The sequence below is a fragment of the Lutjanus erythropterus genome, chromosome 11 (genome assembly GCF_056507025.1).
Source record: "Lutjanus erythropterus isolate fLutEry1 chromosome 11, fLutEry1.hap2, whole genome shotgun sequence".
NCBI classification, from domain to species: Eukaryota; Metazoa; Chordata; class Actinopteri; order Lutjaniformes; family Lutjanidae; genus Lutjanus; species Lutjanus erythropterus.
In genome coordinates, this window is record NC_139327.1 from 17191302 (window position 1) to 17263390 (window position 72089).

At 38.2% G+C, this 72089-nt stretch overlaps 1 long non-coding RNA gene across 1 annotated transcript; it reads left to right on the forward strand.

The window, feature by feature from the left end:
* The first annotated feature begins 453 nt into the window (after positions 1 to 453).
* LOC146318865 (uncharacterized) lies at positions 454 to 60320 on the forward strand. The gene is made up of 3 exons (XR_014771567.1): positions 454 to 747; positions 24262 to 24314; positions 59763 to 60320. It is a non-coding gene; the product is annotated as an uncharacterized LOC146318865 (long non-coding RNA).
* The last annotated feature ends 11769 nt before the right edge of the window (positions 60321 to 72089 follow it).

Genomic DNA, 72089 nt, shown 5'->3' on the forward strand with positions numbered 1-72089 from the left:
ACAGTAGCAAAGTATTTGTACTTCCTACTCTCTGCATTTGTATTAAGTTCCATAGCTTAAAGTGAAACATATAAAACATCAGTAAAGATATTGGTAAAGGCTAGCTGAAGTTCTGGTTATGGGTTTCTTATCACTGTTGCAAATATTAAGTTAGTTTCTACCAGTGCTTCTGAAGATGTGCTGTTCTGTCTGTATAGAATAAGTCACATGATTTTGCTCTGTTTCAACTCTCTTAGTTCTGTGAATTACACAAACAAAGAAAAGGGTACTGTATTGTACCTTCAGCTGTTCACAGAAGAAGGCTCAAGAAACAGTCTTTTTCTGTTTTGTCTTGGAGCTGTTTGGGAGAGAGGGAGGGGAGGTGCAGCGAGGAGGAGGAGGGAGGTGGAGTAAGGTCCCACATAAGGGGAACCACTGGCAAAGGAGCTGTTTCATACTGAGCTGTCTATGGCTCTCTCTGTTTGTATTCGCTGGGAGTCAGCATGCACCTGTGTGTGTTTGAGCATTCACTGGTCTTCCAACTGGTTGTTTATCAATGCTGTCATGTTAGCAGCTCGAGCAGCAGTCAGCAGGAGAGAAGCAGAACTGGACCTGGTTGTCTCAAAATAACAAAAAAAAAAACCTCAGAGCAAAGGAATTGTGTTTGGAGAGTTTTGCTGCCTCCATCTTGAGACGAAAGAAATCTGAGGAACAAACTTGCCTAGCTGGATTGAAGGACTGACAACAAGCAGACTTGTGTGGAAAAGGGTGAGTTTCACACAAACAGCTGAAGTTACTCTGGTTTGTTTGGTTTCAAACATGATCAGTATGAAAGTTTTAACCCTCTTGTACAACTGCTGTAATACTTGTCAGTAATGATACTGGAGCACTCATTCAGCTTTTCTTTACATGAGCTGTTATTTATCTCTCTCTCTGTGTGTGTGTGTGTGTGTGTGTGTGTGTGTGTGAGTGTGTGTGTGTGTGTGTGTGTGTGTGTGTGTGCACGTGTGTGGGGGCGTGCATTGTGTTTGTTGAATTTTATGATGTGTTGGCTGGTCTGTGGTTCATCTTTGGATTAGACTCAGCTGCTTTGGTTCTCTCGGGGTATGTCTTGTTTTCTCTTGTTCGTTTGTTCAGACATCTCACATGTCCAGAAATAAACACACACACTTGCACACACACAGGAAGCAACAGGACAGTTGATGTCTTCACTCCAGAGCAGACAGGATTTACTCCTGCTGGTTCAAATAACAGCAGTCTACTTGTAAGCCAATCCTCTGTAGTGCCATTACTCCAATTATAACATTATAAACAACTCATTCCGTCTGGAGTGTTGGTGGGAGATTATCTCTGATTCTGGTTGTGTCAACATTGTGGGCGAGTTTGTTTTGTTGCTTTATGCTGGTTTTTCATTGTTTGTGGTTTGAGCTGTTGATTTACGTGTAAAATTCAAATATGTGCAAGCATGAACAGGAGCCCAAAGGACATGATGGATGCTTGTATGCATTGTGCCTCGCATGATGAATGCAATAGGGAGGATTTTATGATTTAACTGGTGGTTAGCTGGTTAGCTAGGCTGCTAACTGCTAAAATAGTGTGGCTGCTTGTTTAAGGGCAGTAGTGTTGTTGGCAGTTAAAATGGATGTTGACAGTCAAGGGCAGAATTGATCACTCCTACAGTACTGAAATCAGATTTAACATAGAATTGGTGGTAGTTGTTTTAAATGCAAGGTCTTTGATTCCACAGAGAAGTAAACAAAAAGATTTGACAACAAGGAACATAAAATGTTGTGCTCTAAATGCTATACAATTCCACAGAGAAGTAAACAGAACAGCTTCTCATTTCTAGCTGAAGACCATGGATTTTGTTTGTCAAAATTACTCTCATTAGGAAATTTTGTTAGTGTAGCTAACAGATGTAAGTTAATGCTAATGCTTCAACTCCTTGAGTCAGCTGAGAAGTCCATCTATAGGCTATCTAATGCTTCCATCTGACACATTTTAAATTGAGAACCCTGGGGCCTCAAATACGTAAAGTCCCTTAACAGCTGTGTACATGATATAACTTTAATTCTATAAGATTGAGGGTAAAGCTACATCCCAGCACTGGGGCAGGAGGGCTTAACAGTCAGGGAGACACTTTTCTTATTTTCAGGATATTATACAGTAATGAAAATGTACTTATGAATATTTTTAGGGCTGCATTTTAGGATAATCTAACTTTTTTTTTTGATTAATTGATTTAATTTATTGATTAACACAAGGGTGATGTAGAAGCATCTAGAAAATCTATTTTAAGAAGACTTCTTCTTGGGTGCTGACAGAAAGTAAACAGGGTGATGCTGCTGTCTCGCTGCTGCTGATGCAGGAGGGCAGATTGCTCAGTGATTCACTTTAAGCACTGGCGTGGATCAGTTGTCCTAAGTCATGTCCAGTTTGCAGAGCTAAAGAGAGCAAAACTGTTGAGCTTCTGACTAGAATACTCCCATACTTTAGATGATTGCGGCAAGACTTGCGGTCTATAGCCTGTTCTCAGGGTGAATCTGTGCTCTGACCGTGCGCAGCAGCTCATAGCAACACATTGACGCTTGTTATGCAAATCGATAGATTTTTGTGAACGATAATGTTGACAAATTGCCCCAGCCCTAAATATTTCATTAAAATTTTGTCATATTCTACCAATAGCACCCCCTAAATCTGACACACTGAAATTAGCACACTGAAATTAGCATGATACACCACATGATCTGAAGCCCAAAACTCACAGACACTTCAAAATGTGGTGATATTTGATACACGCAGAAGGATTTCATTTTCTGGTATAGTTTCTTTGTGGTTTATAGATACATTACAGATACATGATATTCATACACTTCAGAAGAATAGAATTTGCTGTTTGCTTAGGTGACACATAGACCTATCATAGTGTTTTCTATACTGTATCACCATATACATATAAATAGCTGCTTGACAGTTAATTTTTCAGGAGAAAAGAAAAAAAAAATCAATATTTATCTTTTTGTGTAATTGTAATGCTTTCTCATTATCTGCACTTTTACAAAGCAAATTGCTCCAATGTTAGCCACACAGCTAAGGCTGACCATCAACTCCAGTTAGCATTTGTTGTGAGTTAGACAGTTTGAAAATCTACATCCTGCAGGGAAACAGATTAAAATAGCTCTCCTATTTTTTCACAGGTCTCTCCAATGATTACTGTTCTTGGAAACACTGACCGCCGTCCTTATGGTGACATATTTAGTAATCCTGCTTACAATGGTGTGGGCTAAAACCTAGGAAAGTTAAAAGTATACAGGCACAGCAGAAGACAAAAGAGGAACGTATGAGTTGATGAAGAAGTGAAGAAGTTACTTAAGAGTATGCTTTAAAACATTAATTTATTCTAAACAAGCAGAAATGGAAGTACATTATGGGAGTAGCAACAAAAAATATTTACTAAAAGTGGTGGGGGCTGTTGGGAAGAGAAAGGCATGTTTCAGACTCTGCATGCTTCACATTCTTAGCTGCTGACCTCTATGGAAAATAACAACAGCCGGGCTTGAAGGTCATGCTGCCGTGGCTGAGGCTGAATTGTTGCTGTTAAACTTAAACTTGATGTTTACAAGTTTGGTACTGTCCTGTACAGTAATTATAAAAACAGACCCAGGATAAATAATGGAGTTATTCAATTATAAAATCAACATTATTTATTCCACACAGCTCAGCTGAGCTATTATATTTTAAAGATGAAATGGTATGAAAATGTCATTTCACAATTATAGTGACCACTGTTATTAGTAGGGGTGGGAATCTCTTGGAACCACATGACTCAATTAGATTACGATTCAGAGAGCAACGATTCGATGATAAAACCATTCTCAATGCATCATTATGCAGCTTGATGCACCAAAATCTTAAACTTTTAAGCCATGGCGTGCCGGTTGGATTTTATTTACCTACAGCTGTTCATGCTTTGTCATGCTCACCAAAACTCAGGAAGTAGCTTAATTTAGAGGTAAATATGATGTATATGATATATTCAGGGGGAAAATCTCTTTGTCTGATTTGATCCAGAATCTATTTTTGACTGAATAGAAAGGAGGCACAGTTTTAAGTCTCTTGCTTCAGTTTCCCTGAAATACAAATACTGAAACACACCTAGCAATTAAATGGTCTGCAGCCTTTTTTATTTTATTTTTTTAACATTAACTGCATTAATTAATTAATTAATTTGAAAGAATCCTACAGCCTGCCTCTATGACAATAACAAAATTAGGGGAAGGCTGATAACTCTAGCGTGAGTTCCGCATTTTTCGCTCTGTCAACATCATGTTAATTGACATTTTTAAAAAATCAATTCAATCAATTTTTGACTTTAATGAATCATTTCAGAGTCTTCCACGTCTGCATCGCGATGCATCTAAAAATCAAATATTTCCCCACCCCTAATTATTACGGTTATCACAATTATTGTGGTAATGTTAAAATATGCTGAGAATATCCAAAAAGTACTGATACACACACTAAAATAATTTCACCAAGTTTTATATTAAACACTCTCTAAAAGATTTCAAATGAAATCATGTCCTTTGTGATGTCAGTGTTGATGTCAAGCACACATTGAATGCTGTGTTTGCAGATGGGAGACTCTTGCTAGCTTTGGTTGATCCTGGACAGTCTTTAAGCAATGGTTTTAGGGATAGCTAAAATTTTACAGTGGTTTATTGTGAACCAAGTAATCATTTCATCTCTATTATATCCATATTATATTTGTAGTAGGACCAAATTTATTGGGGATTATTGTCTTTGGTAGCAAAAGCTCCACTAGGGGGGTAAGGGCACCTGTTTATCAATATGTGGTCTATTCAGGACAGTAATATCTTAGAGAATGAATAAGATTTTCATACAGAAATAGTTAAATATGTTTAATTGTGATATGTAGGGAAGTTCATTGCAGGATCATTATAGTTGGGGAAATAAGGCCAAGTTAATTTTGCTTGGAAAATTAAAGGACTGAGGTCATTGTCACAGTCCACGGTTAAGTTTAGGCAGTTGGTGAAAGGATGTGACAAAAAAAGGGTTTCACTGCGGTAACTGGCATGAGGCTTAGAGCTGAAAAGACAGTATCATTGCAGTGATCACACACCATTTCACTAAACGGTTTAGAGTAATCCCTAAACAAACCTAAGGCCAAAGTATTAGTGGCACTGAAAACCTCTGCTTGTCTAAATGCATATTTCACGAAATATTTCTCAATAAAAATAACCAGTTTTTCTTTGATGGAACATTTTTCTGTCTACAGTAATGTCATGATCCAACACCCATGTGATTCAGCAGCATCAGATTTTGGGAAAACATGTGCTCTTAAATTTATTTTACAGTAGTTTCAGCCTGATATTGGTTTGATTTATATTTATATTTTATATATTTATTTTCCACTACAGCTGAGAATAATTGGCCATATAGCTATATAGATATTTCAAAGGTAAAGCTGCTTGTTTTGAAAATTAAAGGTTATATCAATATCTGTGTCAGTTCATATTTGCAGTTATTGTGGATGTTTTATTACTTAATGGCCTTTTGTGTCTCTGAATAACACAATGTAGTGTGCACATTTCCAATTGAATGACAGTGACATAACATCTGTTTTGTGTTTTTTTTCGAGGTTTGCTTTATTTGTTTTTTTAAATAATATTTTCTTCTATATATAAAAATGGTGGTAGACAAAATATTAGGAGCAAATCACAAGTATCGCGTTTCTATCTGCCTCAAAACAGAGATTACAATGAATTTCCTCTGAATCATGTTCTGAGTTCTGAGTTATATCAGAATCAGTCTAATTTTATCTAAATTGTTCATCTCTGCCATTAAACCAACATAATTTAAAAAATTATTACGCAATAATAACTTTATTATTATGATCTCACGATCCATTATGGATCTGAATGTGGTAATTTCCAACAAATAATTTTAGATAAGCTAAGTGTAACTATATAAATGCATGAAAATCTTATTTAGATTAGTGAAGGTTTTTTATCCAACCATGTAAAATAATTGCACTGTAAACTGTTTGGATATGAAAAGTAAATACAGCTCACAAGAATAATCATCACATTGATAGCTTATTACAGCTTAATTTGATGTAATGTAGAGAGTTGTAAACTCATTAACACATTACGAGACACATTGCTGCAGATTCCAGATGTGCCTGAAACTTTACCGTGTCAGGCAGCCTTGTGACATACATTACTGTATGTGTGTCACATTTATCAGGATTAACTTGTGTTAGTACATCTGGTGCTCTTATGTACATGTGAATCCGTGGTTATATATGGATTAGTTATTTGAGGAAGGAATCGGCATTGTACTTTATGGAGCCATATCCTTGTGTCAAGACAGTGGGTAAAGATGACTGTTCTGAAGCTGCTCTTTTTTTTTTTAGGTCGGACAGCCCCTCGTAAAAGAAACAACTCTAATAAACTAACTCCTGGTGTGCCTGCCAGACCACACGCTTGCTGTCGGCTATAAAATATGACCATGCTGCTTCCCTTTTTCTCTCCTCACTCTCTGCCCTTTTGACCCCTCATCATCTCTCTTTTTCTCTCTTTTCCCTTAGCTTTTTTATTCCTTTTCTGTTTGATCCTTTAGGCCTCTCTCTGGATTTGTCAACAACTTGCTTCCTTTCACTGTAGACTGTTTGTCAGATTTCAGCATGTTGTTATTGTCAACTGGCAAAATTTGAAAACAGGTAAAGTTTAGTAGTCGTTATACTGTAATATACACCCAAGTTGTTGAACTTTTTTTTACCTTTCATTCTTTTTTTTCTTCCTTTTTCCCTTTTTTTCTTTATTTCACTTAAAAAAGAACTGAGATCGAATCTGTATAGGATGTTTATGTTTCAGCATGTTCTTTGCCATATGATTTATATTACACAGTGATATGAGCTTGTAGCACAATGAGCAAATTATGTCCTAAATGAAGTAAATAAAAAGTTTGAAAAAAAGAACTTGAAGAGCACATAATGTTAAGCTTAGCTGAATCCTTAAATCTGGGTGAAATTGAATCTAATGGTTTAAAAACATTGAATGACCAATAAAGTACTTCATCCTTGCAGTAATGTCTTTAATAATGTATTTAAATGTGTTAAATACAACATTCAGTCTCATTAGATGTCAGCAAACATTTTTTTCAACATAAAGATACACTGGAGTAATGCCTTCCTAAGCAGAGAATGACATCACATTCCCTGTGTTTTTGTTGTTACTCAGTCATCTCTGTTTAGCCAGGATGACAGCGTGTGCATGTTTGTGCATGTACATGTATGTGCACAGTCATGCATGCAAGCCCCTCTCAGTCTTCTCTGTATCATATTGCAGCTAAATAGTGCACTAAAATATGTTTCTGAAAACATTTTTGGCAAGAAAGAGGTGATGCAGTAGCGGAAGGTTGAGCCGTTTCTGATCAACACAGTTTGATCTGAGTTTCAGGAGTCTCCGTTGGAAATGGTCATGTCAAGAAGGAATTTGATTTGATTTTTTAAACTCTTGCAAGATTTGTACGTGCTTTTTGTTTATTGTGGACATTGTACAAACAAATTCTGTTTTATAATGTGACAGTGCTTTGTTTAAGATCTTTTCAGGGTTATTATTTATAAAAAAAACCACCTGATTAGGCTTACAGAACATAATTTGGGTTAAAAAGATCACTCTCACAAGAGTCTGGGGTACCCTTCTAGTACAAGAGCTGAAATGGCAGCGACATCTTTCTCATTTTACAACTAAAGGGTCACTAAAATATGTTTCTGACATAATTTTTTTGCAAGAAATAGGTAACATATCAACATACTCTTGAACCACATTGGATCAGCACTTTCTAGTTTGATAGTTTTATCAGAGTTTGTGAGCAGTATGTATTTAGATGACATTCTTCCTCTCCCCTACTTTATTGAGAAAAACAAAGCATGCATTTGTTTCAGTCTGAGATGTTGGTGCTTTGCAGCAACTTCTGGGGTAAATGTCCTATATGGCACCTTTAATATATTTAGTTTATGCAGTCAAAATAGTGGTAAATAGGAATTGTAGGAATAGCAAAGTTAAAAACCCTCTGCTACAACATAATTAAACTAGAGACCATTTTGTGATTCAATCACACCAGTGCAACATGTGTCAGCATGATGTTCTGACACAAATGCTCTGTAGTCAGTGCCACTATATTACATAAATATTAAGTGCTCATGTGTCACAGCACTCAGTTTTGTGACTGCATCTTCCAGGATTGTGACACTATCATGTTGAGGAAATCTGTCTGCAGACAGACTTATAAAAACCTAGCAAAATTCTCAAAACTGCTTTTGTGGTAGTTCCCCCTATGATATTATCTCTACGACCATATTTTGCAATGACACACATGCACACAGACTCAAAAGGAACAAAACCAGCCACAACTCAAAATCACAAATTACAATGTACCTTACAATCCAGTGTTTCCCCTACCATTGTTTTGACCCTCCACCTGGCCAGACTTTTTTGTTTAGAAAGTTTTATTTTAAATTTTTATATTTTAAGAATACACTAATTTCTGCTTCCTTTGTTCCTGCCTTAGTCACAGACCATTTGCTCTCAGGCTCATGTAGCACAATAACTTGATTCTCTCTTCGTTGTTCATGATGTTGCACAGTCTGGTCGATGTTAAGTGTATTAATTATACCTCTGTAATGATGGTAAAGTCTTGTTTCAGTAATTTCTTAAGAAATTAGCCTTGCCATGTGATAAGCTAACCAGCTACCCTAGCTTGCTTGCCCTACTGTATTTTTTTGGGAGGAGGGGGCTTTTTTATGCTTTTAATGGATAGGACAGTTGAAGATATGACAGGAAATAGGGAGAGAGAGTGGGGGAATGACATGCAGCAAAAGGCTGTGAGCGGGAGTCAAACCCACAAACTCACAGCCGCTGCATAGGATGCATGCTTTACCAACTGAGCTACCCAGGCACCCTGATTACTCTACTGTATTAACTGTGAACAGTTGTTTAGTGTTCACACAGTCACACAGAGAGTATGCTCATGTCATAGTTCTTAAATCCTTGTAGTTACAGATGTGCAGTGAAGAGCTTAAATTGAACTGTTGACTCTGTTCTCTGACCAGAGCAATGTAAGGGTCAACCCCCAGCCACCACTGCACAGCCCCATCACCCCTCCTAAGCAGTTGCGTTATGTGAAACACTGCGATCTGTACAGTGTATGCAAGGAAAAATTCCCCCCAAAATCCCTTTGGGGAACCCAGTACACTTGAATTTAAGTGTACTGAAAACAGAAAGCTTCTGCCTTTTTCTGTTTAAATCACACTTGATTTGACAGAGTGGAGATATATTTCTTTGATAGTAATATTTATTTTTATTTCTTGTGAGGTCCACATTTTAATCACAAACTGATAGGTTGTGATGTTGTACTCAGCTCAAGTGCTTTCCCTAGAATGCAAACAAAACAACCTCTCAGAAAAAAAAAGCCTACTCATGAGGTTGAACGAAGCAGACGTAAATTGCCTTGACAAATATGCCCACTGAGAGGTTGTTATCTTTTTATGGGAAAGATAGCTGTGCTCACTGCACTTGAGGAGCACTTCCATATCAGCCAGATCTCTTTCTGCTTTGTGCGACCTCATCATGCCAACCTCTGTAACCTGGTGGTTGCTTCTAAGAAATCTGGCTATTGACCAGAGAACAGGACCAAAATAAACAACATACTGTGAGGGGATTAAGGGTGTTAGAGAGCTTCTAAAATTACAGCCCTTAGAACATATCCAGATGTTGTCTTCCTGATCCTCCTCAGGTAACACACGTGACCGAGGTCTAGTGTGCAGAGGAGCAGAGAGTGGCCGTGGTTGCTCATGTAGAGCAACCCTCTGGGTGAAAGTCTTAACATTTGTTTTCTGTCCTGGACTGCAGTGGGTGTGATTAACCAGCTAGAAAGATGGAGGGTCTCACAGTATGGAGTTGTGTCTGCAGCTAATTCCACACTGAACTAGTGAGAAAAACACAGTTTGAGTATGAGATTACTGTAAAGAAGGACTATTATAAATTGTGTAAAGGAAAAAGGGAGTTTTTCTTCTAGACACATTATACATGTTAGAAAATAGTTGCTGTAAACATGTGAAAAGACTGAGAACTATGTAGTACTGAATTGTGGACTAAGACTGGTAAAGTGTTGGGTTTTGAACGTTCCTCAGTGACTCTCTCAGTCCAAATTAGCCAAGCAGTTCACTTCAGCTCACCTCCCGACACACAAAAAGAGAAAAAAAAAAATTCAAGTCTCTGTCCTCTGACTCTGCTGGATGGAGTGCCCATATTTCAGGTTCCTTTCAGGTCGTAGTGGTGTTTGACACTGACTCAGCAGAGTGGACACACCCCCAGCGTTTCAGAACAGAGCAGTATTTCATGACTTTGAGACCTAATGTTACACACTTAGCAATTAAAAAAAAATAATCATTTGAATTTGGCAGGGTGATTAGCTGGTTTCTGTGGTGTCAATCTCTGTTGTTGCTATACATGATCTTTGGCTGTAATCTGATCACTTTTTCCTCTTCAGACAGCATTTAATCTTTGAAGTCATCTGCTAATGCTTAGAGAAAAAGGAAAAATCATTGCTTGGAGTAAGATCAGATACTTTTTAAATGCATTAATCTGAAGCACTGTTATTGTTACCAGGAAAGTAACCTTAAATCATAAATCTTACTGATAAAATGACAAAAGAGAAGGGTAATTAAACACCATAATGTAGAAGCTATACATAATATCGCTCACCGTAGATGACATAATTCACTGATGATGAGCATGCATATACATTATTATTCCATATAAATCATCCAGCATGCAACCAGACAGACATGATATGTAAAAATTTGCAGTTAAATATTATATTAAGATTTTGTTTACTAGTACATAGTACATGTAATAAATATACAATTGGTTTGTAAATGAAGTGATATTTGGCATTAAAAAGAATATATTTTTTTGGCCTGGTGGGGTTCCCATTGGCCTGGCAGCATGCCATGCCTGTACAATTATAGGGTAGTGGTTTTCAAACTGGGGTCTGGAGAAGATTAATTTATAGTGATCCTAGTTTGATAATTGATAGGTTACGAAGACTTTATTAGCTTTAAACTTGAAAAAAATTCTCATAAGGGATTTTTTTAAGACAGAATCCTCTCAAATTAGGGGTCCATGGTGTAATGTGTGCATCTATTGTGGGGTTTCATGGCATGAAAATGTTTGGGAACTGGGGACACACTGAGTAGATATAGCTCAGATATACTGCACATGTATGTAACAGTAAATCAGTGTGTAAATCACTCTGCCAAGTACAGTGACAGACAGTGGGAGACAAGCATGAGAGACTGCATTCCCATGCTGTGCACTGGTTTAGGTTAAATATGGTTAATTTTAGGGTTTGGGTTATGGTTGGAGTTTGGGTGTGCTGATCCTGAAGAAGGAGGTGGGATTTGTTTTATTTAGTGCTAGAGACTGTGCTCTTTAGTAGACTGACCCGTCCCTTGGTTAGCAAAAAGGCTCACTAAAGAAATATTTTCAGTGGTTTCTGTACTTTCAGAGCCCTGAGTGGTGGCTCAAAGATAGCAATGAAAAACAGGAACTAGCAATAGTTCAGAGATGCACTTGAAAAGTTACAAGTCTTGGGAAGTACTTCTGTTTACGTGAAAAAGTTGTACAAAAGCCTTTTGTGGCTCCAGAGGGAGCTGCATGAAGTCAGGTGATGCCACTTGATGTGAGGCTGGTTTGGTCTGAAGACAGCACATTTCAAAATGCCAAAATCTGGATGTGTGGAGGGACAAAGAAGTGAGTTATCAAGACCCCTGCAGTCTGCTCCTCATCTCTGCTTGTGGCCAGCTCTTCAAGCCTTCATTAGCACAACACACCTGAATCTCTTGACTGAAGTGTCAGTGCAATGAAGGTAATGTAGATGTCTGGTTTTGACAAGGAAGAGAAATGTGCAGAATGAAAAGACAATTTCTGTTCCTGCTGTATTTATTTTTATCTTTTCACAGCAGATATTTGGACCTTGGACAAGCACACATGCTAACAATACCATAGTCATGCATAGTCAGATCTATGTTAAATCTTGGTTTTAGTGCTGTGTCACAGCTGGAGAAACGTCTGGCTGAACCCATAATCATTCTGATATGGGAAAAAACGCTCTAGCTTGTTTGTATTTCTTTAAACCAATCACAGTCACATTGGATGGCACTAAGTCCAGGATGCAGTGACAGTGGCCTTGGGAGACTTGTTTTGATTGAACGTTTACATGTGGGGAGGTGAGTCCTGGCATTAAAATGGCATAATCCCTGTTTTACTGTGGCGTTTCCACATTAAAAGAGTAAAAGATGTATGTTGACTATGCAATGAGAGTTTTACTGATTAAACAAAATACGAACATATCATCAAGTTATCGCAGAAGCTTGTGTGTAGTGAAACAAATCAGTACATTGGTCAAGTCAGTGTCAGTGGAGCATGCTCCTGCCCGAATTGAAAACAGTAACATGCACATAGTGGAAGGGCAGGAGAATTCAGTTTGAAATAGTCAGCCAGTGACAGGTTTTTACCCACAACCTGCTTCCTATGAGTCATTAGGTAGACTACTAATACCATTAAGCGTCCCTGTAAACTATGACAGTGAGCCAGTGTGAACAATACCAGGACCTTGAAACTGAAGCAACAAAATGGTTTTCAGACATCAATCATTTTATTATTTACACCTGTGCCTTTCCTGTGGTAGCAAACAACTGCCTTCTTACATATTCCTCAATAAACACAGCAACATGGGCATTTCATCTGAGTCCCTTTTCTTGCCAGTAGTTGACTGCAGTTCCAAGATTGACTGGCACTTTGCTCTTAGCTTTGTTTTGTTTCCCTCTCCTGGGGAGAATAGTCTCTTCAGCTTGCTCGATGTTGAACCCTCTTAACCTGCTTCGTGTTTATTTTGGATTTTCTGTAATTTCAGGCTGGGCAGGCCAGATGGGAGTTGCTGTCTATGTTTTTTTGTTTTGTTTTGTTTCCTATGAAAAGTTTATTGCTGGTTTGAAAGAAATACAGTATTTTCAAACATCCTTCAATCCCAGTGCATGTTGTCTAGAAATTAAAACTTCAGATTGCTGTAGATGATCTTGTATTCTGAATGTGTATAATTTGTTATAGCCCACCGATACTGGAATTTTGAGGTAGATACCGATATTGACATACACCAAGATATGTACTGTACAGGACATTTTGCAGGTAAAAAACAAACTTGTCAGTCCTCTCAGGTGGACTGTGTAATCAAACATATCTTGCTTTTCTGTACTGCAGTTTCTTGTTACCTGCTGGCCAACATAGGCTAAACAATATGCTGATATGATATATCGGCAGTAAGGTAATATCAGCCCAAATACTGTCCCGGCTGATTTATTGGTGTAGCTTTATCCTGTAACTCATATGGCTCTGTAAAAATGTACAATATGGAAACAGTTATGTCAGTGCATGAGGGATGACCATATGTGAGTGCAGAAAGCAGACACTGGGTTCTGGGTAACCCTGCATTTCCTCTTGCTCTCCATCATCTCATGAGGATGGCTGCATTCAATTATCCTTTCAACCACAACAATCACTCATGTCTTCTTTGGGCTTTTCACTTGTACTTGCATTTGTGAGTAACCCTAACTTCAACTGTTGTGGTAACTGAAACATAGTCAACATAGGCAGAATATACATTATTTAAATGACAAAGAATCAGACCTTTGTATGTATTGCACTTGAGACTGATTAAAGTTAGGTTGGGTATGATTATCATAAGAAATTATATCAGTATTACCAGTAGCAGTAACCTTACAAGTACCAGTAATTGTACTTCATTAGATACCTTTTCCTACTTCATTTGATGCCCATCATGTAGATGGACGCATTCCTGAAATAATCCTTCCAGATTATGCAGCAGTGGATCAATTACACATTGCATTAAAAAAAATTAAGTTTCTTTTAGCATGAGCACCATAATGTTTCCACTCCAGCGGTCACACCTCCTCTGCATATAGTGCGACTCTCTGGTTCTTCTCATCCTAATCCCAATTCTTGTCCTAGTCTGTATCCAGAGTTACTACATTCAAACAGCAAACTTCGCTGACTTGCTGCACTTCCATTACCGGCTCTGAACAAGTGGATAATAAAATTTTCCAGTAAGTTTTGCCTGCATTGATCAAAAAGATGTTTGCAGTGTGCACATGAAGAATGGATTTACATCTTTGAAAGTGATGGGGCCAAACCAAATGTTTGATAGTTGCTTTGATTTGCACGGGGTGGCATGTGTGTCTATCTCAAGAGAATGAAAAGCGCCATCTTTGTGAAACCAGAATTTACTAAGGACAAAAAGTATACAGATTTTTGATATGTTTGTTTTTAATTTGTTGAATGTTAGTAAAATAAATGGTTTGCATAATTACCTTTGAACATTTGGGAAACTCACTGCAGGATTTAGTTAAATCATAAAAGTATCCCTCTTGTGAAAACCCACACAGAGGAATGATTATTGTCATCACAACTTTATAAAAAAGTTGCAGAGCAGATATATTTCCCCAGAACATAGAGGGGAACTTTCCTCTCACAGACTGTTTCAAAATTCTGCAAGGTATCTCAGTCCTGTGTCATATAGATAAAGTATTTGTGCAATTTTTTTGGTTGTTGCCAAAAACCATGGTCTCATCATTGTCGGACTGGCTAATTTGTCATGGGCTAAAGGAACTATCAACCACCTGGAGCAAGTTAAAAAGGTTAGGTTATGAAATTAGATTTTTTTTTCTTGCCTTTTTCCCATACTGCCAACAGTGCCATACATCCCCTCTCCTATCCTGGTATCTGTTCCTCATAGTAAGCCTCTGCACTGTGGGCTGAATCAGCACCATGAGTGGAAATACAGACCCTTGGGCCAGAGAAAAGGCATTCTATCTGCTTCCAGTATGTGGGTTATCCTTGCTGAGTATGAGTTTTCTTTGGAGGCAAAAAAGCAAAAGTGTACATACATTTACAAAGTCTTTCCAAATTTTGGAAAGCATACATGGATACCGATTTACTTTCAAATTCTTCATTTCTTAAAATTGTAGCTTGATAGATAGTTGCTGCTCAACTTAAGCACAATATGAATCAGTAAGTAAAAGGAAAGGGGATAAGAATCACTTGTCTGTGTATTTGTTGTGATGATGATATGTCAGCCTGAAAATGATATCTGAATATCACACCTCCAGTATCTGATTTCATTGATTCAGGGTGACTAGACACATGTATGATGCAGGTTTGCTGAATTCACGTTCAACCTGTGTTGGATGCATGAGACTTCTGTCACACATAAATTTCTGGTTATCACCATTAGCAGAGATTTCACTCTGCAGTGTAATAAATACGCTGTTACAATACACAACACGCTAAGTTTAAATAAATTGAAGACATTTATCATTGACTTTTGTCCTCATCTCAGTATGCTCAGCCATAACCTACATCATTTTTAGCTTGCCGTAAAGAACATCAGTAAATTCTAAGACTGGGCAGTATGTTTGAAATCAGTATCATGTTATTAATAACTGTTTATCAACTATCAGTATATACAGTAGCACATTATGGTAAATGTGAAAAAAATGCGAAGTGGAGGTTTGATGCAAAGAGCTGTGTCCCATTATTGTGCATTAAATTGGATAAAACACCTCACAAATTTAGTTATTAGAAATTGCCTAGAAATAATTAATTTAGACAACAGAATAAGTAAACTGTTACTCTGCAACCTTGCTACTTAGCCAGAAAACCTAACTGAACATGATCCTGCATTATTCTTTAAGAGTATTTTTTGTCTTTATAGGAAAGGTGATATATAGGGACAGACAGGAAACAGAAGTGAGAAAGGGACATGACATGCAACAAATGTTTCCTGCTGTCTCCAGTATTGGTCTAATATTTTCCATGGTAAATAGGATAAACTAATCAAAAAATATAAATTTTCTAATCTGTGATTTAAACTGTAATATCAGCAGTGTAAAACAGACTTGGCAGCAAATCAGGATCAAGCATAAAAATATCATTCATAGTGGTCTGCAGTGGCTTCATTATTCTGTTAGTGTGTGGATAATCTACTGTGTGAATTTTAAAGTGTTAATATGACCTGAAGCAAAAAAAAAAAAAATTCTCCATCAACAGTGGCGGTTACCATAGCAATACAATGCATACAGTTTGTGCTGGTGTAATTACATTACAAGGCTTCATTCAGTGACATTACTGATGGACAGTTTAGCATCTTTAAATATATAACATCCTCCCTCAGTTGAGAATCTATATTGCTCAAGAACACAGTCAGAAAAAGAATTAGATGAGGGGGACGCTTGTTACAGTCGATTTAATCTGAAACTCTAAACACATAACCTGCTCCGGACCAGGTTATGTATTCAGCATAAGTTACCATGGTAAAAAGAGAGCCACCTTTGTGACAGTGAAAATTCAACATACCTTGCTAATCCATTAATCTTGCTTTGTAGTACACCTGTCTGATGTTTAAACAGATAAGTCCATATTTACAGAAGTCACACAATAACACAAATAAACTAACTGATTGAGGCAGCAGTAGACCAGCAACTTCCGTGTCCTGCAAGATAAAATTACTGCCCAGTCTGGTGACCAGTGAAGAGACCTGTATTTGGCTCATATAATGGCAGTTTCTCATCAGAAAAGGCTGTCAGGCGGCTAGGTAATATTCTCAATATAGTATACACTTAAACAGATATTGATTTTGAATACAAAGGCTGTGCAATGTCAGACCTGCATGAATCCTGGTCAACTGCAGGGTCACAAACTGAAGTCAGTTTGAAGTCAACAATGTCAACCTAATTACACCAGTGGCAGGGTATAGGTAGTTTCTAGTGTACATTCATACATTGATTGGAAAGGGGTATTTTGGTGGCATCTGTGGTTACTTCATATGTGCAAACACTTTTCCATATCAGTGAGGCATCTAATAAAGTAGTAGTAGGGGTTTTTATGCACAACTGAATAACAGTGTATAAAGGTGTACAGCTGCCACAGGGCATTTACTTGAGCAGCTAACACCCAACACTGACATTTTGTCATCAATATGTTGATGTCACTTGAGGGCTAGTAATGTGATGAGCACATTTTGCCTCACAGTGATTCATGCAGCTTTAAAAAGCTTCTAATCAGGGGAAGATGTATATATTCAGTTGGTTATTGAGTGTTATTTTAAGCAGAGAAGTAATATCAACTTCCTTTATAAGCTGAAATTGAAAAAATGAGCATTTCAGATTTTCTATTCTTGTTAGTTAATATTCTGGCTTTTATTTACTAGAAAAAAAAATATTAGATTGCCTTCAACAAAGTCAGGAGAAAATTGCATAGACCTACCTGACAAATAGCTGTTTGTGTTTATCTTCTCCAGACCTTAACAGGGGTTGTTTGTTTCTCTCAGGGTTTCAGGGTTATGGTTAGCCATGGATCCCCTAGTTTGCAATAAAATCACATCTGTTTATTGTGTAGATTCCAAATAATGTAATTCATTCAGTTACTTAGATTATTACTTTGGCATCTAACAACTAAAAGATGCTATATTTTGTATCAGTCTTAATTAAGAGGCAAAGTAAAATCCTGGAGAAATTCTCAGTTTTTTCTACACTTTCTGCCTCAGGGGAACGTTCCACACATATCAACTGGAAACCACACACTGTATGTCTGTATGTACTGTGCTGTATGTCCCATATCCTGAAGAGCATATTTCACATTACTCTCTTCCACTTTGTTCTGCTTTACCAGAACTTGCAATGTTGTAAACCACTATTTCATTCTGCTTTAAGTTCTGCTAAATATAGCTGAAATCACATTTAGTTTATTACCTTCTGCTGTGAGAAATCATGTCAAAGTGATTTATGAATTGATTGTTAGTATGCATGGACACAAAGTAAACAAACGTGTGCTGAGAATGGTAGCTAACAAGCCTCTGAAAACAGTGGCATTGTTAGAAATTGCATTGATGAGTAAAGACTGACTGATATGGTCCAGACTTTTATAACTTATTGGATAGACTGGCTTGAAATTTTATGGTCCTCTGACGATGAATTCTAATGACTTTGGTGAATCTAACTTTTCATCTATCACCATCATCAGCTTAAAATGTCACTTTGTCCAATACACTGTGCTTTTGAGAGCTCATTGGCAAACATCAGCATGCTAACACATGGAAGTAAAATGGTGAACATGGTAAACATTGTACCTGCGAAACACCAGCATTGTCATTGTGAGCATGCAAACATACTAACATGAGCATTTAACACGGTTACGCCCTCTTGCTGCCTTTCTCCCTCTTGTCTCATATTTTTTACTTTCCTCTTCCATTTTAATGAAGCTCATCGTTTGTGTGTGAAAATTGCAGGCCCTGATGGACTTAAGAACTTAACAACTTATAGTCGACCTTGTAATAGTCCACTGGATAATCAGCCATTGCACCTAGATTTCTTAAATTAAGTACAGTAATGCAAACAGATATTCTGTTGTCTGCTATTTGTAATCAGATACCCCTCAGTCGACTAACATACTTCAAGTCGAGCAGTCAGTGTGACTTATGATAACAGGATAAAACAGATATAAGCTTACAAAAATGCACAGAAATAACTTTTCAATCAGGAATTATAAATATGAGGAATCATACCTTTATTTTTATTAGCTGGTGCTCTTGTGACAACATGTGGTTAACTGATCAAAGACAGTGACGCAGTTTTTTAATTGTGTCATTCTACACAAAGCAACACAACAGCGTAGCTGGCTGTAAACTTTACAAACTGAGTGTCTGAATCACCACAAACTACAAAACTAACTGTGATGGAAGCAGATAAGGTTTATAGAAATGGAGAGCAGGTGATGCTCTATCAGCCACTGCAGTGTCACCTGTGCTGCACGCTCTGTGGTGGGCTAGGATTTCATACCTGAACTGTATGTAGGGGAACGCACACTTACTTATACTTCCTCTGACTGTGTCGACATCTGATGTTTCACCTTTGAGATGATGTATTTTTGGCAAAACACAAACTCATGTAGACTAATAAAGGAGTTAAGTGAGACACTAAACTGAAAACAAAAACTAAAGAATGAATCATCGAATCTTTATATTGAATGGCCAACTTCAATTCAACTGACAGAAAGAGCCAGGTACGGCCCAACTATTACTTGTCTAGCCTTCATACTAAATTGACAGCGACCCACAGCCCCACACAGCCTCACACATTGGTTAGTTAGGCTATATGCTGGTTTGGCAGGGACGTGTTTGCCAAATCTCTACGATGGAGTTGGCAAATGGAAAGTTGTTATGACGTATAGTCACAGTGGCCACAGTAATTAGGAGAATACAAGAATATCTTATTTAACAGTGAGGCATTGTGCCTAATCGTTTACCTCGCACTATTTGCATTAAATTGGCTGCAGCTGTTTCACTCTCCACAGAAGATAGGTGCCTCTCATGTTTTGGATTTCTGTACACTTTCAGTTTGTACTGTTTGCATTGTGCTGGATGAAAAATCTCAGTTTATGTTTCACTGTATGTTTTACAGACATGTAATTATCTGTATATCTGCATTTTGCTTTTTCCCACACGTGTAAACAAACACTTGAGTACACACATGCTCATGCACACTGTACCTAACTAGCAGTAAATGGAACAGAGAAGGGCCACCTGGTTCCTGTGTGTTTCACAGAGCTTTACTTTTAGGGCGAGCCTTGCTACTTAGTTAAACAAAAGGGCCTCCGTGTTGGTCCTCTAGATAAACACACTTTCCTGAGAAAACACGGACACGGTTACACTTTAACCTGCCCAGGGAGGCCACAGCTACATCCTCCCGGACAGTTTGGGTCAGACTGGGCTATAGTTCAGACCCGCAGCGAGAATCATGCGCTGCACGTGAAACCATGCTGGCCTGTCAAACAATGGAGCCTTTGACAGCCATACCCCCCCTCCCTAGTCCACAGTACAGTCAGAGCACTGTCTCTCCAGGGCTTGGGTGTCACTCCCCATCTCTGTTGTGCTCCCCTGGAGCTGACCAGCTGGCTTCTAGGCTCTGGGATGTGAGAGCAGCGGCACAGAGGAGCTACAGTCAAAGTTCAGCCCAGATTAGCCCAGCAGCAGAGAGGCCAGCAGCAGTGCAACCCGCTCAAGTCCAAGCTATTCCTGCATAAATAACCTGATAAGCTTGGCCACTTGAGAGGAGGTTCAACTGGTCCTTTTTAGTCTGACCCACCCCAGATAATCTCAGCTCTGGTGTGGCCCTTCAGTCCTGCTCAGGGATACTTTTGACTTTGACTTTGGCAGCTCTGTTGGAGCTGGAATTAGTGTGTTTGTACATGTACTATGGTGCAGTTGACACAAAGTACAATATCAAATTCATGTAGAGACAAAACTGATGCTGTTTTGGGGCTGATGCCAGTAACAATATTAGGCAGTAAAATGATTCTGATATCGGTAGATCTGCTGATATTGCAATGATCCCTCAAATGTGGTTATCAAAGTTAGGATATTTTATAGTTTATTATTTATTATTATTGATAGTTCTGAAACTAAAACTGAAACCTATTAAAGTTATTATTTCTGATAATTATTCAAGATTTAATCACTTTATTGTCATTTTGCAAGCACAATAAAATTACAGTTGCATCAATTATAAATAAATAAAATAAAAAAAACACAAATAGAAATAAAAGTACAGCACAACAATAAGGATTGCCCACTTGCTTGGGGCAAGTAAAATGCGATGTTGTGCAAGTATATCTAGCAACTCAGTGGTAAAAACAGTTAACCTTTTTTGATAATCCATTAATCATCTAAGTAATTTTTCATGAGACTGCTTTTCTACTTTTATTATCACATTAAATGGAATATATGTGGTGATGTTTGAAGACATAACCTTGCATAACCATTAATACATGAAAAAGAAAATTGCACAAGGGCAAGTAAAAAAAGACTGGCAAGACTTAGCAGGTTTCTGATCCAATTGCCTGATACTGATATAAATACCAATATGGCTGTGATAGGCCCATATTGACCAATAATATCGGCTGTCCAATATATCTGTCTCTAGACAATATCTGTAATTTGGTATCTGGATTATGATCTCACTAAGACAAGGATGCGACTTATAGTCATGTATATATTCTTTTAGCAATGAACTATCAAGACTGGATTATTGAGTGGATTAAGCAAAGTTATGTTTTGTTTGGCTAAGAGTGAAACATTTTTTATGGTTAGTATGCACAGATAATATCATCTCAGCTAAAGTAAGTAAAACATCACAAAGTGTTGTGTTCTAGTTCTTGGGCCGAGCTGAAAGGAGAGGAATACACATTTCTCTGCATGCATTACAGGTGCTGTCTGCTATGTTTAGGTTGGACACAGTTCATACATCCACATGTGTTTCGTCAGTATCTCTGTGCACGTTAAACACAAAGGTGAAAGGAAGAAGCATACAGTATATCATTATGCCCATATTACTGGATAAATAAAGGGTTGACTAGATACACACAGAGACAGAAATCCTGTCGGTTAAGTCTTCTGTGATGTTCCCATCAGGATTTATGTGCAGAAAGAACCAAGGGGTTAAATGCAGTAAAATGCCTGAACAGTTTTCAACTTTTGAAACAATGAATAAAGGATTCTTGTCACCCTGGTAGATGATGAACATAAATACAAGCTATGAGTGTTATCTGATGGTGTAGTTATGCAGAGCTGCCACCTCCCCCCGGCACAACGGCAGTCGTGTAAACAGACAGCGCTCTGGAGGAATGCTGGACTCTGTGACCTCCCGCCCCGAGTGCTGTTACAGTGCACTGAGTTCAGCTGAAACAGCCCGCCCCATGCTGCGCCTCCCCAAAGCTCCGCCTCACCCTACCCCAGCCTGAGGCCCCACAGGGTGGAAAAAAACACACCTCTCTCACCCAACACCACAGCGTCTCACGTACACGCACATACGCAGATATGAACAGACAGACGGACGCACACACATACACACAGACAGACAAGTGCTCAAGTGCTCCCTTTCTTTACTACGCCAGCTGTCAGAGCAGCAAGTTCTTGTAGTTTCAACAGCTTCTCACCATCGTCACTTGAAGAACTCTTGCAAGTTAAAGCTACTGCAAGGAACTTTCAATTTGAGCTTTCATATTTTATTGATTTTGGAGGCCCCATGGACAAAGGCAGAATGTTTCCACTGTAATAACCACAAAATATAATGTGAACAGTTCTCTTTAAGTGGCTAACACACTGACTTACTGTAATTTTGTCTGGGAAAATCTAAACACTTGTTTCATCTGATTTTCATCTGATTTTCATCTGATTTCACAGAATCTGATGCGGTGGTAGGCATTAAGAATATCTTTATAGAAATAACCAATCTTCTCGCTGATGGTCCTGTTTTCTTAGGCATCAGTCATAAAGAGACTGTTTCATTCTTTGTAGCTGCTTTAATTTAATGTACTTAGCCCCTCCTCATTCATCTCATCTTCTTGAGTAAATTTTGTGCAAATTGTAGTTGAACATATGTTTTTGTGGGTTTTAAATATTTTTCAATGAAAGATATTACAAGAAATTTAATTGATCATAATTAAAGTTGTGTCTAACAGTAAGAAGCCCCTTTACTCTTACTCATTCTTTTCTCTTATTAGTCAGTATTTGATTTTTGCTAACCTCTCAATCTACCAATGTACTGTTCTTGTGGGTAGAATACAAATGCACATGAGTTTTTAATCACTTTTTATCAAAAAGGGACAAGGTCTGCTTTCTGAGAAATTGAGCCCTGTCACTGCTTAAAATCAACATTTATTGGATGTAGTTTGGGAGAAGCACAGCATAGTGTTGAGCTGACACTGCCCTCTGCTGGAGTGCAAACAGAGGAGAAAGGGCAGGTCAAACAGGGATGGAAGCCCCAGAATGTTACACACATTTTACAAAGTGCAGAGAAACAGAGGCAAGGCAGAGACACTGAAATCTGCGACTGATAGAAAGTCAATTTACTTCTCAAAATAGTTGCATGCCAGCTGTAACCCCATTCACATCTCATGAATAAATCAACTAAGTCATCAGGTGGAAGATTTAAAAACACTGATTGATTGCAGTGAAGGCACAGTAAACCAAACACTTCTGATTATCACTCGTCATCCCATTAAACACACACAGGGCCTTACACGTGTGCGTCGCTTGTGCACACAATTATTTAGATATGTGGATGCACGCACATGCACGTGCACAGACAAACATGCACACACAGACACACAATCACAGTTAGCTGTTGTCTGAGGAAACGAGGAGCTGTCTGGTGCCATAGCAACCAATGCGGATATCCCACCCTTCTAGAGCAAGAGAGAAAAAAAAACAGAAGTGGCGATGACAGATTGACAAGACCCTAATGAGATGCCAGATACAGAGACAAAGTGAATATCTATCTATCTATCTATCTATCTATCTATCTATCTATCTATCTATCTATCTATCTATCTATCTATCTATCTATCTATGCATACTTGTCTATCGATCTATCTATGCATACCTGTCTATCGATCGATCTATCTATCTATCTATCTATCTATCTGTCTATCTATATATCTGTCTGTCTGTTTTTGTCTGTCTATCTGTCTCATTTATCTGTCTGTCTTTTTGTCTGGCAGTTTGTCACAGTGAGACTAAATGGGGAAGTGGAAGCATCAAAGTGTGGCAATGGCGACATCAGGGAATTTGATAAAAAAAAAAAAACGAAAATGTAAGAAACAGAATAGCTGCGCGTGGGTGAGAAAAAGGGGAGAACACAAACTGATGGGGTAGGAGAAATGAAACGAGGCAAGAAGAAGAAAAAAGACTTCAGACTGCTCTCTGGGGCATGTCTGTCTGTCTGTTATGAGCACCGAGCCACAGCCTGAAAACACAGACAGTGCCGCAGTCTGCATCAGCCTGCCTTTCACCGCCGTGACTCCCGTTTGAACTGCAATCTCATATGTAATACTATTATTCTGGCCCATATACCAGGTTACATAACACTCGGAGCCAAATCCTGACCTCAATCTGCAAAACAGTCTGTCTTGCTCTGATAAAAATTTTTACACTGAAGTATGTGGAGCACCAGGACGAAAAGAAAGTCATACATGACAGCATTGTTGTGAGGAAATGTTTGATGATTTGGACAGCTACTTGTGGCACATATGATTTCTTCATCATTGTTTTTCTCTTCCGTAGGTAGCTCTGTGAACCTCTGCAGTGGATGGAAAGCAGAAACCACACTGCCACCGGTAAGTTGAGTCTTCTTCGAGCCCCACTTCCTGGGCTGGCCTGCAGGTGGAAGTCACACCCACTGCACAATATGATGTCTCCACTCCCATTTCACCCATCCTATGTGCCAAGTTTTGGTGTGATGTGACAAAGCGACAGTTTGTTGATGGCCACTTCACCTTAGTGCCACACTGTGTGAGTGAGAATCTGTGTGTGTTTTTGTTTTGTCTGTGTGGTGTTGGAGCTATTTGTGTCAGTGGTGTATGGCAAAGGACCACATGAAGTGACTCACAGCACTGGCGTGACCTAAATTTTTTTACCACAGTGTCATTGTGAGGTCTATGTGCGATGCCAGCCAGCTTCGCCAATATTGTCGAGCTTTGATGTGCTGCCCTGAAGTGAGCTCGGAGCTTGTCAGCTAGTCTGTACATTCAGAGAGGGTTGAATGAGACTTGAGAGAGAGGCCATGACTTTGACTTATTTGAAAAAAAGTGGATTATAGATTAAAGTTAACATGCCTCTTGTCCTGTTATGGAGTGGTATGACCTCTTGTCTGTCATCATAATAAGGCAAATAACCCTCAGTGTAAGCCCAAATGAACAGCTTTTTTAAAATCCTTTTTCCTTAAAATACTTTATCCTCACATGACCTAGTTTTACCCGAGTGCTGCTACTCGCCGGGATGATTTGAATTAGGGCTGTCACTAGAGCTGCAACTAACTCTTGATCATTTTTTCGATCAATCAATTAGTTGTTTGGTCCGTAAAATGTCTGAAATTGGTGAAAAATATGGAACACTGTTTTTGCAAAGTCCAAGCTGTGTCTTTGTCCACAACCCGAAGACAACTGCACACACATCCACACCCACAACTGATATTGGCTCAATATTGGCCTATCACAGATATACGGTATTGGCAAATTTGTTTACCAAATTTGTTTACCGCACCGACGCAGAAACTGTTTTTTGCAGAACATTAAGAGGACAAGATGAGCTGGCAGATGTAAATGCTGAGAAGCTGCTTCTTGTTTTACAACTTGCCTAAATCACTAACAGTAATAAAATAGTCAGCAGTTGACTGATACTAAAGAGTACGTATGTTTAATTAGCCATTAATTGTGAGTTATTAGTTATTAATTTAAGAAACCAGCTGTCTGAGTACCTTTGCAAAAATCAGTCTCCACTCCACATAGAAAAGATGTGTTTTTATTCAAGCTCAAAAATTCACTATATTGAACATCATATTGGTCTGCAAAATCCCATACTGGTCAGACTCAAAAAGAAACCACAATATATTCACTTTTGAGAAGCTGCAATGAGACAATTTGGACATTTTTTTTTCCTAAAAAGGGATTTTAAATGATAAATTGATTATTAAAATAGTTGGTGATTAATAGTTGACAACTAATCGATTAATCAACTAACCATTTCAGCCCTAGCTGTCTCAATATCTGATTTTCATTCCATGATTATTGTGGACAAAAGAATTCACTATAATGATATTATTGCAATATCTATAGAAGAATTGAAACAATAACAATAATAATGCTATTAGTAACATTCATCTAGTTGTTCAAGTGTGGGGAGGTCTGTAACCATAACTCTACAAACGTGTACAAAAAGTGCAGTTACACTTAATGGATATTGAAATGGTGTGTTGGGGGCATCAGAGGGGAGGGAGACCAAGCAAAATGGAAGGAAATGGAAACTATGTAGGAGCATACAGTATTTTTAAGAGGTGCTGGATTATGTACACAATATTTTCATATGTGAATTATTAACATGATATCAGTCTTTCTTTTTTTTAAATATCATGGTTATCATCAGTACTGGTATATCACAACACCCCTAATTTGAATGTATCTCTCTGGGTAAATACAGCACTGCAAGTAAGTACAGGTGCATTATTAGCCCTCCAAGCCCTACATCAAGGGTAGTGAAAAGCATCCAATTGCTCCACTGTCCCCATTCTGTTGCTCTGTTACCTGGTGTGGCCCCGACTGCCTCCTCCTCCTCCTCCTCCTCCTCCTCCTCCTCCTCCTCCTCCTCCTCCTCTTCAGGAGTGCAGCCCCACCTGATGCACACATCTGCTTGCTCACTCGTCTACGCCACAGCTTTAGGAGGTGGGTGGTTGGCGGGGGTGGAGTGGTGCTGGAAAACCAGCCAATAATGCTCCTTATCCTGACAGCAATGAAGTGACTTGACACATGTATTCAACCAATCGCAGAGCACTGCAGCAAAGAAAGCAGCAGTAGTAAAAAAAAAAAAAAAGACAAGAGAAAAAAAAATAAAATAAAAGAATCAATACAGTGAGAATATATTCAAGGGGGCATCTTTACTGTGCTGTGTTTCTACATATTTCTGAAGTCACAGGATTTTGTATATGACCAAGTTTAAACATTAATCAAAGTTATAATGTAATACCAAAATGTACAATGAGGGCTGCAACTATCGTTTAGTCTCTGAAATGTAAAGAAATTTTGCACAAATGCTTCTCACAATTTTCCGTAGCCCAAAGTGACGGCTTCACATACCGTCTTTTGTCCAACCAACAGTCTAAAACCCAAAGAGTCTTCAACTGCTGTCATAAATGACTGAAAAAAAACAGCAAATCCTCATATTTTAGATGCTGGAAACAGAAAATATTTTTGACATTTTTGTTTGCAAATGGATTGAAATGATTAATCAATCATCAAAACAGTTGGCAACACATTTTTTGTTGATTGATAACTAATTGTTGCAGCTCTAGATACAATTAATCATGATTCATACCATATTTTGAATTTGGTACCTGCAGATGTTTAAAGTCCACATTCTTACTCTTATACTCTTACTCTTACTCTACTTTTCTAGTAAATATCTCAAAACTACTAACTCTAAGTATTACTGGATTTATAATGAGCAACATTTCATCGATCACATTGTTGCTCTTGACGACAATGACTAATGGGTTGGCTGACCCTGTTGCCTTGAAATGGTGTATTCTTCAGTTCACTGTTGAGAAAAGACAAATGAAGACAATACAAGAGGCGATGTTCAGTCTCTGTTTGAATGCCAGTAATTTTATTCTTCTCTCATTCACTTCCTAATTTCCATCTCCTTTGAATTTCAACTTTTCACTGTCCCTCAGTTTACCTTGATCTGAAGCAGAATCATATGATTGTCTGGCACAATAAATACGGATGTCAATCGTTCATTCACACAAGGCCAATGTTACAGCAATCAGTGCCATTTAGGAAAGAATAAAGTTTTGTCGGAGCATTTTGAAAGGACGTAGATCTCTTCCTGCCATACAATGCAGCCATAAAGCTGCATACGTCCCTTAAGGGGCGTATTTGCGCTACTTCAAGTGTTTTGTTGTTACAGTACTGCACTCCAAACTCAGCCTCTGTCAGTCCTTAAAGGATCAGCCCAAGATGTGGCCTGTCAGCCTCACTGTCTGTCAAGTCAGTTGCAGCAGAAAAAAAGCCTATTACCTCGTCTGACACAGTGTGGCAGTACTATCTTAACGGCTGCAGGCACATGCCAGACAGCAGTGGCCAGCTAACAGAGGACCTCTCTATCAGTGTGCACTTCACTGTACATGTCACTTCTCCCACAGTGCCATTATTCCTGTGTAATGAGCAAATGCGGGGATAATATTCTCTTTAGGTTTAGATGGTTGGTGGTTCTCAGTGGTTTACTTTGCACCGCATGTTGTGTTTGAGCGATTTTTTTCTTTGTTGGTGTTGTACTGAATGACTACAAATTTATCATTCACTAACACCATGTATGTTATGTACAGCATGATATTATATTGCAGTATTGGTTTCTGTTTTTCTGTCTGTTTTTCTGTCTGTTTGTCTGTCGGTAGACCCATTATTGAAATAGCACATTAACAATGCTAGGACTGCAGCTAACTAATATTTTCATCGTTGATCAATATTTGGATTATTTTCTGGTATAATCTATTAGTTGTTAGGTCCATAACTGTCAGAAAATGTTTAAAAATGTTGATCTGTGTTTTCCCAAACCCCAAATTACATCCTCAAATGTATTGTTTTGCTGACAAGAAAAAGATAATTAAAAATAAGAAAACTAGAAAATATTCACATCAAGAAACTGGAATCAGAGAAATTTTACTTTGTTTCTAAAAAAAATTGCTCAACACGATTAATCAGTTATCATTATAGATGGCCATATAATCAATTAATCATTGCAGCTCTAAACAACACATGATGAATATGCAATATTTACACCACAGGTTTTCCCTGCAGAGTAGATCAGTGGTTTTCAAACTGGGGTACAGGGACCAACAGGGGTCCTTGAGTGGATTGTAGGGGGTCCCCAGCACGAGGAGGAATTGAATATCTTAACTTTTAACTTGTTGTAACAACAAGGAAGACAAAGACTTAAGACAAAATCATCTTAAATTTGTAGGTCCGTGTGTCACTGACATGAAAAAGTTTAGGAACTCCTGGAAAAGATTATCTAAATTGATGCAAGAGCTATTGGGTCTAGCTGAGAAATTAGCTAATGATCAAAAAAAAATAAAGAATTCCTTAAGCTACTCAATGTTTTAAATTTGGGTGCCACCACAATCATGTGATGGGAAAAAGTGTTTTCACATAAATGTTGTAAGGAATTGAGTTAATGACCTCATTAGTTGTTACCTCTGACACGGAAGTTATATTTTTGGTGCTATTTATTTTTAGCAGCATGTTTCCAGCAGCATGTTGTAAAAGGTTCAATGCACTATGATGGAAAGTTCATCTGTGGGTCAAAAAACAAGTAATTTTTTTTTTGTCTGGATCATCAGGGTGCAGGTCAAGGAATTTTGTAATGGATTTCTTAACATTGAGACAGTTTCTCATGAAGTACTAAGTTTGATGAAGGAAAATTCTGGCGGATGTATCCCATGATTGTCTCTCAAAATTTCTAATTAAACGCAGATCCTCATCAACATGCAGATTAAGCATCTCTAAACATTTCATCTTATTAAAATACTTTTTTGAATTCTGCAAACTTGACAGAGATATGTTCCCTCTGAAAGCTTTCTAATGTTTACCATGAAATGAATATATTGAGCAGGCTAAGCACCTTTTAATCAATAAAAAAGAACATTCCAATTTGTACTGTTACTGTAAGATGTCAAAAAAAATATTGGCCTGTTAACTGAAGAGTTGAATGGCCTTTTCTTTTCTTAACATTGTGTATTCAGTTTAGAACAAAAGAAGCGACTTGGATTACCTTAATGATGAACTTCTTAGTTGTTGTGTAGTTTGCTTGAGATCAAGGTGAAAACCAGTTTCTTAGAGGTCGTCCTATCGAATTGCACTGCATGGTTTTTATAGTGCTGGACTTGTTCTGTAATATGAGTGGATAAATAAGCCACTATTTCATGTTTGAAAATGTTAAAAGGAAATGTGCGTCTGTTGTGTGAAGTAGGTGCTATTAAATATGATTTTGACTGGTCTTTAAAAATTAAGATAATGTTACTTTTATTAATATTTGAAACTATTTGTATTGATCACGCTGCAGCAACTATGTAACCAAATGTAACCACCAGGAGCCCACTCTGCTCTAACAACATTAACTCCTGCATCTCTTATGCATTGAAGACATAGGTGAGCTATTTTAAACCATGTTCCCTGCTATGACATTCCTAAATCTTTCATACTTTCATACTTTTTTGGCAATAATAGGTCTTAAATAGGTCTTAAAAAGTCTTAAATTTGACTTGTTGAAACCTGCAGAAATCTTGTATAAAATAATGCTTGCTAGAGGTGCAAGAATCAGTTGATAAATCATTTAAATTGTCAACAGTGAACTGATAATTAATTGTTTTGAGTCATTTTTTAAGAAAAAATATCCAAATTCTCTGATTTAAGCTCTTTCAATGTAAATATATTCTCGTTTCTTTAGTACTCTATGATTGTAAACTAAATATCTTGTGGACAAAACAAGGCATTTGAAAATGTTATCATGTGGGAAATCACCATGTTTTCCCTGACAGTTTATGGACCAAACAACTAATCAATTTACAGATAAAAAGACTGACAGATTAATCAATAATGGAAATAATCGGTAGGCACAGTCCTAATGTCTGCAATCTTACAATCATTATGACAAACAACAGATTTCCTGTAAATATGTTTTAGCATTTTTTATTGTTGTTAAAACCATAATCATAAATGTATGATTAATGATGATAATGATTGTTACTATTTAGTACATTTAAAAAAGAGGGGTCAGTTTGTATGGTAGGATGTATAGCCCAAGGACTTTCAGTGCCATTGTGTTAATATTTGGTAATGCATGCATTTAAAAGCAACAAAACGAATGTATGCTTTTACCACAGAGTAGTCATTTCTGTATTGTAAAAGCATAGAATTATGCTTCTGTGTCTGTCTGTTTTGCACATTATTTGGTATTTGGCCATGCTTTAACAACATTCAGTCTATGAAACGTGAACCATGAAGCTGCACTTTCCATCTGGGTTTGATTCAGTAATGTTACATTATTATTCGAAGTGTTGTTGAAACCGCCACTGGGATCATGGCAGTCACATTACTGACATTCTTACTGTTTTTTACTGGGCACGACAGGAATGTCTCTGAATTCTCATCTCACCACCTCGAATCACGAGGACCTGAGAGAGACAAAGATGAAAACCAACCACATATTTCCTCTCACCAGAGAGAACTGAGAGGTCAGCCTGATAATCAGACTGAACTGCCATCACGTTTCACTTCACTGTTTGAATCACTGAAATGATTAAAACTGTGATTCAGAGGGCTAACTGAAACACACTTTAATGATGCTTATAGAGCTGGAAGATCCATCAAATTGATATTAGTATTAAGATATAAATTATATTTTACTTATCTCTATTATTCTGAGTTGAGCTTAATTATGATCAGGCTTAAATTACATATTTCTGGTCTTAAAGGCTGCATCACAGTTCAGTGAATTTTCTGAATTAATGCCTCATAAAATCATATTAACACCTATCATTGTTTAAAGACCATATCAATATTGAGGTGCTGATGAAAAATTCAGATTATTCTTGATTTTATTCAAAAACTGCCTGCTCTTTGGCTTGCTCTGATAACAGACTGCGTCATTATGCGGGTCGGTGTGTAATGAGGGCTTTAGGAATGTGATTGGTGGATGCAACTTGTGTTGGAGTTGCATTGAAACACTGCAGACCATAGTCCCTCTGCCCACTGTCTGTGTCTGTCCCTCCCTCCCAGCCTCACAGCTATAGTTCATGACTCACAAGGTAATGTGTGTGTGTGTGTGTGTGTGTAAGTGTGTGTGTGTTTTGTGTTTGTCTACACGCACTGGAAAGGCTGAGGAGCAGCACAGTGTAGACTTGGGTGGATCTGTGCCTCACGCCCTCACCACTGCACAAGACTATGACAAAGAGATATGTGCTTGACTGTTCCCGACTGTGCAGGTACGTGTGTGTGCGTGCGCATGCATGTGCGTGTGTGTGCGTGTGTGTGTGTGTGTGGTCGAGGATATGATTCAGGCTGAGTGTTTCTTTGGTGGAAATGTGGTTGAATGACGAGTTTGTTTCATGTGCTCACCACAAGTGAAAGTGCAACTGAGTCATCAGACAAACACAGACACAATAGTACAGGAAACCACAGTGGTGTCTACACACCCTAGTGCCGTAAGCGCACACACAGGCACACACACACTTGACTTAGTTGATTGCTAAAATTGAGGATTTTTGCTTGCTCATAATGGCTTTTCACTGCTCTGAATCATGTCTCAATTGGTATTGGAAAGACGCACCCAACAAAGTTGTGTGACTTACTGCATTTGGAAACAAAGGCAGTTGTTCTATACAGAGACACAGACAGTGTTGAGTCACTCATCTGAACTACTGACCTACAGTTGAAGAAGAGTACAGTGACACTAATTGTGCTCCTTTGGTAGTGTAACTATGAATACATGTATGTAATGGAAGTTATTCTGGTAGAATAAGGTGAATTTGTAGTATATTTAAAACAGCAGTCATATATTATAATAGTTGTGCATTTTTTCTTTGTTTCTGTGTGTAATAATATAAACATACTACTTATTGTTAAAAACAGGTTAGGGTCAGTCTGGAATTGAGAGGGGTGATGTTAATTTTTTCAGACAACAGACTTTTAGAAGCTTGTATCTGAGGAGGATGGACGAGGAGTGTCACATTTTAGCAGCTTTTGTCACTAATTGATGGTGGATTTTTGTACTTGTTGAAGTTTATAAATTAGACTTTAAAACATTTATTTACCATTATTACAAAATAACTTTTTGTATTTATTAAAAATTGAGTTGCAGGAAACACTGCTACTCATTGTAGCACAAAAAAGCCACTCTGCTACACCCGTTCTCTGCAAAGTGCTACTTCTCGGCATATAATATATTGATATTATAGATAATTATAAACCAAACAGTATAATACACTATTACTCTAGTCTGGCTCAGTGTCCCACAGCACTATCTGATTGGTTACATGTCACAAGTAATAGCCAATCAACACTGAAGGGTGTGTCACAGACGGGCAGACACAGATTTGTAACAGAACTGAACAGGGCATTGACGCTCAGCCTTGCCACCTGTTTTTCTAGTGGTCACTTCCAGTATTGCAGCCAAAACTCCCACCAGCCCAAAAGGTATTTTACTCTATAGCCCTCCATTATAAAAGAGACTAAAACTGATGATAGGAAACCTCGAACTGCAACCAAGGTCATTTATGACTCTTTTTATTACGAAGTTTTGATTAAGGGGGGAAACACTACTGTGCAGATTCAGTGGGCCATATAACCAGGACATAAACCCACTCAAAAACTTTTTTGGCTCATGTATAGGGCTGGGGCAATTGTCAACATAATCAGCGTCATTGATTATGAAAATAAAATTGGACTGAACAGGTACCTTCTTTGCATTCGCTATCTAGTTCCTTAAAATATATATATGGGTGGACATGTATTACCCGTGAGCTGAGTTTAGAAGTTGAGACAATAGATATACATTTAAAAGAAATTAACATCTCAATCTAATGATCCATTTCCATGATGAGAAGCATGCCTAGTTTCCCAGTTACAACAGTGAAAATGGCCAAAGTCATGGTGGGGACTTGATAGAAGTGATGTGACAGCTAAATTAGTCGCTCTTCCTTTTTTTTTTTGAGACTCTGCTGCTACATAGAGATGCACTGCATACTAAAACACAGTGTGCATCTGTCTCACCTTTTCACAGAAATGCAGGCAGAAAGTTGGGGATTATCTGTACAGACCAACGACCATTTGTTGCACTCCTATAGTTTAAGTTGGACTGAACTATAATTTTCGATTTCAACATTCAATTCAGGTTTAGTCTGTAGTAAATAAACAGCTCCTAGCATTAAGCATTAAGATATTGCTTTTAAAACTAGCAGTGTTAAACTGAAACATTATAATGCACAGCTTCTGAATCTTGGAGTCAGGCTTTAGCAGAGTTCTAACACTGATAAACTGCTATTTTTATGGGGATTTTTGGTAGTTTTTTTTCCAGTTTAGAAAGGCTTGAAACACAATATATCCTGTATAATTCCCCCTTAGTGCTCTTGACCGCAGAATACATAGTATGGTCCACACATGATAACTATAATAACAATAATTGTAAAACTGATAACAATAATTGTTTCACTTGACATTTTGGGACTACAGCTTTACTCTCAGACAACAAGTCTGACAATTCTCATCTTAACATGTAGATTCTTGTTTATTATCCTGTGCATAACATTAATTTCTGTACTGTATTTGCTGTATTTGCACAGCAGTTCAGTTGCAACACAACATGAATAGAAGATAGATAGATCAGTAGTTAATTAGGACAACACTTCACATTTACCTGATCCACAAGTCTGCTAGACTGAATCAAACCCAGGATCTCCTGTTGACTAGACAGGCACTTTAACCAATTATGACAGAGCCCAGTCCTGCCAATTGACACCCCTTACTATAGTACTTATATACCTGTACCATAGTAAGGATTATAATTCAGAAATTGTAGTGAAGTCTTTTCACAGCATCAGGGCGAGCTAAGCACCTGCCTAGGGCCCCTACGGCCATCATGAAGCTGTTTATAGGTATTACTTAAGGTGCAAATTAACACTAGACCAGTCACCTGCTACCTTTTAGGATTAAAAACCATAGAAGGCTAAAAATGCCAGGGAACAGTATGATGTAAACAACACAGCTTCAACTAATAAAAATAATAATTGGTGTGTTTTATTTACAGTAGGTGTGCAAATGATCAAGCATTGACAATAGTTAATAGTATTGGGGTTGCAGAGGCAGTGGGGGGCCACCCAAATCAAATTCTACTTTGCAGCCTATATAGGCTTGGGCTGGCCCTGAGTATTTTCACAGTGGGCATTTATGCCTAGTACTTTTGCTTAAATTATGAATCTGAATACTTCTTCTGCTGGTCAGCGCATCCATAGCCAAACTGAACCTGTGCTGAACGAGTAAAGACAAAAGCCTAAAATTGGAAGTTTCCCAGACATGTTTCAGAGCTGCGGAGTTGGGAGCAGCAGTTAACAAGACCAGCTAAGTGACCGCGATTTCTCTTGTGATTTTTCTGCCACAGTGAAAAAAAAAACATAATGACCCGTAGCTGCTAACTTGCTAACATTAGCTTTTCATATTCTGGACCAACCCTGCCATGAAAAGTACAAGACGTTGTAGTAACATCACATAAACAAGGTCTTTTTATTTATTTTCTGTGGCAGCAAACACAGCACACACCGTTTATATTGCAATCTGAGCTTAACTACACACTTAATGGCTGACTAAAGTCATGTAGCATCATTCAGCAGAAACACTGAAAACTTGAGTATCACAAACCTAATCCAAACATGTAAACCCTTGATCGTGAACGAGAAACACATTACATATACAAGTTAGAAGATCTCCCTTTCCCGATCCACAGCACTGCTAAGATATAAACCCAGGACATCCTGTTTACTAGACAGACACTTTAACCAACTAAGCCACAACACCCAGCGGTACTTTGTGGCACCCATATAGGCAGCAGTCTTTAAACTGCTTATTTATTGGAACAACACATTCCAAACCTCAAATGAATTAAATATATAATATTCTAAAGCGGGAGAAGCAGCAAATTTTCACACAGAACAAGCAAATGTTTGATTGAAGATAGCTATCTCTGTTGAGTGAAGCAAATCTACCAGCCACTTGCATCTTTACAAGCATTTGGCTGGTGGCTGGTGATATTTTTGTGTCCTGGTTTCTTGATACTTTAAACATAGTATGACTGTTTCTGTTTTGTGATTATTATTTATTTAACATTTTGTTGTGGACTTCTGCCTTATACTGTCAGTGATGAAGATTTAGCATTCTTTAGAGGCTCGCCATGCCCTCATTGGATAACTGTTAAAAAGAGCCATTTTGTAGTGTATAACCCAATCTGTACATGCTTTTGTTTTGACAGACACGTGCTGAAACTAGAATGCATGCAGACTTTTCTACCAAGTCAGTGAGTGTTAGCCAATGTTATTTTTTTCACATTTGTATATCTTGTCACTTGCAGTACTGACTTTTTTGTAGTTGAAAGTCGCAACCTAACAGAAACAAACTGCAGATCTGCAGTGTGTAACTAATTCTTGTGGAATGTCAGTCTACTTTGAGCCAAACAGACTTGTCCCCTTAGCTTTGCTTTGTTAAACCAATTATAAATCAAATCTCCTTATCCAGTGTTTGTAAACATTACAAAAGCAAATGAACCACAGAATTCCAGTATATTACGGCTGATGTAAAAGTCCATAATTTCTCCACACCGCAAAGAAACTTACAAAGACACCACACCTGCTTATCAAGCTTACCACAAATCAAAATGACAAAAAACAACGGAGACCCCAGTTATGCCCTGTCTAGAGGTGGCAATATGAAATAGACCCATCGTCCCCAACTCCCAAACAGCCACAAGGATAGACTGCTGAATTGCAGACTTTGGTGTTTATTTATATTGTGATAAACAAAACAATGGAGCTTGGATTAGCTTCAGGGTGGTCAAGACCAACACAACAAACAAAACAAATCAAACTGGAAAAGGTAACAAATATATACCCTAACAAAATTAAACAAAGAAACTCCAAGAAAACAAATCACTTCTTAACTATTATTACCCTTTTTCTTAACTAAAACAAAATGCAAAAAAGAAAACAAAAATTAACAAAACTGGCAGCACACCCCTACAGACTCCAGAAAGACAAAGTCATTAGGATCGAACATAGTACTCTTACAAGTCAGAGGTAGAAACACAATAGTGAACTGAAAATGGTTTATGTGTGAACACTTGAAGTGACAGCACCAGACTGCTTTGTTAAAGACAGCAGCAGGAGCAGCAAGACATCAGCGTTTTGTTTACTTTTTGTCTCCACCCTTGCATGATATATCATGATCTTCAATACACGGAACAAGTTAGAATGGTCACTTAAAATAGATTTTCTAAATACCTTTTTATTGCTCCCAAGTTAAACGTCATTTCTACAGCACTGCTGTTAATGTAACGGTACACTATGCGTCGTGTAACATTTTTATGCGGCTGTTTTATATTTTCTTTCTGCTTTAACAGCCATGTATGAGTGAGAAAATGGCCCTTAACCTTACAGACTGTATAATAGTTTGTGAATGTGACTGCAGTCTAAAGTCTAAATACAACCCCTTTGCACTGTGCACCTTATTTTGCGCCCAGATTGTACAGCTTCAAACTTGCAAAAGTGGAGTTGGTGACACCCTAAATGCACTTGGACCATGCAATTTAGACCATGCATTATAGACTGTCTAAAAAGGGCATAGGTCTATTAGATGGTGTGAAAATTAATGTACTAAATGTGTCTGTTTTAAAAAATAATTATTTGGTGCAGCCCTACTCTCTTTACATAAAAGCATATACTTTCACATATGAACACCTGCTACATGTCATGTATATTCATTTACACTGACAGTCAGAGCAGTCTTATGTGGAACACACAAAAAATATAACCACTGTAACAACAACATAAAATACACTTAATGTACAAAATATAAGGGAGTTACAGCCCCTTTTGTCCTGTCTAAAATAAGCCAAAGCTTGGTAATTTTCTTTTCTGCTTCAATTAATACATCTCCTTGATGATGGATATAGATTTAGGGGATACTGGCCTTTACTGCACCTCATCAAGGAACAGAAGCTCAGACATTTTTAGTTATTTAATTAAAAACAAAAATGGATGATGATGGATTATTTAGAATGATGCTACTGATTGATTATGATGCAGGTAGCTCAAGTTCCATCTTTGCTTGTCTTTAACTTTGAGTCAATGAACGGTTACTGCCTGAGAAAGGCTAGTTGCAAAAGTTAATTGCCTGTTGTTTGTTGTACTTGACTGACTCCGACACTCATTCTTTCAGACTAATTACTGCCATCTCATAGATTCAGATCATTGGCTGTCCTATTCTTCCTCTACAGCAGACGTGTGTAACAGTCTAGCGATGTCTGCATAATGTTTGGCATTTTCCAAACTGGAGTGCTCCACTAGTTTTTTATTAAAATGACTCAGTAACACAGCTTCCAGAGTGTGATGTCCAAAATGAAAAAGAGTAACTTGTCAGAGGTGAAAGGTGTGACCACAGACTGTAGACGCTAAGGATGCAGTGTCTGTGGCAACACCCACAGGTCCCTGAAGGGAGGTTTTAAAACTGGATTTGGGTTGGGCAGCCTACTGTGACAAGAGTGAACTACCACAACTGACTGTGAGAGGCTGAGAGACCTATCAGTCAAGACTGACTGACTGAGCTGACTACTGATGATCCAGTCTTGTATTTAATTATGTAGACAGCAATGTATATATGTATTTAAACCTACAGTAACCTTTATTAAAGTTAACTAAGTACTTTAAATGTGTGACAGCTTAACAGCTCTGCATTAAGAAAATATAACCTGCATCACACCTTTCCTTTTATTGTTTCCTATAATATGTTGGATATGATTGAATAAAAGATTTGTGACTTAAATTTAGAGTGGCCATTTAAAAAATTGCACTTCATGCTTTTCTACAATGGTTTCACTATTTAGCAGAGGATTTTACTGCTTGAGCCTTTTACCTGTAACCACTTTAACAGTGTGATTTGATGCAATCACATAATTCCAGGTTGTAACATCCTAATAGGAACTACGGCAGATAATTATGGTATTGAATGTAGCTCTTTTGTTCTTTTTGCCTTTTTTGCTTTGATTAGTTTCATTATTATTATGTTTTGTAGTTGACCAAATTGCCCTAAATCATTTACTGTTCAGTTGCACAAGCTTTCTGGTTGATTCACTGAGATGTTTATGCAAATCAAGTTGTGGCACAAATATGCCCCCCAAAACAGTATTTGAACAGACCAATCCAAATTCAGTCACAGTTGAAGCATACTTTGCTCACAGATGGAAGGGCCTCTCCCTCACATGCTTGGCTTGTTGGCTGCTTTGCCTGCAGAGGTCCTGGAGCAATAATCAGAGCCAAATGGAGCAAACTGCACAGCCTTTTGAATGACCTGCACCTTTTAAAAAAAATCGTTCCCAGCTTTGATAACTCACAGAGCTGACAGTGCAGAGAGTATTGTGGAATTCAGTAGATTGCATCTTACCCTCAGTGTTATTATTTGATGCATGTGCATGCACAGTGACAGTATATTTATGTTGTCATCGGTCCATACTTACATTACATGGTTGGACTTAAGTGATGGCAGAAACATGCAGGGCTGGGTACTGCACTTTGATAGTTTTATGGTATTGACCGAATTGCTTCAATTCTATCAAGTATTAAAAAATGCTGTGTCACTTACACACATTTTGATACCTAAGGAGTAAATCTTATCATTGTCAGTGGGCCATTAAGCACACAGCATGCACATAACAAGATCTAATGATAGTGGTGATTGCCTGTCTTAACGTCACACTTTGTAGAAGCATGCAGGAAAAACTTAATTTTACAATACACTAATAGGTTGTAATAAGCCATATTTTGTGTCAAATTAGATGGAAACTAGACAATGTTGAGCAAGTTCACACCTAAAAAGAGCTAGCTCAAAGATCAGTTAATATTACAGTCTTGTCCTTATTGGTGAACATGTATCAATTGTATTATTGATCAGTCCACATATAAATGTTTCTCATATCAAAAGACGACTAGTGTATTTCAGGTAGTCAGAGAGTTATGACTACTATCATATTAAGAATTTATAAGTGCCTCAGTCTCCTCTATCTTAAAATAATGACCTAACATCTGAAAAGAATACTCTAGTATATGTCATTTTGAGAAAGTTTCTCAATATTTTTAAATACTAAGTCATTATTTTGAGATTCCAAGACACAATTTTTGCAATGTGTCTGATTATAACTTACAAGATCTTCTTTTCTCCATCATATTGGCAGAAATGGGCTTCCATAGATGAACAGACATTTGGAGGTGAGTGTATAACGCGAGTGTCTGTCTGACTCTTTCTCACTGTTAACAGATACTCAGGCCTGCAGTGTATGTAAAACGCTTTACTAATGCATGACAGAATTATAGATATGTCAGGCTTTGTGATCAAAGAAAGTTTTTATATCATGTTGACACTTCTGTCCATATTGGCTCACACTCTCTCTGCTGCAGTCGCATTTTTTTTTTAAAATCAGCTGACACTGTTGGCACTGTTATCTTTCTCAGGAGTGGCGAATGGTGCCAGTGTTCATTAATTGCAAACTGATTCGTTCAGGTCACCGTCCATAAAAAATATGGGGCTGTTCAATGACACCACTTTTTGAGCGTGTTCATGCACGCAGAAATGAAATAATATGTTCTTTATTAGACAATAATAGATCATTTATTAGACCATTGTTAGACTTTCTTTGAAGGTAATTTGGGACGCTTTACAACAGAAATGTGTGGTAAACTAAAGTGAAATCACATATCTGCCACTTCGAGACTTCTTCCTTGATCAAATCACATTATGTGCCTACAGTATTATAATATAGACACAAAAACTATCTCTTGTCCCATACTTGGTAGATGCTATGAATATTTTGAATGGGGAAGTAGTAGATGTGATTTAATTTAGTTTTCAGTACAGTTACAGTACAGTTCTGTTGTAATGTGTTCGAAATTACCCTCTAAAGTCTAACAAGGGTCTAACAGTGGAAAATAATACACTTTATTTTACAGTGCAGTTCTGCTGTAATGTGTTTGAAATTACCCTCTAAATCTAATAAAGATCTAACTTTGAGAAGCAATGCACTTTACAGCACACTTCTGTTGCAGTGTGTCCCTAATGAAGGACCTAATACAGTCAAATAAATAACATATTATTTTTAGTTTTTGTCCAATTTGATATGGTATGATACAAGTATGGCTTGTTATATGTTGTTAGTGTACTGAAGAAAAAGTGTGACCAAAAAAATACTACACTACGCCAAGAGACTGGGATAATTGTGGGTTTTATTTGCTGTTAACTACATATCTGCACAGATAACAAATATTAAGTTAAATTTGTGCTGTTTGTTAGGTATCCATTGCAGCTTATCTATTAGCTTGTCTTCTCCTTGTCACTGTATGAAAGGACAACCTGGAGCTGTGGTGGAGAGTGTTACTGATGGATGACATGGTGTCTGTACAGATGGACAGGTAAAGGTAGAGAAATACACAAACTGACACATTGCACGGTTGTCAGACATGGACTAGTTACTCTTTAGCACAGGGAAAGTAAGAGGTCTCACTCTGCCACTATTTCCCAGTACCACAAATGTATCCAATACAGTATTCTTCTTCTTGGGATTAGGTAGATTATGGTACTGTTGGTTATTAATGTTCCTTTTGACAGTTATTTATATTTTTATCCAATTGGGGCTGCACAATGAATAGAAATGCTATCAGTTTCACAATATGGGCAACTGCAATATTCAAATCACCGAAGTTGCAATTTTTTGATGAAGCTATAAATGAAACGACATTATAAAGGACTGTTGTGCTGCAGAGATGGCCTGGCCTACAAGTCTTGTTCTCTAGATGCAAGAAAACATGTATGTTTAGTACAGACTCCAACAGATTTCACATTGGGTTTTTTTGTTTGTTTGTTGTTCAGTGAATTTGAAAATTGTGATGCAAAAATGGCCATTCCTGCTGAAAGCGAATCATATTGCAATCCCAATATCTTTCAGAAATAATTGCAATATGATTTTTTACCATATTGTGCATCCAGTATTGTAGAGATATTCCTACAGTTACTTCATTTTAGTCCAGTTATCCAGATTTAGAAAGAGTAAAGAGCTGCTCCCAGGTGTTTGAACAGTTTCCTCCTGAGTCATGTTACTGTAATGTGTAAAGTAATTTTATTTTTGTTAAAATAGATTTTATAATATTGGTATTGAAAAAAGTATCCTTCAGTAACTGCTATCAAAGTGAAGGTATCAGTACCAGGTGTTTTTGGCCCAGCCCTAAAAGCACATTTGTTAAATTGGGCAATGAGAACAAAACCTATTTGTACTACGATCATTCCCTGTTGTAATATTGTTGATTTAAAAACAAACAAACAAACAGATCAAACAATATAAATGTCTTTGAGGTGCTTTTGCTGTGTATGTCTTGTCAGCTGAAGTCTATATGTTAGGCCAGGCTCTCTGTAAAACTGGCATGCGTCTTGCGGCCAAGCACACCATTAACTGGGGGAATTAGAAACCCTGAGAAGTTGTTAATCACCACAGTCATTCACATTCCACATAGACTCTACACTGCTCAGGACCTCTATGAGCTGGGGATGGGGCATGGTCTGGGGGAAGCTGGGCCAATGCTATTGGACCCAATGGTCTTTAATTAGAGGGAGAGCTTGGCAGGGACTGATGGAGGAGAAAGGCTCTCAGGATGTGAGTCCAGGGTGAGAGGGTTCACACACAAAACACTGGCTTTTCATCACCGCATGACTCACTCAGTTTGTGTGTAAAGTGCGGTGTATGTGTGGATGTGTGTGCGTGTGTGTAAGGCAGAGAAAGTGAGCAAATGCGTGTGTGCGTGTGTGCTCATACTGTATGCTTGTGTGCGTGCGCACATGACGGCGCGTGCGTGCATTTCTTACCTCACTGCTCAGGCATTCCAGTAGAGAAAGTGGTGTGAAGAGAAAGAGCGGCTCTCACAGTGTGGGTATTCATGGATCTGGCCCCCGTGGGCCGGTCCGGGCTCCAGTGTTCACAGACAAAGCCTCTCCAGCAGGACCCAGACACACTCACATAGAAAGGGGAGCAACAGAAGGAGAGGAACACAGAAGAGGGGGAGACAAGGTAACAAGGGGAGAGAAAATGGAGAAGGGGAAGGGAGGGGGCAATGGGAGACGGTCTGTGTGGCAGCTCCCATTCCCCCAAGAATGCAGGTGTGTGATGGATTGTCATCTGAAAGTGGACCGACGCAAACCTGCTCTGCTTTGAGCCAGAATCTGACGTTTTGTTTAAAATGACAGTCACTGAGTGAGACCTTGACTTTCTGAATATTATTCCCCAAATTCCAGGCGGCGATGCTTTACAGCGCCTGTCATCTGTACTATAACTTCACTTTAAGAAACTGCCACATTTGAAGACACTTGCACTCCCTGCACTCACCACCACCTTTATTCTTTTTCTCTCCTTGCTGCCGGCGGAGTCCATAAATCTATTTCGACTCTCCTCCAGGGGCTCCACCCTCTCTTTTTTGCATCAGCCAATCCCGTCCTTCTCTTCCAGCTCTCTCTACTCCCTCTAGCATTAAGCCAGCAGCTTGAGCTCTTAGGATTCCATGAGAGTTTCTTCCACTTGGCCGTCCCGTCACTGTTCCCCCTGCCTGGCCCCTTCGCTAGATCGGGTAGCCTGGTTCACTGTGTCCTTAAACAACCCGTGTGCATGTACAGGAAAGGGGCCCTAAAGTGGGGAGGCCCATCTCTAACCCTTCGTTTCTGGAGAGACGGACTCACACTGGAAAACCTTAATTGTGACTTTTTGTAATTAACATGGTCATCATCAACAGTAATATTAGTGTCATCTGTTAAATAATAGTCATACACTGTGCATGTGCATACTGTAAATAAAATATGCATATAACATACTGTATATGTCATGTCCAGAAATAAACAGGAAGCATTTAGAAAGTAACTAATAATGAGAAACTTGCTTATTCTAAACATTAGCATCTTTTCATGCTAATATTTGCCATACACTGAGAATCAGCTTTAGTGATTTTGGAAATATTTCCAATATAATTTTTCAGTACACGAGTGTACTGAAAAATGTGTGTCTTCACAGACCGACATGATCCATCAGCTATGCAGGTTATCAAATTCCTTGGTGTTTGAATAATGGTGCCAGCTCAATAAAGAGCTGAGCTCCTGTCGATTTAGTGCATCCAGCAGTCTTCATAGCTGTGCAGAGGCTGTTGATCTTGTCATTCTTTCATACTGGAGGATTTGGCTGAGCGCAATTTGTTGAATATTTTTCCTTTTTGCACAGTTTAAGAGACTGTACTTGAGCACAGAACTCTGAAATCTTTGTCTAATTAAACCATTTTTGTGCTACTTTGTGAAAATGAAAAACTATCCTTATAATTACTCTTAAAAAGTATTTTTATGAGGCTCTCATGCTTCATTAGATAAGTTGGTAGGGGGCAGATAAAAGTAAAATCAAATCAAATTTTGTACAGAAACAATAACAATTTTCAGAGGAAGGGATTGATTACATTTCATGTTCCACTTTGTAAATATCCTTAATATTTTTGAGGCATGGGTTATAATAGATAGTAGCCAGGGATTGCTCGATGCCACTTTTTCATGTCCAACACTGATACTGCAACCTTTAGTATTTGCTAATACCGATACCAATCGGATATTGTCTTTTACCCTCTCTTTAACAACTAAAAGCTGTTAAATATACATTTGTATGGATGCACTGTATTTTACCTATCCATCTAAAAAACATCATGCTCACTCCCATGAAAACACCAAACATGACTAAGTTATGCACTACTGCTGCTTTTTTTATTTTAACTTTTTCACACAGACACATTTTAGCAGTGTTTTTGATTGGTCAGCACAAATCTGTCATTCAAAATAAAATGTAAATAAAGTGCATAAATTGCACTCAGCTATTTTGTTTTTTCTTCCTTGAGCTTAAAATAAACTGACATGATGACAGCACTGCTGACAGGTCTCACTGACACATGCTGCTCATCTGTGTTGCTGTGACACATCTCTCTTTAAGGAATGTCACTCTAAGTTTAGTTAAATATTAACATTATAGTTTAGGGTAATGGATCGTATTGAATATCTAGTGATTCTGGCCAGTATCACACCTTTATCAATACTTCAGAGCAGATTGGCACATTCCTAATAGTAGCACTATTGATTAGTTTGTTTCTAAGCTATCTTAGCTTTTAGAACTTGAGTCTCCCATCCCTCTCTCAAAAGGTGCTGTGCTCCCTAACATGGGGCACCTGTCTATTTCAGATGGATGGATGGGTGGCACCTGCTAGGATAAATTAATGGCCTTGTCCTGAAAGTGCACAGTCACAACCCAAAATATGGACAGCAGACAGATGATGTCCCTTCTGAAGTTCAACAAATGATTTGGGTTGTGATATCCATCATCTGTTTTATGTTTAAAGGCAAAGTTTCACAGATAAAGCTCACTTTTTAGATGGTTCGCTTTACTATTCTTGACATACCCTGTCAATTAATTATTAATAATAACAAATTCAGTTTGTCACTGCTTAAGACTTTGTGTAAAAGTAAGAGTTACCATTTCACACAGTAGATTTCATGTGGCTTTAGAATGGTCTGTGTGAATGTCTGCCAACTAAAGCTGTGAAAATAGAGGATAATGTGGGTGCTTGTAGTAAGACCTGGTCCAAGTGTGGAGGCACAAGCTTCATATTTTACACTGAAATGCAAAGTGCATTGGATTTGGAAGAATCCGTCTGTAGCAGAGTTTCTCCATCCATTTTCATACAAGTAATGTCTGTGTGAGGCATAAAATGATCAAACTGCTGCAGGCAGGAAAAAAAATGTCTCACCAAGGTCACCTTATACAAAATTAAAACTTATAGTCTCATGTTGAAGTACATGCTGCAGCTGCCCCTTCCATACTCATTGTGTAGTGTGTACAAAGTGTACAATAGAGGTTTTTAGAAAGGAAATAAATGAATATGTGTATTTGGCTGATTTTGTAGTGTACACATTGCATGCAAGGGAAAATGAGAGGGAGAACAAAGTTTCATTTTACAGTTAAAAAGTGATACTGTTTGAAAAAATACGATACCACTACCAATACCTGTACACATAAGGAAATACAGATACAATAGAGTACTGCATTTGATAGCTTTTTTCTACTTTGTTAGATATCCATCATATGAATAAAAGCATTCCTGAAATTATTCTTCTCTGCATTTTATGCTTTTATTTTTATTGGGCACCCCAGTACTATTGTATAGCCATTTTTTAAAATGTTTTTGTGGCATCTCGGCACACTAAACTACCAACTCCATCAACTTCATCATGACACAATTATATGAGTTGTAGCTGCTCCGGTGGTGGACCAATCACACGTCGCATTAATTCCAAGAACCCTTGCAGTGGTTGGCTGGGAGCCAGACCCCCACACACATGTTATATGTTTTGAATATGGGTACAAAAAGGATTTAAATTTCAATAATCCAAATCAAAGGCAGAATCTGCAATTCTTCCATTATTTTCTTGTCTCTGACCCTGGCCTACTTGTGATATCTGGAATGTGTCTGGAGAAAAAAAACTGCACTTCAAAGTTGATGTTTTTAAAGAAGTATTTGAAAATATAACTGACAGTTGTCGGGGCATAAAAGCAATGGACAGATCAAGATTCCATAGTCTAAAAATGGCATAGCTGTCAGTGCAGAAAAAAAGTTTAAATCGAAATATCCTATTGAATTGTGGATTTGAAGAACTGTGACACTCCAGTATCGAGTACTGATACCCAGCCCTAAGCTAAGTGGTGTGTTGCTCATCTGACAGTTTTGTAGAGTTTGTTTTCTAAGATGAAGCAATGATGTATTTCATGGCTGCTTTGGCACTAGATTGTCCCACATTAGTCCTGAGAGATTAAATAGCAGTAGATGTTGCCAACATGCTCTTTGCTGTAGATAAATACACTGTCTGCTTGGTTCTCCTGCTGTAGAAAAACAGTTATCTCAAGGCTAGATCTCAAATTAAGTGTGTGAACCTATGAAAATGAAGCAAAGAGCAACTTTTGATCGGGTGTGATTTGCAGATGTTTTGGGTTGCGCTCCAGCTCTTGCACTGATTAAGATTTAGCCTACTTTTTGGTTAGTAATGAGTGCATAAATGGAGCTGGTTATTGTCAGGGTGGCAGCATAGCTCTTTAAAAAGATGTATATTCAGCAAGAATTTACATGTTAAATATGTATACTATAAACCAGGTTAGCCTTTTTAAATTATTTTCCCAATATAGTTATGCTTCATTGACTCACAACATCTGTAAGTGAAGACCATGCATGTTATGGATCTGTCTTCATTCTTAGCATATCTCAGTCAGCCATTTCACGTGGAATGGATTTAATATAATGATCAAATATAGAGTTTATTTAGGCTCTGAGCTGCAACTACATTAAGCAAAAGGAAGAATGCAAAATTATAATTTAGCTCAGAGCCTACAGCTGGATGGTGGGGTGGAGATTGGACTTGAAAATGAAATCCTATATTGAGCAGCTACAGTTACAGCAGCAGAGGCGTGAATGAGCAAAGTTTGCATGGATATGTGTTACTGTAAGTAAGATATTTTCTGCAGGAACTGGGCTACATGGCTACACCAAGGTCTGCATAGTTACTTGCATATTAATCTCGATCAGGATTTTGACTTCCCACAACTAAATAATCATGATCGACTTTGGTGTTGACATTTAAAATATGTGCTCCACTCATAGCAATTTCAATGGCATATCAAATCAATCAGCAACACAACTAACTTATTCAACCACTTGAAGAAACACAACAAACTGCAGTACAATGAATGGATGAAGGCCAAGAAGAATAATGTCGCTAATATTACCCGACAGAATCCCCATCCCCAACTCAAACAACCATAACATCAATGCTGTACATTGCATCATCATATGAATGTAGCACAATATGAAAGTAGTAATCTGGGGTAAAACATTTTGGTACAATTGTATTTATATTTTGCTTCTGGGAGATGCACTTTGAATAAAGACCAGTCTTACTTAGATACAGAGATTTGTACATTAGCAGGAAAGCAGTGCAACATGTAAATTGAGTCTGTTTATTTGAATGTGAAGGTGCAGTAAAAATATTTTCTGCTAAAATTCATGAATAATCATGATATCAACATTGATCCAAATAATTGTCATTATCATTTTGGCCATACTCGTGCTGCCCTAGCAACACCTATATTTAGAGATGCATTGTATAAACCTTAACCTTATTGGATGACCATCTCAGGTCTTGACAACAATGTCTTCACAATTCAAAAATTACCATGGTCATGATCTTTTATACTGTAGACTGGAACATGAATGAATGGCTGTTGTATATGGGGGCACTGAAGGCACAGTAGACTCACTGTCATATGGCTTTATGATCCCTTTGACTCCTGATCCCCTCAAATCCCCAGTGACCTAGAGGCCATGACCCTGGCATCTGCCAGCAGCGGCAGAAGGAGAGGCAAGCTACGAGTGTCTGAGTCACACCTAGACAGATGCTCTGTATGATGAAGTCTCAGCAGTGAACCCGCCCCTACGCTCACTGCCACTGACTGAGAGTCTCACAGGGCAAGATGAGTCATTAGACATCGATCCTGACTTATTTGGCTCCAAGCTACACTAAATTATTTGAAGCACACACTTTAGGAACACCCTATAAGGATTCTGTTTGGTCTAAAAGTGCTACAGTATGAAATGTGTCTCAGTGTAAAATATGGAAGTTTGAGGCTACATCTGAATCTAATGTTTGCTCAATGTATCCTAATAAGGAATACCATTTAAAAGTCACTAACCACAGTATGTGGCATTGTTGTGTGAGAACTTACACCAATGTCAAAATTCTGTCACTGAGACAAATTGATAGCTTACTGACACCTCAAGGGAACATGATCACTTTCTCTGTTTGGCCTCTCAACACACCATTGTGGTTGTGGAAGTGCTTGTGATTCCAGGTGAGACTTTGTTGCTCTTAGTGCCAACATTCAACCTGACTAAAAATTTACTGTAGTTCATAGTGTATGTGTCACTGATGGAAGTTGTGGACCAGAATAAGCATCTCATTCATAGTTAACAATACTTAAAGTCATGAGGGCTGGAAGTTGCACCATACAAACATCTGCAAAACTGCAGTGGTGAGTGTTAAAGTATACGAAAGTCCAGGCTTCAAATGTCCTCTTTAGAAATCAGTTGGTAATGTCACACATGCTATGTCCATGTTTTGCATTCTATAGAAGCAATCACAGTGATTGTTAGAATAAAAAAAAAGTGTATTTACATACATGTGTTTACATGAAGCATTAATCAGAATATAACTTGTTTGACATGCACAAACTGATTCTGCCTGCTGTGAAGCATCTAATCTGCAGGAAATATGACCTAAAAAGAAGAAGAAGAAATGGTTCCAGTTTTCCATCCATCAGTAGATGAAGAAAAAGAGGTGATTCTACCCACATGTTTTCAAGATGCACCCACATCGTATCCTTGGAACAATAATAGCATCTTCAAATCTTAGTTACGTTGTATCCACTACTGACCAGTTCTGTTTTGCTACAGCCATGTTTCTGTCCCTTGTTGAAACTTGTTTTAACACGTCATCTACCCCCATGTGGGACAGACATGCATAGAAAGAATATATTTATTCCAACCAGAGAGAAATAATTGGAATAAGCGCCTACATGGTTATTTTCCTTTTGAATGGATGATCAAAGGGTTACACACAACCCCTCCTGATCAGATTGAAAATTCATTCTGATCTGGTAGGATCAGGTCAGTCTCTTCTGATTGAGGTGTTTACATTAGGCAGTTTTGTTTTGATTTGGCCAGTAATTTGATTATTTGTGGAATATTGGGGTCCATGTTAACACAGCTAGTGATTCAGTGTGTAAGGTTATCTTGTTGTGCCAAGTCAGGCTCTGTGAAGCTCAGTTTGCATTAACTAGGAAGCATTTAGGAAAAAAATGTTGACATCATACCCATAAAATTCCAGTAACAATTTAAATCAAACAACAATGGGTTACTGATTATCAGGAAAAATGTGGCCTGGGTAATAATAACAGTAATTCATTATATATAAATATATAGTTCTAGCTATTTCACTTTAGAACACTTGAGTAATGAAATGTCAGAAAAATGACAGTTATGTTTGCTTTTATTTGTTATTGTAAATGCAAGGATGCAGTTCAGCTACTTCAATGAGTTAGAAAACTTTGGGCTTTCTAAATTGATTTATTTTTCTTTTCCTACATACATCTACAATAAAAAAAAACACTAGATAATGCAAAATTGAAGCAATCAGTTTCCTCCTTACCTTTTATGGTTTTTTTCATAGTTTGTGGTGAAATTTTAGTTTAGTTTTTACTCAGTCTCAACTCATCTCTTAAACCTTGAAAAGCATGTTTTCACCCAACTCCTTGAGAATTAAGATGATGATGGGGGAAGTCTTTGTAGGAAAATTCGATTGATGATTCAATTATTCATCTTTTCAAACACATGAATTTGATGAATAGGTGACAGTAAGTATGGACTTGCTGTCGTTGGAATGTCTTACAGTCTTTACCTTTTAATACAGTTCTGGTGTTGTAGTTAGTTACATTGACTTGTATGTTGTATGGGGTACACAATGCACATTTTTACTCTTGAACAAAGCTTTCCATGGACATTTATATGCGTGAGTATTGGATTTATTTGTTAATGTGTGCAGCGATGCATGCATGCGAGCTGAGTTTGATGTACGCAAAGTGAAGCTGTTTGCCTCTTTCCTTCCTGTGTGTTCTGAAATCTCCTTTGCTGCAGACAGTCTGGGGTGCAGAGATGGTGGATGGTGTAGGGGTGTGGGGGAGGTAGGCAGCGGACGTGGCGGCAGGCCAGAATCAATTGGCAGTGTAATGAGATGGCCTGGTGCCAGGTAACCATGGAGCTACCCTCTTTGCCTGTCTACCAGTGCAGAGTTCAAAATTAAACTGAATGAATGAGAGGGAGAGGAGGGAGGGGAAAGAGGGCAGGGAAATAAGGGTCTGAAATGGCAGGAGTGGAGGGTGATAGAAAGAAAGAAATGGCAGGAGAGGAGGGTGGCTGATGAGGCACTGTGGGCCAGTTCTAAGCACTGCAGGAAAATTTAACTTGAGCCCTTATTTCAGAGAAAGGAGATGGAGGGGGTAAACTCCCGATCCACCCAGAATTTTTATACCCTGGAATATCTGGAAATACTGTTTCTGTTCGTCTGCATTGTGCTACTGAGCACTGCCGGCATTTAAGCAAAGAACAAGTGCTCTTCACAAAGAAAGAAAGAAAAAAGTGACCTCCCTGAGTTTTCTTTTTCTTGATGTCCACGTTCTTCTTTTGCAAGTCTGATGGCATTAGTCGCTTTAATTTGCCTGTAAATCTCATTTCTTCATCCCCCTCCTAGACCCACACTCTTCCTCCTGTCATGGAAGATGTGTTAATATCGAGTATTTGGCTGCATTCTTGAAGTGATTAGTACAAGCCAATGGATCCTGCAGATGAATAGAAATTAAGTAATTAATACAGTAATTAGATCTTTTTCTCCTTCCTACAGCCTTACCCCTGCTATGTCATTGTGCTTGCTCCTTTTTCAACTCCTTCTGCAAAGCATCTTAAGAAGCAGTGTGCCACCCATAATGGATAGTTTTACTTTGTACTTTATCTCTCTGTCTGATGAATACAATAGTTGTATGTTGTCAAACACTGCAGTACAGTCCAACTATGATTAGTAATACTTCTATCAGTACCTTATATTAAGATTTTAATGATTTTGAGAGATAAAATTTAACAGTTTGATAATTATGAAAAGTTTCTAATTTCCGTGAATCATTAATTTATATTAATTTTAATCTGTCAGAAGGAAAGCAAAGGTTATAGTTTGAGTCATTTAATTACTATAAATTATTATTATTATTATTATTATTATTATTATTATTATTATTATTATTATTATTATTATCATTATTACCTACAGTAGATGATGGTTGGCACACCCTCAGTTTTGGAGAAGCCGAGAGGGGCATCAGCATGGAAGCTAAGCAATGAACTGCTATTGACAGGGTCCACAGCAAATCTTATTTTAGCCACTTAAAAAGGTCCTTCTAATAAATCTTGAATATAAACAGCCTTTTATATAAGCCAAATATCACGCTCTCTCTATTTTGTGAATCTGAACTAACCTTTTAAAACACCAAATTTACACAATAACATAAGCAAACTAACAGATCAACGCAGTGGCAAACTAGCAACTCCCACAAGTTACAATTACTGATTTCATTTATGCTGTTTGGTTGGTTTGCAGAGAGCAACACTTGGCTTAGGGTGTCTGATGGCCAAGTTAAACTGACAAAAATATTTTAAATATAGCAACTTAAAATGCTGCTGATCCTGTCCACAGCAGTACATTGCTAAGTCTCCATGCTGGTGCCCTTCTCTGCTTCTCCAGGCAACAGGCATACCAACCGCCATCTACTGTACGTAATACACTGATTATTGAAGTACTTCAAACAACCATATTTAAAAAAAAAAGTTTAAATGTTTATTTAAATGGTTTAAGTGAGATTTTTAAATGTAGCGAATATAGTCAAACTACAACCAGCAATCAAATGAAACATACAAAAGAAAACTTTTCTTTTTTTCTCCCTTTCTGTGTAAAAGCCAATAAACCCAAATCATTTCTCATAAGCAAAAACTTGTCAAGTGTGCAGACCCTGCACAGGTTGAAGTTTTATCTCCGAAGATCTAGTTGTTTTCTGACTCAAAGCTAGCGTCTGCACTGTCTTTAGAAACTGGCCAAACCTGGCTCAAACAGGGCAGAGCCAGCCACACATTGCAGCCTGGCCAGACCTGGCTGAAGCAAGCCATCACTTTGTTTTGTGATGTTTTTCCTGCAATAGTGAGAGTAAATGTTAAGCATGGCTGAACATACATGTTATATACTCTGCATGTGTTTGGATTGGAGTGCAACTTATCCTGATATGACCTCTGCTTCAACTAGGATGGCGTCTTACGCTTTCTAATCAGTGGTATTCAGTGGGAGGGAGAGTGTGATATACTGCTCGTCTGCCTGTACAGTAAAAAGCATGTTCAGCAGTGGGCCTCATGGCCTGTGAAAAATGCTTAGGCACTCTCGGCTGAAATGGCCCAGACTTTGAGAGTTTTGAGTGCATGTCGAGAGAGAGAGACGAGACAGTGGGCCAAGATGTCTGTGGTGTGGATTAATGGGGAGGACTGGAGAAAGGGTGCCGCAGTTGTGCGTGAGCAGAATATTTGATGGGGGAAGCGAGAGGAGGGAACAGTGAGGGACAAGCAACTGCAAGAGATGGGTGAGATGAAAGGGGGGAAAAGATAAAAATGGACTGAAACATCAAGAAGCAAAGATGTATGAGCGTGAATGAAAATGTACAGTAATAAATACTGCTGCTGTCTCACATATCCCACTGGTGCTTTATCCTCCTGTCTGATAGCACTCCACTGTGTGTAGACTCTACACATTCATTCTGTTGCACTGGGCTGAACATGGGGATAAGATCTACACAAAGGCCTTTACACACAGCTGAAACACACACCTCTGTCAAGTTCAATGGCCAGATAGATCTCTGAATACATACACAGGTAGGAAACAAGAGGACGAAGACAATGAACACAGCAAGTAACTGTTTTTGTGAGTATACAGTGAGGTTAATCAAGAATGTAAGTGTGTAAGGCCTTTGGTGACAAGTATTTTTCGTTATTTATATGTCTACTTTAAGTTCCTGTGAGAGTACAGGCCCACCTATCACCTCTTAATTTACAGTATGATCTTCACGCTACTTCTCTTTGTGTTCCTCTAGCAAAGTCTCTGGCAGACAGATGGGTACATCTAATGTCCTTATGTCTGCTTTTGGTTGTAGAAGGGAGCAACATTTTGTGACAAAATGTTCCAATGGCTTTACATACACAACAGTACTTGATCATAGTACTCTCATAATCAGCATGTAATATGGATCTGTGATTAAGCATTGTAGGGGTGTTAGAAAATATCCATTCACTTGAATAGCAAGATATATATGACGTGAAAATTCATGGAAGTGGTTTATTTTGTGTTATATTTAAACCCCCGTATCTTTGCTGCATTTCACTGCATTGCATAAAGAGTACATGTTTTAACTTATATTTTAAACCTATTGTGCTGTGTCTTCTATACAAAAAATAGCAATATATGACCTTGCTTGCAGTATTACAATATGTCACAATTACTGAATTGTAATTCCTGTATTGTAATATGTATTGTAATGGCAGATTGTTGGTAATACACAGCCCTAATCAATAATGTATATTTTGGAGCTGCGATTAATCAGACTGAGTACTGATATTATTGCCTCATTATTTAGGGGCTATTTAAATGTAAACACAACTCTAGAGCTGCAACTAACATTTCTGTTCATTGTTGATTAATTTGTTGATTATTTTCCCAATTAACCGATTAGTTGTTGATCAGAAAATGGTGAAAAATGCCAATCAGTCTTTTCCAAAACCCAAGATGACATCCTCAGATGTCTTGTTCTGTCTACAAGAAACCAAAAAATATTCACATTTTAGAAGCAGGAAACAAGAATTTTGACATTTTCTTTGTAAAAATTTGCTCAGGTTTATTCATTACTCAAACAGTTAATAGATTATCAAAATAGCGATTGATGATTAATTTAATAGTTGACAGCCAACCGATAAATTGTTGTTGCTCTACACAATTCCATGTTGTGTCCTTGTCTGTCCTTCATACTGTACCCAAATTAAAAATTCTAGCCAGTATATATATATATATATATATGTATGTATCTATATATTTTAAAACTTTTACCTACATCCTACCTTTATGTTTCTGAACTCTCAGTACTGGTGGATTTCAGAAGTGTCACTATAGGTTTAAGTTACATTTGTAGGTTCGTCTGATTTTACAGCAGACAGGGTGGACTGTGGGTGTTTACTGTATCTCCTATTTGGACTGCTGTATCCAAACAGTTAAAATCAGCCATTTGAGGTGCCTGCCCCCTTGGATGGTAAAGTTTCTTGCATGTACTGAGAACTGTATTTGAAAGAGGAACATCAGTGGACATGTTTGTACTTTGGGAAGCACCAGCTGCCCAGAAGTCTCTTGGTACTAATGAGTAGCTGTAATGGTAACATATATGGACTTTTGTTGAAATTTCCTGCAACTCTGACTCAACTGTGAGTCATAGCTTAAACACAAATAGAGAATTACCCAATAAGAAATAAAATAAAAACAGTAATGAGAAGAGGGTAAATTGTTGGTGCTAGTTGTAGCCTGAATCTTCTTTATATCAATGTATGGAGAGCAGGTTATGATCGGGAAATAAACCCCAACCCGGTGGTGTGGGACCCCAATGCAAAGTGCAGGGGTCTTAAATCACCCTGAAGGGTAATTGCACATTATCCTGTTTATTACATGGCTACTTATTTAAAAATAACTTAACACAAAATATTAATTTAAAAGTGATTTTCTTAATTTAAAAATGATTGTAATGCTCCTCCAAAGTCTGTGGTCAGAACAGTGTCCATAGCAACAGTCTGTTATTCATGGAAACGGTCAGGCATTTGGAAATAACAGACCCTGAATGCTGTAGAGGACCAATCAGAATCGAGGATTTAACAAAGCTGTGTAATAATATGAAAAATAACATACATTGAATAATTGCTTAAGCATTTTATTATAAACACTATACTTAATAATACTAAATAGATTAATGTCCGCATGCAAGTGAAGATGTCCATGGGTTTTAATCTACTGTCATAATAAGATTTACAGTAATAGTACTAGTAGTACGTTTAGTATTGCTTGAGTTCAAGTGTACTTGTTATTCCAAAACTAGAAATTACAGCTGAAATTAATATTTTGCTTCTTCTGACAAAACATAAAAACAGCGTGTGAGTACAGTGTCTGAGTACATCAAAATCTTAAGTGCTGCAAAAGATCGGAGTAATAAATACACCCTGTGAATCAAGGGTGTGAAGGCATTTTAAGTTGTTTTATTTGATTTATACTGTACAGTAATCTGGTGGCAAGATTAAACTACTGCAGTCTGTTACGTGTTTGTCTAAAGGACAGTGCAGACCCTCATAAGGACATACAGTAAAGAAAATAGGGAGTGTCTTGCAGAGAGACAACCAAGGTAACATCTTGTGTGGAATCCTGGATGTGAGGTAGTGACACTTCTATAGTAACAATTTTTAAGACTATTTCATATCAAGAAATACAAGCATTTGGTAGCTGTATTATCTAACATTGCTTTAAAAGGTCATTTTGTACCATCACATCCCTCAGTTACAAAGGCGTGTTGGGATGTCATAATACAGCCGTCCTTTACTACAGGTGGCTCTCAAAATTTAGGGCAAAATTGAAGCAAGGAGATTTCCACCACACTGATGGGAGGAGTTAACATCCCTTCTTTCTGCCAACAACTGTGCCTGTGACACTGCAGTAATAAATCTTTCACTTGAACACTAGTAAATCATTAAGTCAATTATTAGTTAATGTCCTGTGCACAGGAATTCACACAGAATATTTGTGAGAAAGGGGACGGGAGGGGGATAATCCATTTTTAAAGTTGGGTAGATGTCATCCAGGCTTCTGTGAGTTTGTAGCTGCAGCTTGTGCAGGAGATGATGGACAAGATGGACAATAATTGGGGATACATACAGTAAGAAGATAGTAAACAAATCACATAAACCAAAATAATATTAATCAGTATTACTCAGGCTTGAATTCTTCTACTCGCCTGTCACAATTTTCTGCCCTTATGTTATGTTACTGTATGAAAAAAAATGTGTTAATGATTTTTTCCCACTGTTGGCCCACTTTCTCTTCCCCACTTTCCCAGGCTCTGAGTGTGGCTTTAAGGGGTTACCTTGTTAGAGGTTTGGGGTTATGCCCATGTCGGTCGCTCTGTTTTCTTCAACCTTCTGTTTTTGGAGAGGCCCTTTTCTGTGTCGGCACTGTGACAAGGTTCTTGGCAATATCCTGAAAGTCAAATCTGTTCATTTAGATTCAAGTGGTGACCATGGAGCAGACAGCGGCCCATTGGCATGCTGTGGCAAAACTAGTATTCAGGGCACTTAATATCCTGAACTCAACATTTGTCCTTTTTCATAACACTAATAAGCTGATACACATGGGCAAGTCTATATGTTAACATGGTTATTGTATTTAAATAAAATAAATAATATGGCTTACACTGTCTTCTTTGTAACTGAGAATGCTCGGAGCAAGTAAAATGCCTTGTTGGGCTAGTAAATGTGGCAACTCACTTGCCTGGCCAGGCAAGTGGTAAAAAAGGATTGAACTGTTAAACTATCTAGATAATTAATTATATATGTATTTTTTTTGTGCAAAAAGTCAGAAAATGCTGTTTCTGCTGTGTTTGTTTAGCCTCTCAAATATGGAGATTTTCTGTTTGTCTTTGTTTATGATCATATTAAACTGAATACCTTTGTGTTTTACACTGGCAAAATGAGACATCTAAAGACATCACCTTGGACTTTGAAAAACTGGTATGGACCTTGTCCACCATAGATTATACATGACAGTTAACTTTAGTTTTTGTTTGATTTTGATAACCATTTACCCAGGGAGGAAAAAAATTACTTTGAGCAAGTAGATTTCTGACCTACTTGCCTGGTTCGGTAAAACCATATAAAAAGATTTCAGTTAACCCTGTAAATATTGATAAATTGTTAACAAATTAGCTTATTTTTTTCTAGAGGTCGCAAGAGAGACTCGGGGGTTGTCATGTCTCTCATAAGGACTATTTAGTAGAGCAGCTGCTTACTGATATTAAGCTTCAACAACTGCCCCAGAAAAGCTACTTTAAAAATCTGAAATAATGCCTCCAATGTTGGTGCAGGTTATTCCACCACCAGTGGGTTAAAGCAAAAGTATTTTGCAAATGAGTGGCATTTTGTGTGAAAACAGTGGGCACCCACATCTGTATATTATACTGTACAGGGAACAAGTACTGCACTGTTTAAAACAGAAAGCCCATTGCTGTAAAAGAAGAACAACATGATCAAGTGTATTGAAGTGGATTTCCCCCACCCTTGGGGTTTTTTTTATGGGAAAAACCAGGATGGGCTCACATAAAATAATCTCACCCAGTTGCATCATTTCTTTATTTAATAGAGAGTTTGTAAAAGGAAATCCTTTGACTCTTTTGAATGTTGCCAGTTGTCTTTTAGCCTGTTTTTGCTTTTTGTTGTTGAACTGAGGTGCATTTAAACTGAAGCACTACATAGTCCTTATGTTCAATGCTGTTGGCTTCAATTTCTTTTTTTCAATTTTCCAAAGCTCGAATTTTAAGTAACCTGCAGTCCTTGAAATTTTCCTGAATCTGCAGAGCTTTTCAGGGACACACAGGAGCAAAGAGACAATGAACAGCATCGGCCTGTAGATAGAGCCTTGAGATACTCCAGTAGAAATGCGCTGATGAGGATGTAGTACTATTGATTGTAGCACTCTGGCTACACATACTGGTCTGTGCTCACATTAAGTACTGCAAGAAAGACAAGAGGAGTCTGACTAAAGTAAATCAGTGCTCATTATAAAGTTTTTATGATGATTTTAACAGAGAAGTTTATATATTTACTTACATATAAAACTGTGGACTGTGTGGCTGTGCAACGGATATCAAAGTGAGGACATTGTGTACTGAAAAACCGAGGCACACAGAATGGAAAAAATAGGAAATTTGGATTTATGATGTTGACATGCAATACTGAAAATAATTACCATAGCCACTCAAAGATAGAATAGTAATTCCACAATCACTGCACTGTTATTTTCTTTTTATAAATAGATCATATACAGTAATCAAACTGTTCCTGTAAGAACATAAAGCATCAGGAGGACGACACATTAACACAGACAGCAGCATGTTGCATCAGGATGTGGGATACATGTGGGAGACACACAATAAGCCATATCAGCCTTACGCGTTTACAGTCGTAGCCTTCCCCCTGCATGGTGGGCCAAGTAGAGTTTCTCAGGGACTGACAACACAGCTGTACACCATTCGTCCGGTCTGAAAGACGGCTAATGGGACAAAGGGCATGAGTGAGGAGAGGGAAAACGAGGGGAGAGATGCTCGCTGAATCGCCCAGCCCTCCCCTGAGCAGGACGGGGAGCACCACTCTTCCTCTCTGCTCATAGCTGCTTTCCCCCGGCCCTCAGCCATTTTGGAGAGAGGAAAAAGTGGCTGCTTTCTCTCTCCCTCTCTCACTACGTGGCATAGCTTTGGAAAGGCTTCGGCTGCTGTGTTGTAGCAGCAGAGAAGAAACATTTTGCAGCTCGCACTCAGGAGATAATATGTTTGCAGAGAAAAAAATCTGACGCGAAAAAACCTTCTTCCATCTTGACTTTTTTTTTTTTTAAATGAATTTTTGTTTCCCTTTGCATTCAGCTGCTAAGCCTCTCTCCTCTTTGCTGTGCACTTTCACTCATGCTGTGTCCTTTTCTTTAATAACTTGCGCTCCAGTTTTGTTTGCTGGTCCTTTTCCCCTTGTCTCTTTTAAGTTATATCTTTTCTCATCTCTCAATTTGATTTTATGCAACAGAGTGTAAGACAAAGGGATATGTCCAAATTTTGGCAGCACTAAGAAGAGACAGAGCTGCAGCCAAGGATCCTGCTGGTATCCAAAAAAGCCAAGCAGAATGAAGCACCAAAAAAAAAAAAAAAAAAAAAAAAAAAAGAAAACACCACCCTTTCCTTTGCTTGCTCACAAATTCCACTTTTTCTGTAGCCAGCCCTGCGCTGCGACTCCTCCTCATCCACATCTTACCGCATTCAACCTTTTGCCATTTCTCTCTTGCCGTACCTTTTTTTAAAGGCGATTTGAGGTTTTTGTACCCCGGAAAATGGGCACTGGACAACGGGTTAGGAGGGCGTAACAGGGAGAGAACGAGGGGATGTTATCTTCTTACTTTTGCTGTTATTTAGCATCTTTTTTTTTTACTGTTTTTGTTGTTGAATCGCTGTTGTAGTGCTTGCAGGTTTTAGTCTTTTATGTTTTAAAGGTGTGCTTGGATTACCACGTGTTTGTGAGTGTGTGCTTTTAGGAATGTGTGTGTACGGATTTCTTATCTGTCAACGTTAGTCTTTCTGTTCTGTTCACAGTCAGTTTTTGATGATTTGTATATCTGTTTTTATAGGTTTCTGTGGCCTACACTACTGCTCAAGCCTGACTCCATCTGATTCCAGAGGATGACCAGCATGTGCCCTACTGGTATGTTGGCGATTTATAATACTTATAGTTTTCTCTTCATTAGTTTGGTCCGGTGTAGTTTCAAATCTGCACCATATGATGCGTACCTGACGACTTGTTCACAGTGCATGTTTTTTTTTTTTTTTTTTTTTTTTTTATGGTGTTCATGGCAGATAGTAAAGTCATGTGTTATTACATATTATGGAAATACAGAATTTATCAGATCATTTTACAGAAGGCATTTATAAACCTGTGGTTTTCTTTTGAAAATTAAGATTGGTATCATATGTTGTATTTTATACAGGTGTGGTTTAATATGATTTCACTGTCCCATTTATTCTTAGTTTAGAATATTGATAGAGATGTTGGAATTGTTGTTTGTTGGCGATTGTTGCTATGCTGGGTCTTTTTTTGCAAAGAATACAAATGGTCTTATAATGGTGTTGGAACATTTTATTCATTTTGTGGTATTTCCTAAAAAAAACTAATAGAGCTTAAAATGTCATTTTTTACAGCACAAATTTATTTTCTTATTTCAAATCACTCATCAGTAGCTGGCATTTCGTGTTTTTATGCCCACATATAAAAGAACAAGCAGTATATTATTCTGTTTGACATTTCAAAAATAAACGTTGACCTCAGAAGAATGTGATCAGTAGGTTACACAAACACTACGTCCATCTCACAGTCATGTGCTCTGGCCTGTTCACTGTACCATGGCTTAATTTCAAGACTCTCCTCTATAAAATATACAAACAGGAAATATGCTTTATAGCAACATTGAAAAGGTCTAATTAAATATAAAACATGAAAGGAAAACAATCTGCATCAAACAAGGATTTATAAATAAATATTATAAGTTAAAATAGACCAAATTCATAAATATTCTAACATACAATGGAAGATGTACAGTGTACAGAGTTATCAACTTTTCAACTCTGATTCTTGAGAAATACTGTTTTGTTCATTATGGCACGTTTGTTTGAACACCCAGAGTGGTGTGGTGATATGTTGTACGATTGGAGTTTACAGATCAGATAGTAGAACAACTTGCTGTGTCCATGTTTTCTGGGTTTTGCCTTCCTTTTTTGCACTTGAAGGGTTATAGCCAGCTGCCACAAACCCGTAGATCCGAACTTGTGGTGACTGGCTGCACAAGCTCGTATCTATAGGTATGTGTCTTCCTGGCAAATACAACACCTGACCAGTGCCTGTAAGAAAAACAACTAGCTAAGTGTAACGATATTTCAAGCAGGTTTTGACTGGTTAGTCAAAAAGATAGGATTTGTCAGACGTCTTTACAGTCTTTTCTATGCAATAAATCATTTATAACACCAAGCTTTCCTTAACTGTGTTCCCACGATTGAACAACACCGACCCTGTCAGAACACTCTGTACTCTGTACTCAAACTTATCCCACGTGTCCCATCTTTACGCAGTGACCCCACCCAAAGCAGGAGGGTTGGACTATATGAGTTAAAAATCCCTTTGATATCTCTGGCTGAATTAGGCCATTGGGTCAGTGGTGCAGGACTGCTTCATAGCAATATTGTCTCTTTAGGCACCCCTGTCTAGTTATTTTAGCTATAGACTGGTTCTTAAATTTCTTGAAAAAAGAAATCTGATATTACGATAAAGTTCGCTTTTACAATATACTGTAAAATCACTTTCACCCTGATAGACTTGGTCGATTTCGTCCACCCCCACAAAGCAGGCATCGTGCAGTTTCCTCCAGTGTTCCGCAGGTTGAGGTAGTAGGTTGTATAGTTCAGAGTGACACCACAGGAGATAACTGTACAGCCTCCTAGCTTTCCCTGAGGAAACACCACACACCCTGGAGACTGATGGATCATTTACCAACCTTTATGCAATATTAGAGTAAACTCTTGGTTTGTTAGTAGGTTGTGAATACATTGTCTGTGTATCAGGTGGTTTTGTATCTGGCCCTAAAATATTGATTTTGAATTTTCATCACTTCTTTCAGTTCCTACAGTGTATTAATCATTTCCATCATTAATAAATGGTAGCTTGATTATTTAGTTTTACAAACATCAGTTGCAACTTTATCATGGCCAGCCAAATAATGTTTATAGATGCACTACGCGGGATTTACTAACCATTTACAAAGTATTATAAACATCAGTTGTAACTTTATAATGGCTGTCCAAATAATGTTATAGATGCTCTACATAGTATGTATTAACCATTTGTCAGGTATTATAAACATCTGTAGCGACTTTACAGTAACCATCCAGATAATAGTGTGACCCTACACTTCAAACTGCGACATTGTAGGTACATCCATACCGTAATTTTTGCTCATGCAGGACTCTTAGTTTAGTTAGCACCAATAATTCTTCATCGTCCAAGTAGAATTTCGAAATCAAGGCAAATGAGCTACTTGGTTGGGTTTAGGCAACACAGCGTCTTGGATAGGGTTATGACAAGATTATGCTTTGGGTTTAAATAAGGGCATGACTTATGGAAGTTCACATACATAATGTAACATAAGTAAGTATATAAAGTCTTCTCATCGTCAGTTCCAGCTTTATAATAGGCCTCCTAATAATCTTTATAGATGGTTTACCAACTAAATTGTTAAGTGTGACAAATATCAGGTTCATCTTTATATGTAATGATTTCTTTATTAATGAGTGCAGGTTGAAGAGACATTTTGAAGGACATTTTCACATTTCACTGTTTTAGAATTTTTTTATGAAGAATTTATGAGGAAACTGACTGTATTTGTGGCAGGAGGACAAACTTAAAACAAGCATAAAGCAGAGGACGAAGAGGGGGGAAAATATTTGGTAGCTGGGGAAAAAGCACCAACATGCTGCTGCAGCAGCGAGGTCTGCGGGCCGCTCTAATGAAAGAGATGCCACTGAAGGGAAACACCATACAGCCGCAGGGGGAAGAACACGGTCTTGGCAGCCAATTATGTACAAAGTTCAGTTTCACTTAACCAAAACGATATATTTCCTCTGCACAGCTATGTGGTAAAGACACTGCTGTGATTAAAACAGCCGGAAACAACTTTCACTGCTTCAAACCAAGAAAACCACAGACCCCTGAAATCATCTTGATCCCTGACAGCAATGTAAAATACACTGATTTATTGCTTCATTTGAGGCTCATCCAAATGAATTTCTTGTGCTTTGTCACAAAACATGTGACTTGTAGCTGCGTTTCACAGTCATAATTTAGCTGCATAGTTTTGATCTCTGTTGTGGGCTCCAATCAATAGACACTGAATGCGACAAGTGAGAACAATGTTAACTGGGATTTCTGCAGGCCCTTAAAAAGTCTTAAAAATACTAAAATCTGATCATTTGAATTTTGGGCCTTAAAGTGTCCTAAATATGATTATGAGAAGTCTTAAAAATCAGTTGAAGTATATGAAGTCAACGTTAGTTTTTATAAAGCACGATTTAACTTTATAAAGTTAAAATGAAAACTTTTTTCCAGTACATAAAATACAGAAAACTTTGCTTGGGGTGATTTAGATTTGTACAATGATGAACATTTCTGAGGGCACAAGGAACTCCCTGGCAGATATAAGTACTGAGAAAACTGCTTCTTGTTTTACAACCTGTCCCTAATTGACTGACAGTATTAAAACATTAAGCAGCTGACTGATAGTGACCAGGACTGATGTATATTTAGCTATTTATTTTATTTTCATTTGTTCTTTTCTCACTGTACCTTTCTACAATTGGTTGGCATATGTATATGTTAAATTATTTAACTGGCTAAATAAAATATTGAATTATATATAATATATAGAGAGAAAACAGCCTTCTAATTGGTGCACAATCCACATAGAAAAGGTCTATTTTTATTGTAACTAAAAAAAATTCACTATATGGGTCACCATATTACAAATTTGTGAATTTTTCTCCTCTAAAATCAATATTGGTCAGGCTCTGAACAAAATCAGCGTTGAACCAATAACCACTAATATAAACTGTGCATGTACTTTTTTTGACACTATGGCATTCATAGGTCTTAAAACGTCTTAGATTTAACTTTTGATAACCTGCAGAAAGCCTGTGTTAAGCAAATGCTGCTTTTAAAAAAATAATTTAATCATAATGAGCAATTAGCTGTAAATTATGCCACAGTCGCAGGATTTCCTCCTGAGTAACACAGTTGTGAAAATTAATTATTCCTGCCACACTTTTATTAAAAGCACATTCTCTTACACTTTTTAGACCGAACTTATCTAATAAATAAAATGTGACAATGGGTGCAGTCCTCTCAGGGAGAGACGTGTCCCCGTAGTGCGGTGTGCTGCTGTGTGCAGATGTGTAGAGTGTGGAGTGGTCTGATGATGAAAGACTGTTTCCACTTAAACTCTTCGCTCTCTGTCTCAAGGCCACCGGGTTCGATGGAGGTGGAGTAAGGAGCTCTGTGGGCCAGAATGAAGCGGGGGCCCTTGGTACGGGGCAGTTTCTGCAGTATGAGAGAGCAAACAGTCAGTTACAGTAGATACAACATGACAACAGTGCGTTTTTTTTCTTTCTCAGTGCATTTTTGCTCTGCTTTTTCTGTTTTATTTTTCCTGGTACGAGCAAAGTGTTTTTTCATTTGCATCTCTGCTGTCTTGTGTGAGAAGTTTTGTTGTGGCCATGGGGGTAGTGTGTTACAGTATACAGCAGGAGGCATACAGGAGCTCTCTCTAGTGACCCCCCCAGCACACACACACACACCCTGCCCTCCTTGCGGAGTCTAAGTGTAGGTTTTTATCTTCATTGAAAATTTCTATAAATAGTCCCGTTTAGCTGTTCTAATGTTAGTTCTGTGTGCGGTCGTGCAGCGTCATCGTCACAGGAGAGGAAAAGGAAGTAAAGAAAGACGCTCTGTAAAACTGAGATTATATGAACAAGCTGCACTGAAGTGCATGTGATGTGTTTAGACACCACAGCATGTGATGTCTGTGACCCAGAGAGATGAATTTGCTTCAAAAAAAAGTGGTGCAATCGAGTCAAAAAGGACAAATCTCTGATGACAGTCGAGGAAGAAATAAAGAAAAATGTATATAAAGGCTGAGTTTTGTTTGAGGTTTTCTAATTGACCTTGAAATGAGAGGTAATACACTCTCAAAAAAATTATTTAAAGCAGTAGAGGGTCTCCCATTCTTTTTCACAAGTCTTTTCTGTGTCTTTACAGCAGCTAATACTGATAAAATATAAGACTAGCACACCACCAGGCTTCCAGTTACATTTCCTTTACCGCTCACTGAACTTGTCTCCGTTGCACCCTCCTTTTCTCTTTCAATCTTGTTCCCACCCTCCTTCTCTCCATGGAACGCACGCTGTAATACCCAGTCACTCTCGCAGACACAGAGGGAGAGAGAGACAGGAACAGAATACCGGACTTGCCGACTGGAGGAAGATTTTTTTTTCTTTTCTTAAATGAAAAGGAGCTGAAAAGAGACATTGTAAGATAAAAAATGTGATTGTCTGTCTTTGCTTTCTTTCTTCCTCTCCTCTGCTGCTGTCTGCTCTTGTTCTCTTTAGCACTTTTTCCCTCCTTGTCCTCTACCTTTCCTTATCTCTCCTTCTCTGCATAGAGCAGGCCTTTAGAGGCTGTGATTTCAGCTGTGAGAGGAAATGAATGGATGATATTTATTTCTCTTTTGCCCGCTCTACTGCTGCTGCTGCTGCTGCTTGCTGCTGTTTCAGTTGCTGTATGTAACAGGCAAAGAGGGGCAAGCACAGGCTCTACAGTTTCTCTGCCCTGGGGACTTGAGCCTGCAATCCATGAAGCATGCAAGGCAGAGGAGAGGAGAAAGAAAATACAGAGGCAACAGACAGAGAGGTGTGATACGGCAAGACTAAAGCGCCGAGCAAGAGCAGAAAGAAAATGTGACACAGATGGATTTAGGCAGACAGACAGACAGACAGGGGGAAGAATAAGATGGGTAGAAATGTCACATGGAGAAAGAGGGGTGAGTAGCAGCGGGCAGAGCCACTACAGCAACAGGCGTTACACATTTTTTCCTATTATTCACTACTGTGGCTGTTTTGGCGCTCTGTGTCTGAACCTATTTTCAAAGCTTTGAACTGTATCTGAAATAAGCAGACGATAACACGAATTTCTGTTTGTTTTTTGTTTTTTGTTTTTTTTGTTTTTTTTTAAGGTCTGATGTAAAGCTGCTTTACATGGAAAACTTTAAGGAATGCTAAGACTGTGGGCACACGTTTACTTTACTATTTCATGTGTGTCGTTGGCTTTCTTTTTTCAAGAAATCATTTATCTTACCTTACCTTATCTTAATACAGCTTTTCTTCTTTTTTTCCTTCCTGTCTTTTCGTTCTCATTCTGTTGCTCATTTATCATTGGTTCTTTCCTGTATTAGTAAACATGCATGTAGCAGTACAGGCCCATTCATCAGCTCTTTATTTCCTGGTGCATGCAGTTTTTCTACCAGTGACCACTGTAGTGTATTTTCTTGTGCTCTTATTTTGTAAAGAATATATTTTGCTTTTATTTTCTAGATTTTCTGTTGCTGTTCTTTGTCTTTATATAGCAACATCTTAGTCCTATAGTTGCTAAATTTCTTGTGGTGTCTTTTCTTTTACTTTTACTTTTCTATTTAAACCCATTGCTGCTTCAGTATATTTTTACTTCACCTACTTTAACCCTTTAACCTCACACCCCTCTCTGTTTCTGTCTCTGTATCCCTCCTGCTCTCTCTCTGTCTGGCTGCACATGGTATAGTCTTGCATGTCTGAGCAGCAGACGGCTAGACAGCAGCAATCTGCTACAGCAGCCTCATGTGCTAGTCCGAATAATCCATTCAACAAAGCCTGAGCTAGCAGCACTAAAAATCTCCTCCTCTATTCCTCTCTATCTCCCGCTCTCAGCTTTTTTTTTTTCTCACAGATCTCTCTCTTTTTCCATTTTGTCTGGCCCCATCCACCCCTCCTCTGTTCCTCTGCTAGGCTGACCGGCGTAGACGTACATACATACAGAGAGGACTGCGGCAGCCTCCGCCACCACAGTCAGCTGGGTGAGTTTCTCTTTCCGTCTCTCTTCCTTGCTTGCATCTCATCGCCCTCCCAGCCTCCCCTATTCCCTCTTCCTCCTCATCTCAGTCAGGTCTCATTCCATCTACCTGACGAATGAGCTTTCCCTCCATAAAGTCCGAGCCGTGTGATTGACAGGTGCGGTTTCAGAGGGCTGACAAGCCTGGCGTGTCTATAGATGGGATATCTCGTAGGGAAAGTGGAAGTGGTAAGGAGCTTTGGCTTTTTCAGTAAATGAGGATGGATTTTTATCTGAGTGAGTATATTTTCGGTCTCTGCTGCTGTCCTCGTTGTCTGTCTGGCGCTGCTGCGCGTGTGCGCGCTGCAGGATTGAGGTATTTTGAGTGAAAAATCAAAGATGAACATGGCTCAGCTGAGCCTGGCTGTGGCAGCAACAGGGAGGCCAAAATACTGTATGCTGAGGCAGAGCCATTCTTATGAACATCCTGTGATAATAAAGTGCTGTCTGTCTGGGTGTGTATGGCCAGTCAGTGGTGACTACAGTACAAGTGCGTACAGTATATGTTACAATGAGATGATATATAGTTGGTTTTATGTTACAGTCTTTATGTGTGATGTGATTTACGGCATGTATCGGTATTTGACTGATGCGCAGAATACCATGACATTTATTGTCTTATACAGTATAAAAGTGTTGAATAGATGAACCGTTTCATGTCCGTAGGGTTCATGCAGACCCTGACTTACCGACTTACTGACAGACTTAGGGTACAGCACAGCACATAACCAGGGAGAGAGGAAGCTGCCATTGTCTGCTCCAGTCTTAGCCATAGTGCTCGTGCAGCAGATGTATGTCGCATAGGAAAGGCCAGACAAAAAGCGATCTGTACCTCTCTCATTCCCTGAGACCCTAACTTGTGACGTTTTGCTGTGATGTGCACGGGTTGGGTTCTTGGGAGCTGCGAGGGGCACTCACACATCTCTGTAACCGTAAAGCTACAAAAAAAAAAAAAGGAATAAGACTAACATGGCGGAAAAGGCACCAAGCACAGCGAAGAAGGGATGGCTTCACTTTTTTAGCCACGCACAGTGACAGGGAATGTTCATTTGATCCACCCACATAGCAAAAATGAAGATAGAGGAAGAACGCTGGGTTTCTTTCAGAATATGGAGGGGTTCAAACCTAGAGGCAGGCACAATGTGTGGGGTGTTGGGTGGGGGGAGATGGATAGAGGAATGTGGGTATGAAGGACATGTGACTGGGATGTCCAGACAAGGTGGGGTGACATGGTGAAACGCTGTCACATTTACAGTATCCTCGTTTCTTTTGGGCAGATACAATGAATGAGTGAGGAATTTGTGACTAAGGTTACACCCACAGTGACTAATGTTACACATGCTAACACAGACGAACAGCACAAGGAGCTCAGTCAGTCTGTAACAGACTGTTGCAGACACACTTTTTTGTGTGTGTTGCATAGACACACAGTCACACATTTACAGAAACACACTGATAATAAGTTGGCCATTTCTTCATTTATATGCAGCAGAAATATGTTGTATAATATCGCTTGGGCTGCAAAGGGCAAATCACCTCTTGAGTATAACAGTATTCAGCACTTAAGTATTTTACCATATATACAGTACTACAATATACAACAGACAAAAGTCACAAATTCATCATGACTCTTCTGTCTGCAGGCTCTTCGTGCCTCATTTTGAGAGCAGCACAAAGTACTGGTGAGAGCGTGACACTGAAAGCTCAGTACACTTGTGTTTGACCTCATGAAAATAATCATCTCTTTTTCTTTATCTGGTGCACCTATATGTGAGCGTCTTTGTGTGCTACATGTGAACAGAAGACACTGAATAGGGAATCTCAATGCATGGCTGAGTGAGAATTGTTGGATACTTGTAATTGTGTGCAGCAGGGTGCCACCCCCATCAGTGCAGAGTCATTAATCTACGGGTAAAAGCAGGATTGCGACAGTAAAAAGCTGTTAAAGTGTATTCTGTGTAGTAGGACGGTAACGATATATCGCTCTAGATCAATATATTGATTCAATGTTCGACGATCCAACATGATCAATGCAAAGTGAAAATATCAATCTATATGGTCATGTGTTATGTTCCCATGTCATATCTGTGTCACAAACATCTGGAAGAGTTCAGTCATAAAACTGCTGAATCATAATTTGGTTGCTTTCTGTGAGTTGACATAAGTGACAAATCATATTATCTCATATCAATTGCTGGCCTCTAGAATTAAATCAAATCAAAATTGTATTTTAACAGACTTAATGATGTAAGCAACTATTACATTGTTGTGCAAAGATTAATATAAGATCATTGCAGCTTTACTGCAATTATTAATCGATAAATCTTTTAGTCAATCGAAAGAAAATTAGTTGCTAGCTATTTTTCATAATCTATTGATCTTTGTAGATCTTCAATCTAAAACGTTAAACATTTTCTGCTGTGAACTTCTAAAATGTGAGGATTTGATGCTTCTCTTTGTCATTTATGATGTAAATGACAACATAAATGAAGAGTCTTTGGGCTTTGGACTGTTGGTTGGACAAAAGAAGCAAGTTTAAGATGTCATTTTGGGCTCTGGAAAATTATGATGAGCATTCTTAACAATTTTTTACATGTCACAGACTAAACTTTGAATCAATAATCATTAGTTTCTGCCCTAATACTGTGTAGGGCTGCATGATATGGTTAAAAAAATTATATTGCAATGATTATGGCAGATATTGTGACTGCAATATGACTCACAATTAGTGTGAATAATCTTTCTTGCATCACAATTTTCATTTTCACAGAAGAAATACAATAAAATCATGATTGTATGACATTTGTAGGTGTCTGTACCAACAATGATTATATCTGGAGAACAACATTTGTAGGTCAGGGCATCTCTGCAGCAATTCAGTTCTTCCTTATAATGCTGTCTTGTCACACATTTTTCAATATTTAAAAAATTGCAGCTTCTTCAATTTGTGTATTGCACTTGGCCATATTGCAGTTTGGATAAAATTTGAAAGTGCTATGCTTTAATGGATGTTATTGAAGGGTAGAATCAATAGGACAGTATTTAGTCCATGTTTTTTGATGCAGTAGTATATGTTGGTCTCACAGTTCTCCTAAACTAATGTTCAGTGTGTTGAAATGTGTCTGGAGGCAAATGTCTGTTTCTATAATTGGTTGGTGATCTGTGATCACAGTAACAGCCTCATTTCCAGCACTCTCCTCCCTTTATCCACACCTACAGTATGTAACCCTTTACACGTCTCCCTCTTCTTCTTTTTCTTCTTCTTCTTCTTCAGCCTCCTCTCTGAAGTCGCTCTCAGTCTTTCAGCAGCATTTGAACAGCGACACTGTTTGATGTTTTGTCCTCATTCTTTTATTAGTTTGGATGGAATGTGATGCGGTGATTATGTGGTTGAAGGACAGGTAGCTTTGAGCTCTGATTCTATTTTCAGCTTTGATTTGAAAGCATTTTTAGTCATGTCAGGTTGAAGAAACTGCCATTTTTGGTACAATCCCCCCATGCTTAAGGAATTTGGGGATTCATTAAATCGGTATTTTTACTATGTGGTCAAACGCATCTAATGAGCAATGACTTCTGTAAATCTGCAAGTCATTCTCGTTGTCACGCACTTCATATCTTATTGGGAGTTTTGCTCCCCAGCCTGGTTTCAGTTTACTATGCGAGAGGATGCAGCTGCGAGAGTGGTTGCCTTAGAATGACTCCAACAGTACATCTGCAACAATTAGTCGATTAGCTGACAACTATGAAATTGATAGCCAACTATTTTGATAATTAATAATCATTTTGAGTCCCTTTTTTTTTCAAGAAAGGATTTCCGAATTCTGTGATTTCAGCTTCTAAAATATGAATATTTTCTGGTTTCTTTAATCTTCTATGACAGTAAACTACCTATAGTAAAATACCTTTGAATTGTAGACAAAACAAGACTTTTGAGGACAGCTTTTGGAAAACATTTTTCACTATTTCCTGACATTTTATGGACCAAACAACTAATCGATCAATCAAGAAAATAATTGACAGATTAATCAACTGTAAAAATAATCATTAGTTGTAGCTCTGGTGACTAATTTGCATTACATGCTGCTAGATAGGGTTGCAACTAGTGATTACTTTCATTGTTGTTTAATCTGTGAATCATTTTCCTGATTCACTGATTAGTTGTTTGGTCTATAAACTGTCAGAAAATTATGAAAAATGTCGATCAGTGTTTCCCAGAAGCCAAGATGACACACTCAAAAGTCTTGTTTTGTCCACAACCCAAAGATATTCTGATTTTTTATCAAAAAAGTTGTCAATTAATTTAAAAGTTGACAACTAACCGCTTAATTGTTACAGCTGTTATAGCAACATTTCTATAAGAGTAAATAAGCATGTAATACCTAATGTATAATGCATGTCTTCTCTAAAACCCCTGATCATTCAGCAGAGCTTAACAGCAGACAAATAACTGCTCTTTCTGTAGGATGTCTGGCCTGATCTGTTAGAGCCATGGTTGGATATACTTCACTGCTGCTCTCCAGCTCCTTGCCATCATATCCGTATTGAGATGTTTTCGCAATAGGGACCAGTTGTTTATGTCTGTGTTATTATATATTCATCTTTGAGATTTGCATCTTAAAGACAAACAGTGATTTTTTTTTCACATTCAAGTATTTGGTTGTTCAAATCTAAATGTAGTCATGCAATGTCATCTCAGTTCAGCGGGGTTTCCTACTCAGAGCAGCAGGTCTGCAGCAGTAGGTCATGGTGTCAGTGTTTTTTCCTTGTTCAGCAAAAATATGCAGACAAAAAGAGTACATCCAGACGGACGAGGAAGAGGGAAGGAACAAGAAGTCTACTGAATAGTTGTAGAGCGATTGCAGATGCGATTTCTCTTTGGTTTTTGAAATGTCATCCTCTGCTCTGACAAAAAGTTAATGACTATGAGGAAAATCAAAGCATCTCCCTTCCATGTGAGCAGCTTGAGCATGCACGCTGTACTTCCATCACTCTGTGTGTGTGAGTGTGTGTGTGTGTGTGTGTGTGTGTGTGTGTGTGTGTGTGTGTACTTTTGAATGTGCGTGTGCGTGAACATGCCACATTATTAAGACCTCCCACCCACAGCCTTGCCCCCCGGCCTCTGCTCGTTTTTTTTTTTTTTTCTTTTTCGTCTTGTGAAATGGCCGACTATCGAGACGACTACAGATACTTCAGTGTCTCTCGCTTAGGGCTGGACAATATA